This window comes from Adiantum capillus-veneris, chromosome 22, assembly GCF_014529385.1.
Source record: "Adiantum capillus-veneris isolate H3 chromosome 22, ASM1452938v2, whole genome shotgun sequence".
NCBI classification, from domain to species: Eukaryota; Viridiplantae; Streptophyta; class Polypodiopsida; order Polypodiales; family Pteridaceae; genus Adiantum; species Adiantum capillus-veneris.
The window spans coordinates 28791845-28863933 of NC_140952.1; positions in this window are offsets into that span (position 1 = coordinate 28791845).

Sequence of the window (72089 nt, forward strand, 5' to 3'; positions counted from 1 at the left end):
AGTCTCAGACAACTTCGTACGATACCTCAGAGGAAATGTTGAGAGAATAATATGGGATTGGCTAGGTGTTCGCAAGATGAGGAGCACACTGGATATGGGGGATATTTGACAGATATGGGGATTGCACATGGACTGACTATCTTGAATGGCCTCCAGGGATTTCCAGCGTTGAATGGGTTCACTTGTTTTCCTCAAACATGGGGCTTGCACGGTGGATTATGTTTTGGCTCAACCCAACTTCATACCCTCTATTCAGGACTTTATAGTCAGGCCCATGCCTAACAGGGTAGCAGTAGATCATGCCCTCCTCACGTTTATTGTCTCATTCTAGTTAAGCACAGATTCTGTCTACATAGATGGTATCTACATACGCTTATGCATAGAGGATCCGGAGAGACCTCTAGAGGAGCTCACTTATATATTGACAGGGACATTGCAAGATGCAACAACAGAGGCATATATATCCACACACCGAGACTGGGCAGCGACGACGTTTTGGGAGCATACCCCAGAATAGCTGGTATGATGATGAATGTAGAGAGACCGAGCCCGACATTAGAGGGAGGTGCTTCTAGGAGTCATCACTCACAGGAAGTCACGGAATGTTTCTGGGTGTTTGGTGCGACGGAAGAAGAATGCGTTTCTAGCTCGATTAGAGCATGATTTATACCAGCTGTTTTTGAGCTAGGATTTAGGCGAGGCATGGGGACTCCTCCATGGGCATTCTCCCCCACCAGTTATCACTTCTACGGAGGTATGGGGTCACTATGCATAATCTCTCTACACAGTCTTGGGGCAGCCACCTCTTCCGGATTCGCCAAAGCCATGCCCACACACATGTGCTTTCTTTACCACCGAGGTGGTAAAGAAGGCCATTGACTAGGAGAGCATACGATCACGATGGCCTAGTAGCAAAGCATTTTATACATGCCAGAGATTTGCTTGCAGATGTTCTAGCAGCGATGTTCAACCATGCCATGTGCAAAGGCCCACCTAATACTTGAAATCTGTCTACTATCTTACCTAACTTCAAGTTAGGGGACCCTATGGAACCTGGGAACTACTGCACAAGTTTTAGGCATCCATCCTTGAGCTGTAGTTGAGTAGATGGGCAAAGAGAGAGGGTGTATGGGCAACAAGACAGGTGGGTTTTAGGAGAGGTTTCTCTAGTTTTGATCATATTCTGACACTTAGAGCCATTATTGAGGAGAAAAGATCACGTGGGAGATGGCTCTATTGTTGCTTTATGGATTTCCGCAAAGCCTTTGATACAGTGCCGAGAGCTAGATTGATGTGCAAATTGCAGGAGATGGGGGTACCCACCGAGTTGATTTGGGGGATCATGGCTTTATACAAGTCAGAAGTGGGGCATGTACGCACTCCAGAGGGGATTTCGATCTGGTTCAATCCACTATTGGGGTGAAACAGGGCTGCCCGCTATCTCCTACACTATTTGGCATGTATGTGGATGAGGTTGTTGACTACATTGAGCGGGATGGTGATAGAGGAGCACAGTTGGTAGAGACATGGATCCCACTATTGTTATATGCTGATGATATTGTGTTGATTTTTGACTTTTCAGAGGGGATGCAACGTCATTTAGATTCTTTGTACACATATACCGACGATAGGGGATTGTCTGCTAACCTGGGGAAAACAAAGGTTATGATGTTCAAAACCACACCACAGTGGGTCAGGAGGTCAGCACCCACATTGTCGTATGGCCAAGAGATGGAGTATACAGATGCATACACCTATCTTGGGGTAGTCTTCAGTGGACTGGTGTTTTTTATTGGAGAGTAGCAGAGATTGAATTGACGAGAGCTTATGCAGCCTTGGGAGGATTGGGGAAGATATGTTCGCAGGTTCAGTTTCAAGAACCTCGAACAAATCTCTGGCTTTTTGACACTTAAGTAGCTTCAGCTATGCTTTACGGAGTTCAGATTTGGGGCCTCGGTGGACCACCATAGCAGATCTGGTAGCGCTGAGGATGGAGATGTATGGAGAGGCCTTTAGTCTCTATGACCTCTTGAATGATTCGGGCTAAGGCCTGGGTGCGCATGAGATATTCGTGCCGAGCTAGCTGGCCCTCCTCTCGTGGTCGAGGCACTTACTAGATCAGTATCCTTCATGCATAGTTTATGGGACCTCCCCAAAGACAGATATGCTCGACTAGCCCTTGAGTCATCCTTACAGTTAGCGCTACAGGGGGATACAACATGCTGGTATGGGCAGATGACATCATGGTTTCAGTCACATGGTGTCAGTATGCATAGACTGCCTCCATTCCAATACTCCTTGGATGCACCCTCCCTATCTCTCACACGGACAAAGATCAGTAGACTCATACGTCAGGATTTGATTCAACTTGATACCAGGAGCACATGGATACAGCCGACACAGGAATTGGGTACGAAGATAGCTTTCTATAGAGAGCATCTTCTCCAACTAACAGAAGATGGATATGTAATCATACCGGCCTATATGGACACTCATTTATTCTATGAGATATGATGTGCTATTGGTCAGATGTGCACATCATCGCATCAGCTAGAGATTGAGACTGGCAGATTTAGGAGAGTACCAACAGAGGCCAGGATATGCCATTTGTGTCATATAGAGCCTGAGACAGAGTTATATCTCATTTTTCATTGTCTGGTATACTATGAGATACAAGGCCGCTTCATTGTCTATTCAGAGAGGGCTTTGGACCGTTGGCTAGAGTCATGAGATATCACGATCAGAAATGCCTCAGTCTGTTTTTGCTAGAGCTACGCAGACACAGGGAGAGTCCCTTGAGGAGATCAGGCAGTGGGAGACATTCAGAGAGGGAGATCACTGATTTCTTTAGAGCAGAGACTCAGCAACAGATGATCATGCTTCACAGTCTACATCAGACTGCAGAGCCTACCTATACCAGAGGTATATTAGTTGACAGAGCCATTGAGCTCCGGATAGCTAGACGCCCACGTCTACGAGGGCGACTAGAAAACATTGGAGATGTTTCTTTTTTGATTGTCGAGATCAAAGGCGTGTATCTCATTGGCTGGACAATTGATCACAAGGAGTGGAACAAAGGTACGGAAAGGAAGAGGACTGAACAAGGAGAGAGCAATTTGGAAGGGGACGTAGAGATGGGTCTCAGCATTCAAAGCCAAGGTGGACTAAGATATGGCATCCGATAACAAGGCAAACGACGACATGTCACTCATGATGTGGCAGCAAAAGCCCCGCGATTTGTGGCTGGAAAAGCAACCTGGAAGGGCAAAATGCTGATTGTCCTTTTTCCAGGAGCTAACCCAAAAGCAGTTTCTATTCTTGTATAGGCCATGGGTGCCATAAAATCACCCATTTTATGGCACCCATGCTGGGTGTGGAGAGGCATGGCAGAGGAAAGGCCGAGGGCTTTAGATCCCTGTAGCCAGCAAAGGTCTTGAGGGTACACACAAGACCAGAGCAGCCCGAAGACTTCACATGTTGAGTCACAAAGAGGAGGAATTTTCTAACCATCATGTGTCTCTGGGTGGTCAACAAGGTTCAGCTGGTCAAAGCGCTTTAAGCAGTACGCTCTTCACTGTAAAGCACAAGGCCTGCTTGTGTTGCATAAGCAGTGGGATTGCTTGTGTCACAAACTGCTGATATGTCAAGCCATGGAAGACTTGAGCCAACCTGCAGATCATGGCGTGGGGGCCTAAACCCTAGAAGCTGCAAAGGAAGAAAGAGTTCCCATCAACTTACAAAACCTCGCCAAGTGGGGCAATTTTGAAAAGGGTTTTTACCAACTTATGGGATCGCGTCCGATGGGGCCCCAGATCGTCGATGGGATCCAAGATCCAGGGTTAAATTTAAAATAAAGCAGGACCCTCTCACACATTGAAAACTTGTGTGGAGAACTGATGATGTGGCAGATGTTGTATGGAAACCCGCAAATAGCATTGACATGCTGGCATGGCTTGCAGTACGGGATTTCGTGAATTGCGTTGATGTGGTAGGCTGTACGGACACCCTCGTAATTTGCTATGTACAGACTCCCTTACAAATGGCGCTAACAGCTGGCTGACATGGCAGATTATATGGACAGCCCTATTGGCGCTAGCTTTTGAGGACCAGATGCTTTTTGACTTGAAGCTTTTCATTGTAAACTGCTTTTCAAGGCCGTGGGCCTTTAAATAGAAGGGTGGGCTCTCTTCTCTGGCTACCGAGCAGGAGTAGGAGCAGGAGCAGGAGCAGGGCAGAGTAGAGCTGCACCAGCTCTATTGTACCGAGTTCAAGAAATATAAAGAAATACCAAAAGGGGCGCCAAGGTTGGGACTAGTGCTCTCTTGGGGTGGAACTCCGCCATTCCCTGTAACAGACTTGGACACTCCAAGTCGAAGATCTAGTGCAACACACGCGAGTAAACTGAAAGAACTGAAAAAAACTGAGAGAGAGACAACACGTTACTTGCCCTAAAGTTTGGCGCCTCTTCTCTGTGTTTCTTTATTATTGAACTTCACAAAGTACAATGTCCGAGGGTCCTCTTCTCTCCGTAGTACTGCCCAAGCTAATTTGCGAAAGAGAGGTCCTGGAAATTCTTTTATAGGCCTTGGACCCAAAAGCAGCACATGAAAAGCGTCACGTATAGAAGCATCTTGCCCCAAAAGCTAGCACCTTGCTGGGCTGTTTGTATGTATCGCCACGTCACCGCAAACTGCAGCGGGATTTTTGGAAGTCCGTACGGCCTGCACGTCATCATCTCCCATGCAATTTGGGGGTTTGCTTTAGGCCCCTCAACCGGGGGTACAATAAGCTAGAACAATTTTTAAGGTTTTAGGCCCCTCGGCCGGCGTACAATAAGCTGGAACAATTTTTTAGGCCACTCGGCAAGACTCTGTAAGTTGGTGAAACTTCTTTTGCTTCTTTCACTGGGGTATTGACCCCTTTTGGTCCGGAGTCTGTTCTTTCGGTCATGCCTTGTCATCACTTTGTGACATACCCCCCTCTTGAAAGAATTGCAATCGCTCTCGATTATGCCTGCAAAAAAGACATAGGACAGAAACTAGTTCAACAGACATTGACTCTATGTATCAACGCACTAGACCACACATATCCAGCACTTGCACAAAGACGACAGTTAGTGAACATTCAAATCACATTCACATCATATGTCGTCGAGATCTAAGATGAGAATCATGATCATCGTAACTTATTTAGCAATCACACCCAAACCGCACTGATCTCTAATAGGTGTCTTAACTGACTAAATCTTGTTACTATCATCTCCACATCACCCCTCAGGTGAACAAGAGAGAAATGCTATATTCATTTTGTCTTTCAAACATGCACTAAAACAATACACACATGAGAGAGCACATGTAATCGATTTGTTTCAAGAATTCCCATTTCCAAGTACTTCTTTACATAAAGTCATTCAACAGAATACTATTAGCTCATCAGTATCCCTGAAATCTCAAACAAAATTAGTGACTTTATTCCATGAAGGTAACTTGTGACAAAGGAGCAAAGTAACTCTCCTCTTGTGCAGTCCGCCTTGCACCAGATTCATCCTGCTGATCCATCGGTAACTCTTGGAATAGTTGGTACTAGAACAAAAGCTTCAAGGTATAAAAGACATCCAAATGATGCAATTCTTAGCTCCATGTGTTTAAATACAAGTAGTATGAGGCCATGGATTATGTGAGAAAGAGAGGGAGAGAGGAAGAAGAAGAGAGATTGAGCCTTGAGCCTCGTAGACTTGAAAGTTGAGACGACTCGGGAGATTCTTGAATCTTCAATGGAAAATGTGTTTCATGTAGGCTTGCTCCTTAAGAGCTTGAGAGAGAGAGAGAGAGAGAGAGAGAGAGAGAGAGAGAGAGAGAGAGGTAGGAAGAGGAAGAGGGAGGGAGAGAGCTTGAGAGACTCCGAGAGAGAGATACATAAGAGCTTGAGACTCGAGAGAGAGAGCTTGACATAGTAGATACATAATACTTAAGAGGCTAGAGCTTGTGGCAACCTTGTGCATTGTGACTTGTGAAGGTATGGGTGAGGGAGAGGGAAAAAGGGGGGGTGGGGGGTGCATTTTATAAGGGGGACCTGAAAATTTTGCCCCCAAATTTTGACAATTATGATTGTTGCCAAGCCGTTCCGACCGTTCTGAGACGTTTCGGCAACCCCATTTTGGTTTGGCCAAGCTGTCCGGAACGGCCAACAATTCCGAGCCGTTCCAGGTGATCCTCCATCCCCAGAACTCCGTTCCGGCGTTCCACCCCCCTAGAAACCCCCTGGTAAGATTGATGCTAGGTCCTGCTCTTCCATCCGTTTTGCATCGAAAGCCGAGTAGTTATTGAGCTTGACTAAATACCGGTGAGTTTTCTTGTGAGCCAGACATACTCTGGAATGAGAATCTCCTTTGCCTCTTCTACTTCGGGCTATTCATTTGGCTCCTTGTACACTGGCACTTCACCTTTGAAAGGTCTCAATAGACTCGCATGAAATGCATTGTGAATCTTCCAAGTATTTGTTAACTTCAGTCTGAAGGATACGTCATTGATCTTCTCTTGAATTTGAAAAGGGCCGTAGTATTCATACTCAACTTTGGAAAAAGCGGCTCCTTACCCTTCCATTTTCGTAGGCTTGCCTTCTCAAACCGTAAAAGCACCCAATCATCCTCCTCTAGCTACAAGTCACGTCGATGTGGACTTGGACTTTTGCAGCAGACAATAATCTCGTATCTCTTTAGGTAGCCCACAACCAGATCGTGTTATTTTCTGCTTGAAGGCGATTTTCTTGAAAGAAGAGGTCAATAGAAAAGTATCCCAAAATCTCTGACAGTAGATATCCAGTGTGTCTTCCTTGGTCATCCTGAGATGATTCCAAGCTGTGATCACATCGTGTTCTTGGGTGGACCATGAGGAAGTGAAAACTCGCTTGAATTGTAGCCACTTCGTTGGTGCTTCCCTCCATAGAAGTAGAGTAGACCACCAGGTTTGTGTGTTCCCCTTAAGGCATGACGCCGCCCTCTGGACCTTGGAATGATCTGAATAGCGTCCTGCACAGTAGGCTATGTCAAACTGTTGGTGGATAAAAGCGAGAGCCTTGTGGGTATCCTTAAAGCAGGAAAATGTATTGACCTTTAATGCTTGCCCACCCTCCTTGAAATCCTTGGGCTTCTTGCCCTTATCCTACTGGTTGACTCTGTACAGTGACTTCCTCTTTGTTGCAAACCTCTCATCAGAATCCGGGCTCTTGGAGGAGGAAGAGTCCTCATCCGAACGGTCAAAGTACTTTCAAGATGTTCAGTTGGATCTACTCGTCTTTGCCTTCTTGCCTTTGCTATGTCTCTGATTCTTTCTCCTCTTCCTACTCTTTCTATCCTCATCGCTAGAATTAGAGGAAGAAGAAATCTACGAATTGTTAGAAGAGGATGAGGATGAATTGGAAACACCCTCGAATCGCACACGTTTCTTTGCCTTTCGGGCATTCTTAAAAGTAGATTTCTGACCCAAGTAGCCAGGATAATCTGCGGCTCGAATCTGTTTCCACGGGGGCCTCTTGGTCTTCATGAGTCTGCAGACTGGCCGTTTGTTCTACTGCTTCATCAAATTCATCCTCTGAGTTGGTGCTGTTGGTGTAGTTTTCTTCTTCAAAACTAACTTCAGAGGTGAACGGATGGCTGTACGCCATCGAGAATGCACCTCTCAAGTGGGTGCTTCATAAAAAAAATTGCTTATTGGGGATTCTTTTTAGGTCATTGGCCCAAAGCAGTACATGAAAAGCGTCAAGTCTAAAAGAATCTTGCCCCAAAAGCTAGTGCCCTACAGAGCTGTCTGTACGCAGCGCCATGTCAATAGGAATTGTGGCGAGATTTGCGGAAGTCCGTACGACCTGCCATGTCATCAGCTCCCATGCGATTTGGGCGGTCCTCTTTATTTTTAAGGTTTTAGGCCCCTCGATTGGGGTATAATAAATTGGAACAACTTCTTAGGCCACTTAGCAAGACTTTGTAAGTTGGTAAAATTTCTTTTGCCTCTTTCATTGGGGTTTTGACCCCTCTCTATCCGGAATCCATTCTTTAGGTCATGCCATATCATCACTTTGTGACACTCGTCTTTTGTGTCATTCATCTCTTTTAGATCAATGTTATTTCAAGTGTTAAAATTTTGTCTTGTCTGTTCTTTTCAGTTGGCATGTGGTGCCTTCCCCTTAAAGTGGTATCAGATTTCAGTCGTGTGCTTTTCTCAAAGCATACCGGTCTTACCAACAATAGACATAGCATCATGGTGTTTATGGATTCGCTAGAGTACTTGCAGTTTCTCTTCGACGAGCTTCGCGACATGCTTTCATGGCATCTCCCATGGTGTAGGGTTTCCAACAGTTCTGCACTAGATGTTACTCCCTTGGATGTCCCAGGTAGTACCTCCTCCTTCGACACTAGAAAGTACGAGAGCTTCTAACGGACAACCTTCCTAGCCGTTTGCTCTGAGTGGGGGAATCTTCAAGAATATGGTGCAGTAGTCTGACCTTTATCCAGTGCAACCGCCTTTGCCACCGGTGTTGCCACCACCTCCCCCACCACCACTGCCCACTAGGGTACAACGGTTGGAGCCCGTATGGATATCCTTATTATCCGTACCTATGGTACGTGCCTAACCAACGAAAGGATTTTAAAGATGGGGGCACGACAAAAAAAAAATCACCTTTTCTCGGGTGAAAGATTGTCATTCCCTCGTATGTATATCCTTGAAGAATTTGGGAGTGTACCATCATTTTGAAAGAATAGGGTTTAAGAGGGCCTCTTAACGTACCATGAGATTATGGAGGTGATTAAGACTTTTGACAAATAGGCGTACCTCATGTTTGCAAGAACATGTTGGTTTGGAGATTTTTCTCCCACACACAAATTTGGAACTTCGTTGTGGTCATTGTCGCCATGTTGTGCGTGCTTTTCGTTGTTTGTTGGCTTTCACTAGTTCTGGCTTGTTTGTTGATGGTTTTGGCCTTCAATGTCATGTCATAGGTTCTTTGATTTTCTTCACCAAAGTACACTATCAAATTTGTGAGGGAAAGTCCTATCACTTGGCATGTCCAAAGATGGTGTCTATTCCCTTTACAAAGCTTATGAAATATGCATGGTGCTACGAGATAATCATAGCCATAATACAAAATGATTTTGACACAGAGCCATTTGGAACACGCTATAGTGTAGCAAAGAAGGAAATTTTGGCATGACAACAAGCTAAAAAGTGAGGGAGTTTTAGGAAGGAGATTTGGTTTAGCTATATTAATCCAAGTAAGAACTTAAGAAACCCAATGTGAGAATAGCCTGGGTAGGACTTTACGAGGTCGATTGGGTCTTCTCAAATGGGACAGTTAGACTCAAGGATTTACATGGACTCTTGTTACGTGTTGTGTATAATAGGGCTAAATCAAGCTTTACCATTCAACACCAAAAGAACCCCACAACCAACTCAATTATCAAATACGTCAGATTATCAAATACATCAGATTCTAGATAAGATCTGATCGGAGCAAAAGCAACAAGGATTTTCAGTGGAAACCTTCAATCTAGTCACAACAACAGTGACCATCAAGGGAAGGCGGCTTCAATTGATTATTGCAGTTGTTTTGCAATCTTCAGAGTGTCATTTGATCAGAAAGCTTAATTGTATACAATTGATCAAATCAATTGTGAAAAGAAAGACTCGGTCTCAAAGCTTAAAGATGACCTTATCAAATAGGTATGATGACCCAATGGAAATCTTAGGTTAGCGAGGTGATAAGGCACACAATTGAATTGCTTCAGTTGTCAGTCGAAGCTTCCAAAATTCTTGAAAAGAAATACCAGCAAAGCCAATTTAGAACCTAAATTCAGAGAGATGTCTGAGGTACTATTTGAACATACCACAGTTAATCAACTAGACGTAGCTCGATGAATTTAGACTGCATTCATTTGCCACAAGTTGGTCAGGGCAAGACTTACAAAGGGCAAGAAGCCATTATATGATCCAAACAGAAATACCTGGCATGCCCTGACACCTTATGAGGTAGAGATGTTAACAGAAAGGAATGAAGTAACTAGAGCAAGTAGCAATTTATAGGATTATCCAAAAGGAAAACACAAGCTCTAGAACTTCCCATCAACAAGTGGTGGCTAGACCTACACGAAAAGCATGGAGTAATTCGAGCAAGAAACAATTTATAGAATTATCCAAACGGAAAACGCAAGCTCGAGAACTCTCCAACAGTAAGTGGTGGTGCGACCTGCACAATCACTACATTAGAAAATTTCGGAGGTCATTTGGAGGGCCTTGTAAGAAATTGTATTTCTCTCTCTAGAAACTTTTTTTAAAATGCACTTGCACCTTGTGAGTACGTCGAAAAAGACAACCAGACACTCTGAAAAGTAGATTTATATTCCCAATCGTCCTTGAAAATGGTCACTTTTTTATTTAATGCGAGCTTCTTTTTCAGGAGGTAGGTGCGACGCATTCAATGCAGCTTACGTCATCACTGAAAGTTGAAAAGTCACAAACTGTCAAATAGTGATAGATTTTGAGGCTTTTGACACCACCAATGCGTCCGGAACGCCAAAATACCCTAAAAACGAATGTCTACTTGTCTCGTTCCGACATCCGGAGAGGCAAAAAATGTCAAAAAACCTCAAAAAATGGGATTTTTACTTAAGGTGCGCGAGGAAGCATTCTAAAATTCTAGAATGCCCCCTGCACGCCGTTAGTACAAAGCTCCTTTTAGTGATTTTTAGACACTTATCTTTCAAGGAAGCCCCTTTTTAGAGGTTTTTTGACATTTTTCTATCAAAAAGCTCTCTAAAAAGAGAAAAAAAGAGGGCTTTATACTAACGGCGTGCGAGGGGGCATTCCAAAATTTTGGAATGCCTCCTTGCGCGGCGTTAGTAAAATGTTCTTTTAGGGGTTTTTGACATTTTTTGCCTCTTTGGATGTCGGAGCGAGACAATTGGACATTCATTTCTAGATATATTTAGGCGTTCCGGATGCATTCACAGTATCAAAAGTTTCAAAATCTTCCACCACTTCATAGTTTTGTGACTTTTTGAGTTCTAGTGATGACGTAAGCCATATCAATGCACCGCATCTACCTTCTTAAAAAGGTGCTCGCATTAAATGAAAGAGAGTGATCGTCTTCAAGGACCACTAGAGTATTAAATGAGGAGAGGGACACCTTTTATATTTTTGTTAATATCAATCTATTTTTCTACGTAACGTAGGCTCTTCTCTCATTGGAGAAGCTTATTTTCCTCTCTCTTTCAAAAGGCCCTCCAAAAGACCTCCGAAATCTCATAATGGTTCAACGGGTTTAGAGGCCTCACATGAAGAAGGCTCTCAAGAAATGGAAGTCTAGGCGAAAGTGATCAAGCCAGCTAAGAATCAGAAATCTTGTATGTGAAAAAATTCAAGACAGGGGAGGAAGATGTAGAAGGTGAGAACTAGCTCTTAGAGATGTCTTGGACAAGAGTTTACCTTGGACGTCTAAGTTACCTAGCAGAGTTACCGCGAGTTACCTAATCCTGTGCGGCTATGCGCGACAGTCAAACTCCAGTGCGGATACGAATAAATAGGACCCACTAATCTCATATTGGGGACTTTCCACTATTGAGACTCTTGACACTGCCTTTTTCACCTTGTAGAGCTTAGGAGCATTCAATGTGAGCGTTGTACCAATTGTACTTTCTAGATTAATCATTCATAGCTCTATTCTTTTAACTCTTGTACTTCGAATCATTATTTGGATTTGAATATAATTCCAGTTGCCTCATAATCTAAAGTCTATTTCCTCAGAATTTAGTTGTTCACTTGAATTCTGATGGTTGTCATTTGATCATCTAAAGTTTGAATCTATCATGTCTTGGGTTTCCAAGCCCATCACTAAAGATAGCATGGACAACTCTATATATGTAAAAGGATTTTTAATACAATAGCGTGTTCTCTCTCTCTCTCTCTCTCTCTCTCTCTCTCTCTCTCTCTCTCCACTTTCTGCACGTCCATCTGCACCATGGTGAAGCAAAGGCTTCAACCCCCATAAGTGGCGAAGCCCAACAGTGGTAGGCGGGTAGGAACTCCAAGGCTCCTCATAGGCTCCACCCACCATAGCGTTGCACCTAACAAGTGGTATTAGAGCCCAGGCAGGCAGGTACTCTAAGGCGCTATCCTATTAGTAGGCATGGCCTTATTGTGTGCAGATCCCAAGTGGCTAGAACCTAAGTCAGAGGCAGTAAACAACAGCATATCAAGATGCTGTCTATCCAATTGCAGTAGAGGCCGCATCTCTTCGACTAGCATATCAAAACGCTAGTGTAGAAGGAGGTTGCTTTAAGGTAGCATATCAAAATGATGCTATAGGGGGTTAAGCTGTCGAGGGTGCATTTCAAAACGCCCTCTTGGCGGTATAGCAAAGTAAGTATTTTTTAAGCATCTTAAAATGCAAGCAATAGAGGACCATTTCTTTGGCAATTTTCACAGCATCTCAAGAAGCTTATGTGTACCACCTCACAAGTGTTGCCAATTACCTACAACATCTCAAAACTTTACTATGGCATGGATGCAAAGGAGGATTTGGGGATTCCAAATATCCCACAAGACTTCAAGGATTGGCAAAAACAACATGCCTTGTATGTGCTGAAGGTTCTTTTGGAAATTTCTCGGTTTACATATGAGTTGTGTTTGATGCACATGAAGGAGAGGAGATTTTGTAGCCATGTTGTTCTATATGAAGCATCGCTTGTCATGCACGAGGATTTGCTTCAAGAACGTGGTATATGACTTTAAAGAACTGTTTTTCCTTGTTTAGTTTCATAGACTTATGGTTTCATGGTCAACATTATCATTTATGTTTCGTCAAAGCTTTGTTTTAGCTTATAAGTTGTTCGTAATCGCCATGTCAAAATTGTAGGGGTTATAGACACTGCCACGTATAAGTGGTAAGACCTCCCAACTTATCAAATTTTTGGTCTCTTCTCAGCCTATTGTACCACTTCTCATGAGTTTATTGGGTAAACCTAAACCCAAGGTTAAAGTAATGATGCTTCAATATAACTTTAGATAAATTAACCATGCATGGCTAAAAGGTTGCAGCTTGGTTCAGAGACGCTGTCTAAAGTTGAGAAGTTGAGCAACACATAACCTTCAGACAACTTAGAGGGTAGTCATTGCCCCTAAAGGCACATCCTCAGGGTAGGACATAAAGCCATCTTTAGGTTAACTTTTTAATAAAATGCAAAAATTGCAATTGGCGGTCTTACCACCTACTCTAAGAGTATGGGTAGTGTCTAGTCTCAACTCTATGAAATAACTACATTGCAAAGGAAAACAACGTGAAAAGAAACTTTGTATTTATTCAAAATGCATAAAACCTAACAATATGTCTACTTAAATTTGCCAATGAGGCAATGGGCTCCCCATCTAGAGCTTGACGTTGTTGCTCTATGTTGGGATGATATTTTCTCCAAGGGTTGCAAGTACCTTGAATCATTCTCTTTGGTTGGTCTAAATATAAAATATCAATGTTGTACATTTCCATGTTGGGGACAAGGAGTACAACAATGCTAACTCATAGTACCATGGAATACTTGAGGTAGAGCCCCTCTTGATCTTGCTTGTCCACAAATTCATTCTAGTAGGTTCTTTGAGTTATTTTGCATCGTGCCAATATTGTGAGCTTTTTCTTCTTGACGCAACCTATAGAAGCGGTGCTATCAATAGTTTTGCAAGACTCAATAGTTTGAGTATCTTCCATAGTAGCCGTATGATTGAGAACCTCCTCTTATATGTTTCTTTTTATTAAAGGAAAACATACAATAAATTTTGAAAATACCCAACCTATTTCCTCTCGAACCAAAGAATTGGTGGCTATCTAGAGCTGTGCATGCTAGGAGAGTGGAGAGATACTTGTACAAACACACAAAGAACATTTGTGTGTGTGTGTGTGTGTGGAGGCTACAAACTTAAGAGTGGCTATGCAAGGCTAACATGGGTGCCATACGAGGGTTGCAATAGAGAGGGTTGCATTGTTTGAGGGTGGCAATAGAGAGTTCAATCATGCCAATGAGGGTGCAAGGTGATAGGGCCGCTTGAGAAGGGCCTATAGGCACCAGCTATGGTGGGCTTGATGAGCTTCTTCAAGAGCTCTTGAGCAAGACATTTTTAAGCAGTAGCAAAAGATCGTCCAATTTTGAACACCATAGATTGACAAAAATTGGTTGACTAAAGTTGGGATAAACCAGAGCAACTAGAGAATAGGTGTGTGTGTATATGTATGAAAAATCTCCATACTTGAACCATACTTAGACAATTGCATTAAATAATAACAATTCTTGTAAAAATCCTTGCCCCAATTTCATTAAATATAATAGATTGGAAATAATACCCAGTAGAAGTCATATAGATTCCAATTTTGACATTTGATCGTCACAAAAGCAATTACATTAACTCTTGCTATTGCATATATATGTCTATCCTTCAAGAATTTCCACCACCACTTTGCAAGGGGAAGGATCCATCTATTACCTACATCCATACAACAACATTCCGTTAGAATTGGTGATGTTTATGCATCTTGCAGGCGTTGACAATGGGTTCAGTTGTTATCCATGTCACACGTGTAAACATAGTTTTTGACCTATCTCAAGTGGTCAAAAAGTTATGCAAATACAAGAAGAAATATCTTGCACTTGAATCTTATTAGCCTACATATGAATCCGCTAATACCTAATGAAGTAAAGTGACTTATATGCGATGTCTCAAAAGATCATGCTTGTTGATGAGTTTAGAGGTCTAATTATCCTAAAGTATTATACTCTTGTATAATTCAAATTCCACATTTCAAAGATAGTATCTACTCAAACATTTTATATCCAAAGTGAGACATTTTTTCTCGGTGAGAGGTTGATGGTGTGTTGTCTAATGAAAGCAAGGCTAAAAGACCAACGTAAGCAATTTTACGAAATTGGGTAGAGTCTCATTTGTAATTTAGGAATTTTCTAAAATATCCAATATATGCAATCTCTTACTAAGACCCTCTACGGGAGGTTTGAGCCTTCAATAACATAAACAACAAGTATTTCATGTATCAACGTTAGCTGTGTGAAAGATATAGACCCATTACTAGTACAAACCAATGAAGTCAAGGCCAAAATGCATCATTTTCATGTTATCTTAGTACCTTAGTAATTCATGAATGAGTACATAAGTAGCACATACATACATACAAGTGGGTTATCTGACTTGGTTATGCAAGAGTGGTAAGACAATGTGGACATGGTTACGCAAGAGAGGTAAGATAATGTGTTGTCCAATGAAAGCAAGGCAAAAAGATCAATGCAAGTCGTCTAACAAAAATCAAACAAAGTCTTGTTGTAATTTGGACGCTTTTTCCAAAAAATTCCAATATATGCTCTCTCAATGAGATCCTCCACGCAAGCTACTTTATGTAAAACAAGTTGTGTGTCAAAGAAGCATACCCATTACTAGTATCATCAAAATAAAACCAAGGCCAAAAGGTATCATTTTTAAGTTATCCATCCAATCTGTCATTCTTATTTAACTTTTGCCACCATCAAATTGATTGCCACTTTGTCACAAATTTACGAGTGTGATTTTGAAGTCTGTGCGTAAGGTTGAAGTTTCAGTAATAAGTTTAAAAAATAAACAAAGCATTTATGTGTCTTCTTCGTTTCCTCCCTTTAAACTGATCATGAGTGCCATGTCATGCATGTCATACTTGGTGCTTAATGAAATTTCCTTGAAGAAAGTATTGCCATCATAAAGATGGTAGTGTCTAATCCTCTTACACAACTATGCCATGATTCCTTGCAATTAAACCCATAATGATGTCAAGCATATGAGCTAGATTCTTACAAAGTCTCAATCCAAGGCATAGCCCCAAGTGCTACTTTAGCAAGGGAGCTTTCTCACTAAGGCTTAGTGCCATTCTCTACACAGAGGGGAGTTCCTACGAGTTGAACAATTTAAACTCCAAATCCTAGACAAGGAGCTACTCTCACGATTATGCAATGGGCAAAGATTCAAGAAATTATTAGAAGGGCAAATGAGGTGCAATCAAGGACTTGAGGACTTGATCAAAAGCTCTTGCAAAGCATTATGCACACACACGAATGATGGAGCAATCAAGGCTTTCATGAGAGAATAATTAAGGATGCATAATATTGATTTATTAGCCTGATGAGCACACAGAAAGAGAAGCTAACTATCCACACATTGAACCAATCCATAATCCAATTGATTGAGAATTGAAAAACACTTCACATGGATTCACTTGGAAATATAGACAAAAATATAGAGATGCACAATGGTTTTCACCAATGAATTAAATTGAGTGGAGTTTTATCTCTTTCTATTTAATTCATATTAAAAATAGAAAGAGCTAAAACTCCACTCAATTTTCAATATTGTGTAGGTTAAGCCAAACACTACACCTAATACTCTTGGTGCTCCAAGGCACCAAAAAATTCAAAAAAAAAAATTTCTCTACCTTGGATTGCTTGGCAACAGCCTTGTAGTTTATGAGCCTTGCAGTTTGTGTGCTGGTGATTTGTACTCTTGAGGTCAAAGGCTACCTCTTTCATAGTATTACACTTTTTATCTATAGCCTATTGATCTAAAACTAATTGATTAATACCATATACATAGATCTTGGTATACACTAGTAGGCTCTCTTTTACAAGATTACACTTTTTATCTATAGCATTTTGATCTAAAACTATATTGATTAATACCATATAAATAGCTCTTGGTATACATTATAAGATTTCAAGAAAAAAGTATAAAACATTTTTTAAATAAAAAGTAATGCAACCGTACATTACCCTACAAGGGTAGACTTTCCCTGTGCTTTGTGCATATAGAGTAGGGGTTAGACACTACCACAATTGAGGTAAGGCCTTCCCACTAGTCTATGCATGTAAGACCTCATGATGTAAAAATGTCAAATGCTACACTTCAAGGGGGGAATGTTGGAAATAAGTATGCATGTTCCATGTGGAAAACACTCCTTAGTTAGTGGAATATGCCATCTATGGAGCATATTTTGAATGCCAAAGGAACATCCAACGGTCACACCTTATGTCAGCGGCATATTTAAAAAAACTTTTTGATACTTCTACCAAGATCTAGCTCTAATATTATCCGCACATGTTTACATGGAAAAATGTTTACATAGATATTTTCCACCGCGGATGCCTACATGGCCCTAACATTACAGATTATAAATAATATATGTATATGCGTGAAAAAGTCCCTCACACATTCATTGCATGAGGATATTGATTGAGATAAATATGTGAATACTTGTGTCACATGGAGTGCCCAATGTGCCATGGAGTGCCATGTGGAGAGCACCGGGTGAGAGGAGTGAAGGTGGTTCTTAGACGCACCGAGCAACAATCTTTTTTCCATGCACCATATGGCCAATAACACCTCATGAAAACCTTGTATCATTCTCTCAATAAGTGAACCTATGCCTAGTGCCGCCTCCGAGTCTTCTCTTATGCCATAGTTTTTTCTAGAACTATGAATTACCAACTTGAGACAACCTTAAAATTAGCAATATGCACCTCATTTGGTCGTGTGAGCAACATGTTATCCACATAGAGTGCAATGATAAAAAAATACCCACAATATGCAACCTCTTTCTTCAAATGTATTGTCAAAGATATAGACTTACATCATAATCATTTATAAAAATCCTATGCCAATCTATAATACCTAAGAATCTCTAACTACTCTTTGCATAGTAGGTTTAAGCAAATCCATAGTGTCTTTCTCTTTTGTTGGACCAATTAAAACTCCTTCAATAAAATGATGATGCCTAGGTAACTAAGTTTGCCTCGTTCTCTTTTGCATAGAGCTTATGTTGATGTAAAAGTTTAAACACTTTTCAAACATGGGCTTTATTGTCTTCTTTTGAATTAGAGTAGACCAAGATATCATCAAAGAATAATGACAAAATTCATTGAAGAATTAATTCAAAATACCTTGTATCAAACAACTTAATGTCGTGGGAGTATTTGTGAGACTAGATACAATGAATGCATAGTATCGTGATGACTGTTGAAGACTATTTCAAGAATATCAATCTTCTAAATCCAAATTTAGTATTATTTTTATCAAATATCAATCTTTCTAACCATCTTAGCCCCATATAGCCTATCAAGATCGCATCTATGCAGGGAACTAGATACATCTTCTTTACTATCACCTGATCGAGGCCTCCTTGATTAATGCATAATTGACAAGATCCATATTTCTTCTTTTAGAAGAGAATAGTTGCACCCTCGAGAGGTGATTTTTTGTATGATTAATTTCTCAATAAGCTGCTTGAGCTATTCCTTGAGCTCTATACCTTCAAGAAGAGATGTTCTCTTTGAGATTGTCTCACATCCTAGAATAGTCTGATCTAATGATCCATTTCCAAGACCGAGGGAGTTCAGAGAGATCTTCAAAAAAAGCATCTAAGAGTTCTTGCAGTTAAGTTCAAGACATTTTTCTTCAACCTTCTTAAGCTTGGTTGCAAAAAAATCGTTGTCCTTCATGAAGGCCTTTTAGAGATGCACTCGCGTGTCCAAGGGCAAGAGCCTTAGCAAGGTGAACAACAAGTGAGCACAAGGTGTCCCTCTAGAGTGTGACCCAACGGGATATTTGAACCCACAACCCCGTAGGTTGAGAGGACAAAGCCTTACCGTTGGACCAACTCTTTGGGGACTTCAAAGATAAATCTTCACAGGTTACTGATCACAAAGAGCATTTCAAAGATAAAGGAAAAGCCAAAATCAACCTCGCCATTGAATATTCTGACGACGAGGGAGACAACACTGTTGGCTTGGTATATGATGATATACGATGAACATTCTCTCTTGTGTACCTTACCCTCTATGTGTGTAGGGGAGGATTGTGTGTGCATTCACCTACTTTTGTTCAAGGGAAGGCTTGTGTTTTGTGTGCCTTACCGTAGTGTGTTTTGAGGGGAAGTTAATTTTGTGTGAGTGATATGCACTCAAAACATAGGGAAGGACTCTTGGAATGCGGATTTTTGTTGCATCTCTTGTGTGAACAATTTCTTTCACCTAGAAAAGTGGTGTCAAACCCATCTGAAAAACCTCTTACAATCCATGTGGAAAGAATAGCCACTTGTGTTTGTGCATAAGCAACCACATATATGCTTCATGTGTCAAAAGATTGCTTCTTTGTATATGCCTATATAGAGGCACATTATGCTCAATAAAACCAAGTCTATCATTTGCAACTATACTCTGTTGTAATGTGTGCCCAATCTCAAGCCCTAAGCTAACTCTATTCTAATCATGCTTATGCAATGAATGTCTTACTATCCTATCCAACCGTCCTCATCATCGGAATCTTCAATGGTGGTGAGGTTGATTTTGGCTTTTCCTTGATCTTTGAAATGCTCTTTGTGATCGGTAACCTGTGAAGATTTATCTTTGAATTCCCCAAAGAGTTGGTCTAACGGTAAGTTTTCGGCCTCTCAACCTATGGGTTGGGTTCAAATATCCCGTTTGGTCACACTCTAGAGGGACACCTTATGCTCACCTAGTGTTCTTTTTTCTAGGGCTCTTTCCCTTGGACACTTGAGTGCATCCTCCTCTTGAAATGGATCATCCCAGGAGGAGGTTGCTAGCTGGTTGCTACGAGTTATCTTTGTCGTTCCCAGCACGTGGTGCATCAATTAGGTGGCCATGGTGATGCCTACTCGTGGCTCTTGCCCAATGGTATGCATCCCTTACCCAACCATGTAACATGGCTAATATTTGAAAGGGGATAGGCACCTCCCCCTGTGGGACCTTTGGTGTGTTTTAAAAAATCTTTGAATTTGCATTACTTTTTACTTTGTAGCATGGTTGTTCTTGCCACAAATGCGGCAAGGGTTGACTTCATAGAAATTCTTTGAAAGATGATTTGTTCTCGTTGGATTCACCATGGAAAACTTACCGTACCACGTAAGTGCAGGGGAGGGGTTTTTTTTTACAGACATGGCTAATATTTGAAAGGGATAGGCACCTCCCCCTGTGGGACCTTTGGTGTGTTTTAAAAAATCTTTGAATTTGCATTACTTTTTACTTTGTAGCATGGTTGTTCTTGCCACAAATGCAGCAAGGGTTGACTTCATAGAAATTCTTTGAAAGATTATTTGTTCTCGGGGGATTCACCATGGAAAACTTACCGCACCACGTAAGTGCAGGGGAGGGGTTTTTTTTACAAGTTATATACGTGTATAAGTTAGAGGCAGACCCCCAATAATTTATCTCTCAAGCTTAAAAATAAAGGAGGGGGGTATTATATTTATTGGGGGGGAGGAGGGGGGGGACTGATCCGACTTGATTACTTGTAACGATTGGTCACCGATGTGCACTAGAACTCATATGAATTTAGAGGAAGTTTTTTATCGGGTCACCCGTCAAATTTTGCATCAAGCAGGTCATAAATAAGGGCTGATTTGGAGCAAGTCAAGGGTTGATTTACACCAGCTTTGGATAAGTCAGAATTGGACGAGTATCCAGAGTGCAGGCTAATCATGCATATAGTTTGAAGTCAAACTAAGATACATTGACAATACATCTAGTTATCAACAAAATTGGTTCTTAGTACATTGCAAATCACTATGCTACATACTCTTTGATTAGTTTTACTCAGTTAGATCATGTGAGACCTAAATATTATATGTAAGATAGGGGTATGATATTTTTCTTCATTGATTGTCGTATAAGCGTAGAAAGGGGGGCCATTTTTCCTAATATGAGTGGTATATAGGGGTTCTATCAAAGTTGTCCATTCGTAGGTGGCGTCCTATTTTGTATATAGAGTGAATCCTGCGAGGATTTGTTATGCCACAATGTGTGCACTTTAAGTTTTCTTTTTTTGTGGTTGCAATTGTAGCGGTTGTGGGTGAGACAAGAAAAGCGCCATTTGTCTGTGTTTGATTTTCTTTGAGCTTCTTTTCGTGCTCTTGAAGAGAGTTTATTACATCTTCAAGTTTAGAAACTAGGTCTTTCTCTTTAAGCACTGTTATGATTTGTCCTAAATAAGTATCAAGGACAGCTTTGAGAAGCACAACATTTTGGTCTTCATTTTCTATCGGGCATTCTATATATGTCAATTGTGTGCAGATACATTTGAGCCAATTGATGAGAGATGACACATCTTCTACAGACTACATCATCCATAAGCAATCCGTAGAGTTCCATCTTAAAAGCAATTTTAGAATGCTTGGTAGTAACAATGGTGCAATCATCCAAATAATAAACAAAGTTGTCGTCAAGTGATGTGAGCATAATAACGAGAGATTGCTCGTCTCTAGTTGTGAATTGCACTAAGCTTTGTTGCATTTCTACTCTATCACCTTCAGTTAACAACAGACCATAACTCCTTTTGCATTAAGTAGCCCTTGGTTTTTGGCTGCCAGATGTGAAAGCCATGACCGTTGAATTTGTGGACGTTCTTTTATCTCCCCTCATGATTGTGCACCCTGGTGACGTGTGAGGAAGGTCTTACTCTGTGATAAGAGAAGTGTCTAGTCCTCGTGTGTATTCAACCTCAAAGGTTACAATAATTTATTTTGTAAAGTCACTCTCCGATTTTATGGAGCACCTCTTCATAAAATACAAAATAAAACTTTGAGGACCCTGGTTTACAAAAGGAGGTATCACAAATGAAAGGGGAAACAATTAGAAGATTTGTGATGTAGCCTTGCATCGAACTCTTGATGAGTAAGCATTGATGTAGACCTTGGGAATGAGGTCTTGGAGTGATTCTAGAGGGGCAGCAACAACAGGACTTTAGCACGTGGCAATGATGATCTAGGCTTGAACGGGTCCTTGTTGTGTAGGGTAATACACCCAATAAAAAACCGGGTCCCCGTAGAAGGACCCAACAACCCCCAATTCAAGTTAAGAAAAGCTCCAATTCAGAGACAACGAAGCTTGAGTGTTGTCGTGGCTACGGCAAGCGGGATTATATCTTCACCCTTGGATCATGGGTTCCATCCCTGCTGGCGCGTCGGCTACTTACTCCCCTCGGGGGTGTCTCATTATTCGACCCCGATTTTGTTACACTGCAAAGTTTTCGTCGCGTCGTTCGTCACCTCTGCATCGCCGCTCAAGCTGCGGCTTTTACGGGTGGTAGATGCTGCTATCACCTATGTGATGCGCCACTCAGAGCTGAAAACGGTGCACTATACAGGTCGCGCGTTGTCAGGTCGCTTAGGTGGCTCTAAGTTGGGGGCTTTACCCTAGTCACTAGTGCAGCCAAATCGGGGGGTGGTTAGGTGATTGTGGATGAGCATGGCTCAGGTAAGGTGGGCAGGCAGGCAGATGATAGTAGCAAGGCGCAGCTAGCTCAAGATGCTAAGGGCATCGAACGGGCATCAACAACATGGCAAGGCTGAGAACCTGCAGTCTGAGCAGAGTGTGGGTTTGTGAGAAGGCCGAACAAGATGTTGGCAAGGACAAGCTCGTTGAGGCTAGGTTGGTTGAAGGGGCAGGATGATAGACTCTTCTCGTAGGCTTACTATGCTTCGATCTTCTATCCATTTCCTGCCTCATCATCACGGCCCTGGGCCAACTAAAGAAACCCGCGATGCATTCTAGATTATGGTGATTTTGGGCAAGCTCTGCACGCTATTTGTTTGCAGGTGATTGTGACATTGAGTGGGTAGCAGCCGGGCAGATGAAGAAGCTTAGGGGCTCATGGAAGTGACGAGTGTAGATTGAGGGTTGGCAACGAGCTTCCAAATAAGGACGCACAAAGCCCTGATTGGTCAAAAAACAGCGTCAAGCTTGGGCAAGAGTAGGCACTGTGTGTTGTTGATGACTCTGGTTTGGTGTTCGCAGGCGACACGTACCTGGCCTTGAAGGCTTTGATGAGAAATATGCTCGTGGATTGGGGTGTCTCTGACCAAGCACTAGAAAGCCCGCTCCCCCCCCCCCCCCCCCCCTCCCCCCCTTTTTTATAATGAAGAGGTGGATCCCACCACACACTCATTTCTTCAAGCAAACATCCACACACAGGTTTCAATGCAAGTTGTTAGGGTTTTGATTTAGAGGAAAAAACCAAGCTAAAAAATATGCAAAAAGTATACAAATACACATGGGAAATTTTGATCAGCAATTGCAACGGCTAAGAGATAGGATCTGAAAAGATTAGGAAATGGTAACCTACGCCACACTCTGATACCAGTTATAAGTCATGGTGGATAGGTTAGTGTTTCATTCATGACATAAGCATGATTAGAATAGAGTTAGCTTAGGGCTTGAAATTGGGCACACATTAAAATAGAGTATAGTTGCAAAATGATAAGACTTGGTCTTATTGAGCATAATGTCTCTCTATATAGGCACGTACAAAGAAACAGCCTTTTGATACATGAAGCATATATATGACTGCTTTTGCACAAACACAAGTGGCTATGTTTTTCACATGGATTGTAAGAGGTTTTTCACATGGGTTATTGAAACATCACTTTTCTATGTGGAAGAGATTGTTCACACAAGAGATGCAACAAAAAACCCGCATCCCAACAATCCTCCCCTATGTGGATTTTGGTTGCATATCACTCACACAAAATTATCCTCCCCTCAAAACACGCTATGATGAGGCACATAAAACACAAGCCTCTCCTTGGAAAAAAGTAGGTGGAGACATACACAACCTCCGCTACACACATAGAGGATAAGGTACACACGAGAGAATGCTCATAGTATATCATCATATCATCATATACCAAGCCAACAGTGTTGTCTCCCTCATTGTCAGAATCTTCAGTGGCGAGGTTGATTTTGGCTTTTCCTTTATCTTTGAAATGCTCTTTGTGATTGGTAACCTGTGAAGATTTATCTTTGAAGTCCCCAAAGAGTTGGTCTAACAATAAAGCTTCGGCCTCTCAACCTACGGGGTTGTGGGTTCGAATATCCCATTGGGTCACACTCTAGAGGGACACCTTGTGTTCCCTTGGTGTTCACCTTGCTAGGACACTCGAGTGCATCCTCCTCCTGGGGTGGGTCACCCAAGGAGGAGGTTCCTAACTAGTTGCTACGAGTTCTCTCCATCGTTCTTAACATGTGGTGCATCAATTAGGTGGCCATGGTGATGCCTACGCGTGGCTCTTGCTTGATGGTACACGGCCCTTGCCCGACCATGTAACATGGCTAATATTTGGCATTAGAAGATTCGGAGGTCATTTGGAGGGCCTTTTAAGAAATTCTATTTCTCTCTCTAGAAAATTTCTTAAAATGCCTTTGCACGTATTCAGTACATCCAAAAGGACAACTAAATACTCTGAAAAGTGAACCTAGCTTTTTAGCATCCCTTTGAAACGGTGACTTTTTCACTAAATGCGAGCGTCTTTTTCACGAGCTCGGCGTCGCTCATTTAGAATGTCTTACGTCATCAATGAAATTTAAAAAAATCACAAAACTCTCAACTAGTGTCAGAATTTGAAGATTTTGACACCGCCATTGCGTCTGAATCGCCCAAAAACCTAAAAATTCAATGTCAACTTGTCCTTTTCTGACACCCGGAGAGGGAGAAATTACCAAAAAAACCCTAAAAATGGGTCTTGGGATCACGATGCACGAGGGACAACAAAGTGGATCATGGCGTGCAGAGGTTACTTTACAAAAACAAAAGTAGTTCCTCGCTCACTGTGATCCCAAGACCCATTTTTAGGGGTTTTTTGGTAATTTCTCCCTCTCCGAGTGTCAGAAAAGGGCAAGTAGACATTCGATTTTTAGATTTTTGGGCGTTCCGAACGCACTGGCGGTGTCAGAATCTTCAAATTTTGACACTAGTTGAGAGTTTTGTGATTTTTAATATTAAATTAAGGACGTAAGACATTCTGAATGAGCGGCGCCAAACTTGTGATAAAGACACTCACATTTAATAAAAAGGTGACCGTTTTCAAGGACTGTTTGCTCATTGAATGCATCTGTTATATTTTTGTTAATATCAGGATTTTTTCTACATAACATAAGCTCTTCTCTCATTGGAGGAGCTCTTTTTCCTCTCTCTACTAAAAGGCCCTCCAAAAGACCTCCAAAATTTTCTAATGAAGGGATAAGCACCTCCCCCTATGGGCCCTTCGGTGTCTCCAAAAAAAAAGATTTATCTTTGAATTTGCATTACTTTGTAGCATGGTTGTTCTTGCCACAAATGCGGCATGGGTTGACCTTATACCAATCCTTTGAAAGATGATTTGTTCTGCCACAATGTGTGCACTTTAAGTTTTTTTTTGTGTGTTTGCAATTGTAGCGGTTGGATGAGACAACAAAAGTGTCATTTGTCTGTGGTTGATTACCTTTGAGTTTCTTTTCGTGCTCTTGAATAGAGTTTATTATATCTTCAAGTTTAGGAACTAGGTCTTTCTCTTTAAGCACTGTTACGATATGTACGAAATCAATATCAGGCACAACTTTGAGAAGCACAACAATTTGGTCTTCATTTTCTATTGGAAATTTTATATGTCAACTGTGTGTGCAAATACTTTTGAGCCTATTGATGAGAGATGACTCATGTTTTCCATGCTCCATAAGCAATCCATAGAGTTGCATCTTTATTGAAATTTTAGAATTCTTGGCAATAGCAATGGTTCAATCATCCAAATAATGCACAAAGTTTTTGTCAAGTGATGTGAGAAGAATGCCAAGAGCTTGCTCTTCTCTAGGTGTGAATTGCGCTAAGCTCTGCCGCATTTCTACTCTATCACCTTCAGCTAGCGGTTTAACGACAAAACATAACTACTTTTTCACTAAGTAGCCCTTGGTTTTTTCCTGCTACATGTGAAAGCCATGACCGTTGAATTTGTAGATTTTTTAATCTCCCCTCATGATTGTGCACCCTGGTGACGTGTGAGGAAGGTCTTACTATGTGATAAGAGTAGTGTCTAGTCCTTGTCAGCTAGTGCTTCACCACTATAGGCACACTTGCCCAATCTTTTTCTCACACTTGAATTTCCTGATTTGGCTACACGACCCCACAAGGACCACATTCAAGCCTGGATGATCGTTGCCGTGTACTTAAATTATGCTGTTGATGCATATCTAGAGTCACCATAAAGCTCCAAGACCTCATTCCACGGTCTACATAAAGGCTTACTCATCAAGAGACTTTTTCTTCGATGCAAGGCTACATCCCTTGATCACAAAAATCTTCAAATTGTTTCACCTTTCATTTGTGATACGTCCTTTTCTAAACCACGATCTTCAAAGTTTTCTTTTGTATTTTGTGAAGAGGTGCTCCATAAAATTGGACAGTGACTTTACAAAATAAAATTGTCAAACCTTTGAAGTTGAATACACACGAGGACTAGACACTGCTCTTATCATAGAGTAAGACCTTCCTCACACGTCACCGGGGTGCACAATCATGACGGGAGATAAAAATGTCGATAAATTCAACGGTCATGGCTTTCACATGTGGTAGGCAAAAATCAAGGGCTACTTAATGCAAAAGCAGTTATAGTCTATTGTTAAATGGCTAGTTGAAGGTGATAGAGTAGAAATCGAGCAAAGCTTAATGCAATTCATAGCTAGAGATGAGCAAGATTTTGGAGTTTTGCTCACATCACTTGAAGACAACTTTGTGCATTATTTGGATGATTGCACCATTGCTATTGCCAAGCATTCTAAAATTTCATTAAAGATGAAACTCTATAGATTGCATATGGAGCCTGGAGAAGATGTGTCATCGCCTACCAATAGGCTCAAAAGTATCTGCACACAATTGACATTTATAAAATGTCCAATAGAAAATGAAGACCAAATTGTTGTGATTCTCAAAGCTCTACTTGATACTGACTTTGGACATATCCTTACAGTGCTTAAAGAGAAAGACCTAGCTGTTTTAGGGAAAAACTACTCCCCTGTTCATACTCACGAGCACGACACAGACAACATACTTATCATCCGATGACACGACTAACCCGTAGGTGCATGTAGGCGCACGTAGGCAATCTCGTTAGCTTGTCAGGCTGAGACCAATCTACACATACGCACTTTTATGATGCATCAATCACTAACCCTGGTAGAATGCAACCCACTCTATCCCTAAACGCTCACAACACAGTTTACACGTCCAATGAACTCGGAATCGCATCAAAATTACTAGGCACCATCCTCTCACTAGGATATACTTACCTATAAGTCTAATCTCACCAGATTTGAACCCTAGTTATCTCGAATACAGTCGCGATAGACTAACAGGTCATAATCCAAAAGTGGGCGAAACTTAAGTTTATGAGTATCTATGTGTAGCTAATCTCTTTCTCATTCCATAAAGCACTTGATTATTGAAAACAGACACCGTTTGTGCTACTTACAAGCAAAACAAGCTCGAGGAAGGATCGATCGCGATCAACTCGAAACGGTGAATGTGTAGCGTGGGTGTGTAGCTCTTGGAGAGACTACCACGATGGTGTGGCCGCGTCGTGAATCCGGTGAGGGAGAAGCACGTAGAGAAGAGGATAAGACACACTCACTCTCTCTCTCTCTCTCTCTCTCTCTCAGACTCGTACGACACAGGATTAATATTCAAATGTTATTCAAAAATGGTTCTAAGGTGACTTTTATACTTTAGTCACCTTAGCTCAAAAATGTACATGGGGTTCTCTTACTCATTATTACAAAGTGGGAACAAATCTGAGTCCTGACTAATTGATTAATCTTTACATAACCCAGACGAATGGATCAAAATGATAAGACGTCTTTGACATAAAATGGGAATTTGATATGCTTTACAAGATGGGCTCATTACAACAGTTGGACCAATGGGGCTCCAACACTCCCCCCCTCCTAATTCATGTCTACCACGACATGATTGTCTTTGTCTTCATTGTCGTTGTCGTCTTTCTTGGTTGATTTGATGTAGAAACGCATCATATCGCATAGAATCGCTTGCCATTAATGGGCCAAAATTTTTTGACTTGTACATGAAGAAGCCTATGTAAAATGCTTCTTCAAAGGTTTGGAGATGGTAGCTTGGCAGAAACATTAGCCATTTGAAATAGGCATACAATACTGGCTCCGTCGGTGGCCCACTTAGATCGTATGACAACTCTGAGATGCTTCTTTCAGTATTCATATACTCTGATGTCCAGCTTTCTGAGAAGACTGTGAGACAGGCCAAAAATGTTCGAGCTATTTTACATAGCATCTTGCAGGATAGGTCGGGAGAGCCTCCGAATTCTGCGATGGCGCCCTGTAGGGTTTTCACCATGTAAGAACCGGATATTCTCTCTCCCTCTGCTGGCCCTGGCATTACTGGATAATTTAGCCATGTCGGATTTCTGCTCTGTAGTGCTTTATGTTGGCTGTAGGTGTATGTTCGGGGAGTTGGGCAAAAAGTTATGTCATTCCTCAGCTCAGGCGATGCGTTGACTAAGTGGATCAGGTTATTAGGATGATCCAAGAGCCATTGACGCCGCCACTTTGGCTGGCTGTCTACTATTCTATTTTGTTGTTCCCGATCCTGTACTTCTCCTTCAAACACAGGCACTTGTTCTTCTTTTTCGAGCTGCCGTTGATGTGTTAGAGTTTCGTACTTCAACAGAGCATAGGGTAACATAGGTGCATTCCATTCCTTCCGTAGCTCTGCTTCTGTTTTGCCCGATCTGGAAAGCCCTTGTAGCAACTCCTTTTCGAGTTGCATTGCCTTGTACCATATCATTTTTGTTTGTTTTTCCATCTGCTTGGCCAGCCTCTGCTCTTCCAATTTCGTGACTGAATCTTCTTTTCTCTTGGTCTTTGGAGCCGGTTTGATCAGTCTGTGTATCTGGTGCCTCCTGTTCATCTGAATCTTCCTCGTACTCATCTTGACCCCCATATACTTTGGCGTGTCCAGCCAAATTCGTTGTTGCTTGCTCCAGGTGCACTCGTACCTATCCTTGGTGTTTCCTTGCAATTTGTGTGGCCATTGTTCTACTATTGATTTGTAGAGCTTAAAATTCCATTTCCTTTTGAGCGGCAGACTCCTCTAACTGTTTTAACCTGATGTGCAGGTTTTCATTTTCTTCCCTGAGTGATTTGGAAACAATGCTTTCCATTTCACTGTCAGGAGCTGGTCCTTGTTGTTGTTCACTTTGTAAGTGTGAAATTTGTCTTTGTAGTTGATCTTCTGCTCTAAGCGCACTTTCAACAATCATTAAACGCTGTTTTCTTTCCAACTCCAGCTCCCTTTTCAGTGCAGCCACTTCTTCTTCTGGGTGGACTACCGGTGGTGTTGGTAGCGACTTTTTTTGCTTCTTAGCTCGTTCGATTTCTCTTGCTTGTATATCTATTACTGCTCTCAAATCTTTGAATTCAATTTGTAAGTCATCGATGACGACTTGCAAACTTTTGATGGTCTCCAGCGCCTCTTGCTTTTCTTTTTCCAACTTTTGGATATGTTCATCTCTGTCACTGACATCTTCAAGGAATACGTTTATTGTATCCTCACATATGGCATTGAAGTCTTTCGACTCCTGTAAATTGTCTTTGAGGAGATTTACTGTGCCTTTGAGCCCCAAGATCTCAGCATCTCTGATGCTGATCAGCTTTAGAGTGTCCTTCCTTTGCTCTTGCAGTCTCAGATCTTCCTCATGGGTTTTTTGTAACTTCATCTTGTTGGACCGGTTCTGATCAGCTAACCATTGACTGTGCAGTCTTGTTCAGTTTAGTATTGTCGCCATTGACTGCAAATCTTCATCTATAGTAGCTTCCAGCTCAATTTCTTGAGAGGAGGAAGCTTTATCTTTAGTCTGATCCACCTCCTTTTGCTTGCCTTTATCACTTTGTGATATGGTTCCAGTGTTTGGGTGTCCATCTGTTCTTTCTTCTTCTTCTTTCTCTTCTTCTTCACTTGGAGGTGTGTGAACTCTGTCATCATGATGTGAACTTTCTGAATGCGAAGTAGAGTCAGCAGGTGGGCTAGATTGCCTCTCACTTGTATCTGGCCTTGGAGATGGCGGCGGTGTTTCCTGATCACGTGAAGTTGGCCTCAGCTGATCTCTCAAAGTTTGGAGATCCTCCTCTTCTAGTAGCAATTTTGGTTCATCCCTAGCATTTCTTTCTTGGATGTACCTCTCGAACCAGTCCAACTCAAAAGCTGGGTTGTTTCTATTCTTCGTTCTCAGTGTGTAAGTGCTACTAGAAGGTTTCCAAGTGGCGCCTACATCGCCTCGTAGAGATCTTTCTAGAGCAAATCCTTCTAGCATCCTTTCCATTTTTGCTATCTTCTACAACCTGGTGTTGTTTTCCATTTCCGCTTTCCGCTTCTTTAGTCGGGCATCTTCCTCTTGGGTTCTTCTCTCTTCTTCCATATTTTCTTGTGTACTTCTTGTTACTATTTCCAGCTTGCGTCCTCCAATGGTGTTAATAGAGGCCGGTACTTTCGTTTGTAATCTGTCTTCGATATTCTCCCTTAATACCAGCCAGTCGTTCTGATGAGGGGCAGGTGGCAATTGATCTGCCGCGCCTATGGCATGGTATATTACTCTGGTTAGGACTTCTCCTCCTGCAATGTAATTTGGTATGTCCTGCCTTAGCTTTGTCATTTCTTCAAACAGATATGACGCATGATCTATATAGAACTCATTGGTCATTCCCATAGCCCATGTCAGTGTGGTTGAGATGCTCCCGTGTGGTGTAGTGTATCTTGGCGGTCTTTTGTTGTAGCTCAACAAACACTGACTATAGATCTGTGTCAGTTCTCTTACATCCGGGTTTGCTATGAGTTCGAGAGAAGGTAGTTTGGACTTTTGCAAGTAGACTGTGAGGTTTTTCCTTCTTTCCCTCATGTTGGCTCCTTGATCTGACAATTTCAATGCCTCTTTGATGATCTCTTTGGTGATCTGGATCTCCATCACTTCATTATCCATGCCTGCTACTCTGCAAGTTCCATCTTCTTGGATAGTCTCTATTAGGTGTTGTACCCTCTTGAAATCTATCCCTATGGGTGGTAGTGATACAAAGTTCCACAAGCCAACTTTTTTGAGCCATGACCTTTGCGGTGATCTTTTCAAGTAATTCTCTGCCTCCTTGGGAATCATCACTGTATCCACTAAGTTCCTTTTGTCATCCACATATGAACCTTGATAGATCTGAAAGGCAGCAGCTGCCTGTTGCACGTCTGTAGGTATCCAGGTGGCTGCTGGCTTTAAGGAATTGGGTAGAAGTGCATAGGGTACTGCACCTTCCATTGCCAGGTTCTTGCCTTTTCTTTTTCCCGGAGAAGCCTCCATAGATCCTATATTGACAATTAACAGTTAATGCACAAACATAGTACTACTCTCCTAAATTTATTATTACTTGATCATGCATCTAGATGAGCCTTCTTAGTCCCAAGATTATTTAAGGTAAAATGTTAGCAGATAGACAAGCTCTTCCATTGTGCGACTTTGGCGGCTTCAAATTGATGTTGTTGGTGAAGGAGAACAAGTTCAAATGCCTTGAAATTTGGTGTGGTGTATGCTCACAAAGCATGTAAGGTCACTCTATAAGCCCAGGCTCAAAATCTGTTCATTTGCAGCTTTTGCTCAGTCTATCGCGATAGACTAACCTTTTTTTGACCCAGGTCCTATTTTGCAGTTGTGCCTCCACCAATTGGTGTCCCATATCTTGCACATGATCTGATCTCATTTTCACCTCAAATGAATGTCAAGTGACCCCTTTTTAGATCAACTCCCACTTTTCCAGATTCCTACCAAGGAGATGTTGGTCTATCTCCTTCATTTTGTGTTGTTTTGGGCTCAAACTTACTGGGTGGTCCTCTTGCATCATGTTGAAGACAACTGATAATTCAAATTTTTGATAAGATGGTCCAGTATCCCTCTACTTAGTCTATCGCGATAGACTGGTACTTAGTGCCAATTTGTCATTTTTTGGCTCTGTGACCATCTGTCTGCCTTCTCCCAGTTGATGCAAGGTTTCTTGAGTCCTTGAGATGTCCTGTTCTGACTCTGAGTTGTCTGCATGTCTTTCTCAGCTTGCCATATGAGTCCATCTTGTCACCAAATTTGGTGTACTGCCTTCATGTGCTTCCCCAAGTCTAGCCTGTAAAAATTTTGAAAAGTCTTTCCCCCAATAATTGGTGTAGCAAGTCTATCGCGATAGACTAAGTTTTTGGCCAGAAAAGATCCTTCTTGCACTTTGACTTGATATTGGTGGTTAATAATCCTTGTTAGCACCCCTCATAAAGCTAAAGTCAAAATTTCACTTGTCTAAGTGTAAATTCAAGTCTATCGCGATAGACTAGCACTTGGTCACTTTTACCAATTTTTTTCTTGATGTTAGTTGACCACCATGGTTTTAATAGGCCCTCCTAGACACACACATCAAGTTTTAATCAATTTAGCAGAGTGTACTCCCTGTTTGCATCACTTACCTGGTCCTAGAGTCGAAGTAGACCACTTAGGTGATGGTCGTGGTTCCTTTTGGTCATTGTATGATTCCAGTTGTCTTTTATTTCCTTTTGATCTTCCATCCAAGCAGTCAGTTGTTGTTTTGGTGTTTACAACACCAAGAACGACCATTTGGACATCCTTCTGGTCTGTTGCCGGCATTTTCCCTAGTGGAAGAGCTTTTTTCCCGAGTGGACACATTCCATCTCGTAGTTGACCTCTTTTGGATGTACCTTGTTGAATTTGGTGTCATTTTGTCACTTGGTCGGCCCTTTAGAGTATCGTGACGCTTTGTGCGGTTTTCGTCAGATAGGGACTTTAGGCTCCGTTTTGACGAACTTTTTCATAGTCTAACCCTTCACTCGGTTTGTCGAGGTTATTGGCTTGCTGTCTATGAATTTTGGCTCATTTCCGATCACCTTGGTTTAGTTGCCCTTTTGCAAGTCCCGTGAAATTAGGGTTTTCTGAGCGGCTTCCTTCATGCTTTCCGAGGTCATAGGCTCGATCCCTAAGCTATAGGCATTGTGCCTTTCAATTTTGGTTCCATTTGGTGGCCTCTATGTCTCCCTAACAACCGGTCTACCGTATGTGTGCACAGGTTGTGATTGTGATGTCGGCGAGGTTTTGCGACTAACTGAAGTAAACAACACTTAGAGTCAGTGTTGACGAGCATACCTCTCATATCTGATGTCGATCTGGTGACCGTGCGCGATGGATGAGCTCCTGGAAGTCTCAACTGCTGTAGGGAGCTCTCTCTCTCTCACTATGGAAAATGACTCAAATGAGGGATTTCTAGCCTAGCCTCTCTATATGTAATCGAGACTCCGACACCAAATTTTCTCATCTTTTACCTGTGGCCATAACTTTTTGCGAGATGCGGTTTAGGCTCGCAAATTTCCTGATTTGGACTTCAGTTGCTCCAGTTTTATCATTTTTGTAGATTTCTCCTGTTGGAGGTCCCTTCATGACGGTGGTCATTTTGCCCTATCACCTTTGCAGTCCCTATTTTTTCTGTGTCTTCTTTACCTTGCTCTGATCAGGCATCTCTTCTTTTGTGTTTCCATCTGGATTACATATTTTTTTCTATAATTTTTGCTAGAAAATGGCTAAAATAAAGCAAATAAATCCCAAAATAACCCGAAACTAGCAATTCTAACCTAGAAAAATACCAATGAAAAGCAAAACACTTTGTAGCTCACTTTTCTCTCGTCTATGTACAATCTCGCTCATTATCGTCATCCTTGGCCTATTTTTTGTTGTTTTTTTTTGACATTTTCTGGCCAGATTTGACTCTCTTTATAGTCTATACACATCCCTAGGGGCTCATGAATGATGATTTGGTCCCCAATTCTGATGAATTACGAGGGCATATTCTTTTTCCAAAAATCACACAATAAAACGCAAAAATGGTTAAAAAATTGCTCACAAACATTGCCCTCTAATATATGACATGAGTTCGCATTTGGAATGCCTCCCCCCCTCCTAGTTGGAGTCCTCCCGGACGACAGGGTATTGTCAAGGGTATGTGCTATGCATGGGTTTGAACTCGTGCTAATGTAGGCCTTGTAATATAGCCCTATATGCATGTGCAGTCAATGCATGTAGAAAGAATTTATGCGGTGCAGGAGAAGGTATAAGTGATTCGCCTATTGGCATTTGTCGTTGAGGCTTCCTGTGGTAGCTTGAGTTGGCTGGCAGATTTTCTTTGCAAGGAGTGGTTGTAGATCTACCGCTCTTTGTTTGATTGTTTTCCACTGGTTTTGAATTGGCGTATGTGGTTCCTTTGAAGTCGATATTGTCGTATCTGGTGGAACATTCTTTCTTTCTACCTTGATGACTTGGGTCTTAGACATCCTTGTAGTTTTTGTTGTTGATTCTGTTTGTTTCCTCGTGCTGTTTGCATGATGTTGCATGACCTTGACAGTTGTAGATAACTGCTCGTTTGTCATCTTTGGCCGCCCTTCTTGTGTTGTTGGCTCGTTTTGAATTGGCAATTTTGGCCGCCATACCAATATAGTCCGTTGCGTATTTGACAGATTGACTATGTTTCTTTGAAGTTTTGCTGGCTTTCGGTGTTTTGTTTGTTCTTCTAACTCCTTTTTTATAGGAATTAGGCTATCGTGCCTTATCCAAACTTTGTATTTTCGCTTTTGATGTAATTGTGCCTCGGTTATCTCTGTATGCCGTACCCAAACTTGCCTGGTTCCCTGCATGGTTGCTGATTTTTGATAAGACGTTGCTGGACTTGTAAACTTTGTTTGTTGTTGGGAAGATCTTTGCGGTTGTATTGACTTTTGTTTCCTCCTTGACATGAATTGGTTATATGATAAGAAGGGTTCTGAAAAGTTTTCCTTTTTGAATAGTGCCTCATTAGTATCCAAATCAATGAATACCCTGTTAGCTTTCATCCATGACACTGCTAAGATACACGGCGTTGCTGATCTACTTGGTGGTAGTACATGGAATTTTGTAGTGTACGGGTGTTCCTGCACTGTGATTGGTATTATAATAGACTGCAACGTGGTCACCTCATCACCCGATGCTACTTTCAACCGGTGTGTCTTTGGGATTGTCTTCATTGGTCCAAGTTTCTGAAAGAGCTCAAAGCTGATGACACTCATTTTGGCTCCAGTTTCAAGCAATGCATAGATTTCAACTTGTTTTGTGGCTGCATAAGCTTTTATGTAAGGACTACACCATGTATCTTCCAAGTCGTCGATGATGCTATCTTCCTGAGCCCTAAGGTCTGTCACGGTCTTTTCTAATTTGTCGCTTTGTATATCCGCTTCAATTGTTTGGGATGTTGAAAGAGGATATTCGTCAGTCATCATTGGGGTGACCATGTTTATTGTCCTGAGAAACTGCCTTCGTTTAGCAATCCGTTCCTTTGCTTCTTGTTGTGCTTGGTCCTGAATTCTTTGTTGTTCCTGTCTATAGGTTTTTCCATAATGCAGTTAAAACAACATTTCCTGTGTTAAAGGTAGATGATATTTTTTTAAACGACACCCACTAATCCAATTCGGCATTTCTTTTCCATCTAGTGTCGACAGTTTTACTGCTCCGCTCGACGATATTTCTTGGATCAAATAAGGCCCCATTCCCCTTTTCTTTAGCTTTTTGGCATGCTGTTTAAGGGTGTATACCAAGACATAGTCTCCCGTTTTAAAGTCCTTGTTCTTGACATGTTTGTCAAAAAACTCTTTCTGTTGTCTTTTTTTTTGCATATATGGCCGCTACAGCATTGAGTCATAACTCATCTAATTTTTCAAGGTCCTCTAACCGTTCGGAAAGTTCATGCCCCGTCCAATCCAATTGTTTGGCTACCCTTAGTGTGGGGATCAAAAAGTCAATAGGCAATATTGCATTTATCGCATATACCATATTAAATGGTGTAGCATTGAGTGTTGTTTTATATGCAACTCGATAAGCCCACAATGCTGAATAGAGCATTTGATCCCAATCTGTTCTTGTTTCACTAACCAGTTTCGTAAGAACCGTGCACAATATTTTGTTGGTCTCTTCCGCTTGGCCATTGGCTTGTGGATGATAGGGTGCAGATTTGCGATGAATTACCATAAACTCATTTAAGAGATGTTGGATAATTTAATTTACAAAGTGTGTCCCTCTATCACTCACCAGCTCGATTGGAAGGCCATAACGTGTAAACACATATTGATATAAGAATTGTGCCGTGGTTCTAGCGTCTGCTTTCGTTGTGGCTTTTGCTTCCACCCATTTGGTCATGTAGTCCGTGGCCACTATGATATATTGTGCTTGTGAACGATACGCTGGTGGAGTGATAGGACCAAAAAAGTCCAATCCCCATTTAGCGAATGCTCGAGCACTCATCATTGGTCTTAAGGGAATTTCGTCTCTTTTAACTGGTACCTTAGTGCATTGACATTCATCACACCTTTTCACGAATTCTGCTGCATCTTGAATCATGGTCGGCCACCATATACCTGCAACCATAATGATTTTTACGATTCTCTCTGCTGAAAAATGACCTCCTGCTATGCCTGCATGAGCTTGTTCCAATAATGGAAAGTAGTCATTTTCATGAGTAACTAACCTCAGCTGGTCATCAGTTCCTCTTTTATACAATTAGTCACTAATGAGGGTATACCTATTCTCTTCGATTTGTAGAGCCTTTTGTCTGGCTTTAGACCAATCTCCGGGCAGCTCCTTATTAGTCAAATATTCCACAATAGCATGACTCCATGCGGGTGCTACTGTCACTTGGTATAATGTGGCATAATCCACAGTGGTATTGGATGTGAAAAAGTCCCATTTCTTGATGTAATTTGCTACATCACCTGCCATTCCTGGCCAATACACTCCAAGTCTTCTTAATTGTTCATACATCATTTGATTTCCTCTATGGAATCCCCCTGTTTGTGTGTGGGCCTCCTCTAGATACGCTTCGTACTCCTCTGGGCCTATACACAACCTTAGAATCATATCGTTTCCATGATGGTACATTCTTCCCGCAAGCATTGTGTAATTTCGTTCTTGTCTAACGTCTTCCACCGTGTGTTTGTTGTCAAGATTCATTCCATATGTCAGCAACGGAATAATTTGCTCTGACCATTTGGTATCATCTCTATATTAAACAGATATGCGTCTGGGAGATCATCATCTACCCCGGTAGCTTTTTCGCCATGTAGTAGTTGAGAAAGGTGGTCTGCTCTTTGATGCGTTTTTCCTTTCTTAACTACTACCATAAAATCAAACTCCAGTAACATAATGAACCATCTTACAATTCGTCCCGTGTTACAAGGTTTGTTTACTAAGTACAAGAGTGCCTGATGATCCACAAAGAATGTGAATTTGTTCGCGAGTAAGTAATGCCGAAATTTCTTTACCGCATATATCATACCCAATCCTTCTCTTTCAGTGGTAGTATCATTCTTTTTTGCACTGTTGAGTTGTCTGCTAGCATAACTGATTGGAAAGTCCGTCTTACCCTCATCTGGTTGTGCTAATATACAGCCTATTGCAAATGCCGAAGCATCTACATGTACATGGAATATCTTTGACCAATCTGGTGCTTTTAGAATTGGTGCAGATACCAGTGCATCTTTCAGTTTCTGGAATGACTCCTCACATTCATTTGTCCAAATGAAGAGCGTGATTAGACTATACAAGGGTTTTTCTATTACAGCGTACATGTAGATAAAACGTCGGTAGTATCCACAATGTCCCATAAATGATTGTACCTCTCGTACAGTGTTTGGTCTTGGCAATTCTATGATCACCTTTACCTTGTCTTCATCAGTGGTAATTCCATTAGCTGACACTATGTGGCCTAAGATTTTACCTTGTCGTACCATGAATACACATTTTTCTGGGTTGAGGCAAATCCTATACGTTCTGCATTTTTTGAATACCTTTCTCAGATGATCTATATGGTCTTCTCTCAATAGAGAATAGACACACAAGTCGTCCATGTAAATATCCAAGAATTTCCGCAAGTATTCTTTAAAAGCGTGTGTCATTAATCTCTGAAATGTGGCTGGAGCATTGGTCAAGCCAAATGGAATTACCCTAAACGCATATATGCCCCATTCTATTGCAAATGCTGTTTTGTATTGATCTTCTAGTTTGACCCCCAATTGGTTATAACCAGAGAATTCGTCCATAAAGCTATAGGCTTGCTTGCCTGCCACTCGTTCCAGGACGTGTTTAGTGATAGGAAGAGGGTAGTTGTCCCTTATCGTGGCTGCGTTTACCTTCTTGAGATTTACACACACTCGTAATTTTCCGTTTTTCTTGGGTACCACCACTATCGGGGACACCCAGTCCGTGTGTTCTATCTCATAAATAAATTCAGCCTCCATAAGTTTGTCTATCTCCTCTTTTATCCTTTTGGCGAATGTCTCATTATACGTGTATGGACGTTGTTTTCTTGGGTTTGCATCAGACTTCAAAGGGATTGAATGTTCACAAATGTTAGGATCCACTCCCTTCAAATTTTTGTACAACCATGCAAATACATTTTGAAATTCCTTAAATGTTTTGATCACTAAGTCCTCTTCTTCTCGACTTAGATCTGTGGCAATGTAAGTAGGTCGAGGATTTTCTCCTGGCTCTGTTAAGTCTATTTTCTTGGCGTTCTCTGGTCCATCGTAGGATTCATTTGATTTAGGCTCCCTCATTGGTTGCTGAACCACCAATCTTCTTTCCTGAATGGTGTACTTACAATATTGAGGAGGTACATCTATCTTTTTACTCCCATCACTAGTGTTCGTTCCATCGCTACTTTCCATTTCACTTGTCCATACATTTTTCATTTTTTGTTTCAACTCATTGTATCTCGTTTTCCGTTCAATTTTTGTCATAATTGGGCTACCACAGACATTTAGTTTTTCTGTTGCAACTCTTTTTTTTTTTGTTTGCTGGTTTTCTTAGGTTTCAACAGTCTGGATTTAAATCCTGAGTCAACAACCTTAAGAAATCTTCTTGACACTTTATCCTTAGCACAATCAACAGCATGAATGTTCATAAGGAAATGTGTCTTACCCTTAAACTCCGGCATGGGTCTCAGCCTGGTTGGTGGACTGATATGGTGCCGTTTACTCTTGTATCTTTTTTGGCGTCTCTCACTTTGGTTTGGGAAATTGTAGAAGACGTCATTGTCTTGATCTCGATTTTCGTCTTTCTCCGTATTTTCCGACTTCTCGTCATCCGCATTATCCTTGTTTTCACTTTGATCAGAAGAATCATAAAATTATTCTCCCTCCTGCTTGATTTCTTTAGTGGGGATGTCCACATAGCCCACTATCTTAATCTCAAGTTTCGTTTTTGTTTTATTGGTCTTCATATTCTCAGTATCTCCATCGTTCTCATCCTCCTCCACAATTTTGCTCAACATGTAGTATGGTATGATATCGTAGCCATTCTCATCACAAAATTTGGTGGGAGTGACTTCATTGACGCATACATCCAATGTAGCCAAAATTTGAGACCATTCTAGGGATTCGAGCTTCTCTTCAGGAAAAGGTTCTCTTATATAGGCATCGTCTTCCAAGAACCTCTCTAGTGTCCTTTCATTGTGGTCAAATTCACTACATTGAGATGCCCCGCACATCCATATCTCCTTTTTCTTACAAAGCCACGCTGGGACTTCTGATCCACTAATGGTGGCTGAGTCAAATTCTTCCACAGGGGTCCTCGTGACATCATGGTAGGTATGATTTTTCATGTTTACGCGTGTATTAGTTTCAGCATGTCTTAGATACAAATAATCATACCCTCAGTCCTGCACCATTTTGAGTTGCCTCATGAACGGCCTACCAAGGATAATTTCATAGTTGTTCTTCTTGCCGAAATCTACTATGGCAAAGGTATGTTTGTACTCTATGCCACAGGAAGATACCACAATTGCCTCAAGCAATCCTATACGCCTTTCTATGTGCCCATCAGCCAGTTGCAATTTCATTCTAGTTGTTCGTATTGCTGGTTTTCCCCATTTTTCCCATAGCATTTTGGTCGCAATGGCAATGCCAACTCCACTATCAAGTATTGCCTTAGTCTCTATGCCGTTATACTCAACTAGCAGGGTTGTGTTGTCGTCTTCACCTTCACAATACTCTCCTACCTTGTTGAGTGGCACTGGTCTAGTGTTGACTTTCTTCGGTTCTGTGTCATTAAGCTCGGTTTCGAAGAACTTAAGAGGCGTCCTTATGCCAAATTTTTCAAGACATTTTTCCACTTCCGTCCACATGCTTAGACTAATTTTTAACAATTCTACCAATGTGATTGTACACTTGACCGGAGTGGTCAACAAGTCTGGCAGGATTTTAGTGTCCAATTGATTTGACCCGCCTATTCTTTGAAAAGGTACTCTTCGAATTTCTGACCTTGCCTCATAGTCCCCCATATATGATGGCAAAGTTCTGAGTGATTGTGGTCTGCTATCTTTGGATGCAACTGAACCATTATCCCCTTGAAATGATTTAACGTCTAAATCCCATGGAGGCTTATTCAAGTTCAGCTCCGAGAAAGGCGCTCACTCGACTGTTTTTGTCTCATATTTTTCTTGAGCTTTTTACACCATTTCCCATAGCTCTTCAGGCCAATTTTCTTCCACAATAGGGGAATATGGTGGAAAATCTTTCAGTGATTCATCAGTGCTATTAGGTACGTCTTTTGCATCCTCTACATCCGGCAAGGATTTAATGTTTTCTATCTTGTTGGGTATCCTTTGTTCAGTTTTGTGAGGTGTTTCATTGTTTGGTGGTTTGATTACTCTATCTCCTGCTTCCATAGGTGGAGGCTCCAGTAAAGCTTGTGCAGTTTCAATCAGCTGTTTGCACATCTCTAGTCTCTGTTTTTCTATCTCTGGATATGGATATGTCATCCATCTTTGCTCTAGAGTCTGTCTGTTCTTCAATCTTGCTTCATATGCTTGCAGGATTGCATCTAAGGGTTCATTGATCTTATCTACCAATACCGACCCTGCTGAGCTTGCACTTCTTGGTCCTTCAGTTGATTTTAGAGAGTCGGACTCTCTTTGTTGTTTAAGTTGCTCTCGAGCTATCGTTAGCTGAGCTTCTACATCTTTTTGTTTTCGCTTATGTCTAGCTTTCATTTTCGCTCTTCGTTATTTCCAAGGATTATCACGACTAACGCTAGACTTTTCAGTCTTGATTTCTTCTTGATTTTCATCGTTACTCTTAGGATGCTTGTCATTTTTCCTTGCTTGAGCTCTCGTCAAGACCTTAACAGGAATCAGAGTTTCGTTTTCTGACCCTCCACTGGAAGGTAACGCTCCCAACATATTCAAGGTAGTTTTTGATCCTTTGCTTGGGTTTTTCGGGCAATCAGGGATCAAGTGAGTAATTCCACACTCGGTGCAATATGCGTTGACCCTAATGATTTCGTCATGAGGGCAGTCCCTCAGCCAATGGTCTCCACCACACTTGTAGCATGTTCCTTTAGGCTGTTGAGGTGCTCCTGGAGCTCCTCTTTGTTGGTGTGCAATTCTTTGCCTGCTCATGCCTCCGTTGGCTATGAACAACAATGTTCTTTCATCCAAGCTATATCGTCCTTCTCCCGCTGCCTGTGCGGCAGTTGCTGGTCCTGTATTTCCTATCATGCTCCATGGTTTTGGTGTAGAGGGTTCGTCCGGTGGATAATAGACAGAGTTTGCCGCATATCCATTGGGCTTGTCGTAGTATGCATGCATAGGTACTAAAGCCTTCTCATCCGACTCAGTTACTGTGGGTGTGTATCTTATGCCGACTAGTCGTAATCCTGGTAGGGGTGGTTGTTGTCCCAACACTGGTTGTGGTCTTTGTACACCTCCAGGTCCTAGTAGGTTGCCAGCCTGATATCTAGGCATCGGTGGGATTTGAGGAGATGTCGCCTGAGCTTGCGGAGCATATGGTCGTTCTCTCACATATCCCTTGTTATAATAACACTCCTCCGTCCCATGGTCTGTCCATTTTTGTTCAATCTCACACCATTTTGGTTGTTTAGCTTGTGGTTTGGAATACAAGTTAATCTTTTTAAGCACCTCCTCTACAAGCTGCTCTTCGCTTACTGCTACCTCTCCTTTCAGTGTTGTCTTAGCAGACTTCCTTCCACTTTGTTGCAAGGAAGAATCATCGTCAAGATCCTTGAACTCACCCTCTTTGTAGACCGCACAATTGTCCACAAGGTATAGAGCTTCCTTGGTTAAATCATTCAACGTAGTGCTCCTTTTCATATGTAAGTCCTTTTGAAGATCTGCATTCCTTAGTCCTTGGATAAATATAAGCATAAGTCTGGATTGAGTTGGCAGTTCTTCCACAGGGCAGAACTTAACATATCTTTTTAATCGAAGGGCCGCCTTTCGCACAGACTCTCCATCTTTCTGTTTGAATTTATGGATTTGCGAGACTGTATTAAGAGCTATCCCCCTTTGTGAGAATTCCTCGATAAACTCGTCAAACACTTCCTCCATAGACTCAAAGTCTCTTCGCTCCACCGAGTCAAACCATGTAGCAGCATCATCCTCTAAGGTTAAGCTGAATCCTGCAAATTGGGTAGGAAATTCTAACACCTCTTCAGCTCTAATTACAGGCACAAAGGCTGCTACATGATCTCTTGGATCCTTGCTTCCCGTATATTTCTTGTTTACCCATTTTTGCACTTGAGAAGGTCTAATTCTACTATGGTCTACAAATCTCATCATGGGATCTCCCCGTCCTAGCCGATATACCTCCTCTGGTCTTCTGTAGTGGCCAGGTTCCTCTCCCAATGGTGCTCCTAATCCATAATTTCTAACAGTTCTCGTGAGAGATGGTTCATCTCTCCAAACTCGTTCTCGGGGTGTTCTTCCAAGCTCAGTTGACCCTTGAGTCTTTGTCTTACTCTCTCCTTGATACTGTGCATAGAGTGGTGGTTCTTGTAGATCCCTTAATCCTCGTGCGGTTTGATAACCCTCTCGGGTTTGGTCTTGTTCTAATGTAGCACTCTATCGAAGCCATGCCTGCAATGATGACTGAGTAGCTGGTTGGTCCTGGTAGTTGGACGTCGGTGGTCGGGTAGAATGTGAGGTAGCGTCATACTCTTTTGAAAAGGGATTAGTCCACTTGCTAGGGGTGTAGGTGGCTCTTGGTACTTCGTCGGGGCCATAGGTCGATGCTCCCGGAACTGTTGCCCTTTCAACCTCTTCTGAGAGAATACGTTTGTATTCTCGCCCATATCTGTCAACAAAAACAATATCCTTCCCCATAGCAGTTTCATAAGAAAATAAGTAAAGAACCTTGTCTTTGCTTAATTCATTTGGGTAGGGTTCCTTGCATCGAAAGTAAGAGACTATTCCCTCGCTTTCATGCTTGTAAATCCCTACATTCTCATTATAGGTTGGGACCCTGGTTGTTTTCTTATCATACATAAAAAGCGCTCCAAGCCGATCAATGTTAGGAGGAGGTTCTTGGGTTTATGAAACCATTTTCCCTTTTGCCACGTTATCCCCATATCTGTTGTAATCCTCAGGGTTACTCACTATCAGATAGTGGTTCCCCTTTTCGTCTCGGAATCTATCACCATCATCATAGACTCGAACTATCTATAGTCTCTGAGCCGGTGTTTCTTCAATACAAATACACTTGCGTCCTCGATAGTCAGAATAAACTAAGGCTCCCCTCGAGTTAGTTCCTTCCAAGAAGATTATAGTGAACTGAGTTTCGTTTAAAGGATGTAGGGAGGTGCTCCCCCCTGGCATTGGTCCTTCACCGTTGAAACCTCCTAGCTGTTGAATCCCCGTCATGAAGAAGGACTTTTCCGAAGAAGTGTCAATATCACTACCCTCTTCAATGATTGGTGCTAATGGGTCTAGGCTCGTCTGAGTTACACTCTCTTCGGTGGACGTGGTGCTAATTTGACTTTTGACACTTTTAGCTCCTGACTTAACAAAGGCTCCTGACCTTAAATACATAAGAATGAAAGTTTGGTTGCAAACTTAAAGCTTACCTGGACTCCTTCTTCCTGTAGGCTTTGTGCTGATCTCCTTGTGGGATCTACACAAGGATGGTTAGTTTGTTCACAAGGGTTTTCCCTAAATTACCAAAAATCTTTCAAGTATATACAGCAACCCCTTAGTCAGTCCTCTGGTGGCCCAATTTCAAATATTAAATGATGGTTGGGATCTATAAAGAGAGTATGTCCTAGAAGTATAGTCACAAATTGCAAAAAGTGTCTAATTCACTACTTTCTTAGTCTATCGCGATAGACTAACAATTTGCTCAGCACAAGTCAATTCAAAATTGTGACTTTACGCTTGAGTTCTAGTTACCCTCTATAGCCTATCCCTCAAGTTTTATGAAGTTTGGACACTTGGGTTGGGTTTTGGTCCCATTTTAGTATTTGAGTCAGAGCTTGATTCTCTATCTGACCCTCAGATTGACCTTCAGTGTTCTAAATGCCTTGAATTTTTGTGTGTTTGCTATTTAGGCCCTGATAAAACTCTCCCGAGGGAAAATTTGAAAGAAAAGTTCCCCAGCAACAATTTCCTTGGTCTATCGCGATAGACTAGGCACTTTCTCCAATTTTAGCATTTTTCTCAAGTTTTCACCACAGTTGGTTCAGCCTCCCCTTGTGTAGTGCATTGACCAATTTTGGCACTGTTTGGACATTTGGTCAAAGACTTCTTGCCCTTGTCTCTGAATTCAGACTCTAAACACCAGTTTTGAAGTTTTGTGGTCAAAATGGTGTTCAAATTCACTCAATTTTTGTGAGTACCCTTGTATTTGATGTGTTAAACCTGTGGTGTAAAGGTTTTTTGCTTGTTGCTAGTCAATCACCACCTTCATCAGTCTATCGCGATAGACTAGGCAGAGAGCAATGGGGACTTAGTTTTTTGTCTGTTTTTGCATAGTCTTGTTCCCTGTGCCCATATAAGTCTATCCCCCAATTTTTATGAAGTTTGGACTTATTTTGACCTCAAACTCAAGCACTTCACAAATTTCACTTTTCTCTGACAATTCACAACTCCATTGCACTTGAAGTGATGCAAATTTGATGACACTTCATCTTAAACTTGTGAACATCAGTCATACCCCATGACACAGTCAGTTTACCCTTGGCTAATGGTTATATCTCTTTTTGGCCTCTTTAGGTTCACTTAGTGTTTCCTTATGACAATCACCTGTTTCTTTTTTTGTTGGTTTTGCTCGCAGTTTTTATGTTTTCTCGAGTGTTGGATCATAAACTTCAATGTAGACTCTTTTCACCATTTTCCAGGGTATATGAGGTGGGTTTTTCTTTCAAGGCAAGCAAGCAGCCTTATTGTTTCTTCTTTTGGTTTGTTTTTTGCGGTTTTACAACGTTTTTCTACTCTATTTCTTCACAAGTATAACAAGCATTCAAAACCAAAAACCATAACTTCACATTATCCTACTTAACTAAATCTAACAAGTCGCAGACCCTCGGCAAGACACAGGCTTCCTGGCTATCCACTAGACCTCAGGATACTCTATCCTGGATCTTGTTCTAAAAGTTTAAGCTCTCTCTAGTCAAAACTAAAGTAAGCCAACCATCACACGAGTGACGTAGATCTCGCTACTTAAGGTCTTGTGTCCCTGGCAACGGCGCCAATGTTTTAGGAAAAATACTCCCCTGTTCATACTCACGAGCACAACACAGACAACATACTTATCATCCGATGACATGACTAACCTGTAGGTGCACGTAGGGCAATCTCGTTAGCTTGTCAGGCTGAGACCAATCTACACATACACACTTTTATGATGCATCAATCACTAACCCTGGTAGAATGCAACCCACTCTATCCCTAAACGCTCACAACATAGTTTACACGTCCAATGAACTCGGAATCACATCAAACTTACTAGGCACCATCCTCTCACTAGGATATGGCTATGGGTACAGATGCCACTGTTGAATCTGGCACAGATGCCATTGATGATGCTACCACAGTTGATGCCTGCACAGATGCCATTGTTGATGCTACGGTAGTTGATGCCTGCACAAATGACATTGTGGATGCTATGGAAGTTGATGCTAGCACAGATGCTACTGCTGATGGCAATGTTAATGATGGTGGAACAGAAAGTATTGTTCATGCTGTCATGGATGCCCTTCTTGATGCAGTTTTGGCTACGAGTACAGATGCCACTGTTGAGGATACCAGAGGCATGGGTGAGGAGGTCCTCATTGAGAGAGAAGCTGGAACACGTGAGGCAGTGGGTGCAGGTGATGTCACAGCTCAAGCCCAGGTGGTCTGTCCAAGTGATGCAGCTGATGACATTGTAAGGAAGGTTGATTGTGGTTATGGAATCATGTATACAGCATTTTGTGCACTGAATGTACTTGCGATTACTATACAAAAACTTGACCTGTTCAAAGTTCTCTAAACTTAATGATTGAATGATGTAATTTTATTTTGGTGATATGATGTAATTTTATTTTGCTGATATGATGTTGTCATACTCTGATAGAGTCCTGCTACATGGCACACATAATAGCATAGACAATACCATCGGGCTATTATTACACATAGTTATGCTATATAGCACTCATACTGCAAGAAATACTATGACATAATAGCATAGATAGGGAGATTGGCCTCTTATTACACACACTTACGCTATATGGCACACATAATGCTCTCAATATGTAATATAGCTCTTTCACATACCACACATCATATCATAGACAGGAACATTGTGCTATGTGATACACACACTTTTACTGTATAGCACACATGTTGCTATCTTACTACAATAGAGTCCTTTTATAGCATAGACAGGGACATTGGGCTATTATTACACACACTTTTACAATATAGCACACATAATAGCATAGGTAGAGACAATGGACTATCTTGACACATTACTTGGCTACATATCACATATAGTAGCATGTACACAACTCCATAACACCCAATGCGTAGCTATTCATAAGAGTGAGATGATTGTAAGAATGAGACATGTTTACCTGAAATTCATCAAGAAAGTGAATGGGATGCTCTTGATAATGTTTTCTTCCCAATCGTTTCTGACAAATATCTTGGCTAAATTTTTTCAAGGTGCAACATGTTCACAATAGTAACCTCGTTATCTGAAATGTGTGTGATTCTATGCTATGTGCTATGTGTGGTTGTGTGCTATGTGATACATAGCACAATGGACATGTGTAAGGAGGTACTGAATGGTGAAGGCTATATAGAACATAATATAAGCATGTTAAATAGGTATCATGCTGCTTCATAGGGCATGACATTGTAAATGGTTTCATGTAGTTCCGGAGATAAATAATATGTCTTTGAGGTAGCATCTACCAGAGGCATGTCAAACTTGATTGCCCGAACAAGGTGAGAGTACAAGTTAGTAACTCCCCTATCATCACGTAGAGTGTAGTGATTTGGGTCCCCCTCTTGCTGTTGATAATAACACCCTGTGACAACATAAGTGTTTTTATCACATTTTTTTTTCCACTTATCTCTTAAGATGCAATTTGTCATCCACTTTCTCTTTGTACATCTCAAAAGAAAGAAGTCTACACCTTCTGCATTGCTAGCGTCTGCATTGACTGCAAAGTTATCACCTTCAATGAGATACTCACTCAGCATATCCTGGGATCCCTCAAACATTGCAGCTTCATCTTCTGGTACCTCAGTCTCTTCTGCTACCTGAGAGAGTGGTTTCAATGCCTTATGTGTCCACTTGCCTGCATATGATTTTCTGGAACAAGTCCTCCAATGGCCCTTCATGCAAGCATCACAAAAACAAGAAAGCCACCTGGTCCTTATTTGAGTAGGATCATGACGACAAAATCCTGAAATGCAATGGAGTGATCGAGATCCGGGTACTCTCTCACAACCCCATAGATTAGTCCTGTCCACTTCTGTCTCTTTTACTAGCCAAAATTTCCTGTTTATAGTAGGAACTGCTTTAGTGGATTGTGCATAAGAGCTACATGCAGCATTGGACATTGTTCTCGTAAAAAATGCAACCACGTCTGCAGTGTGCCTAAGAAAAACTCCATTACTCTTGAGTTGTTCATGTGTAAGGGATCTCTTTATCACAGCGCCAACGCCATCATACTCCCCCTTGCCAGGGCCAGAGCCAAAAACATTCCATGTCATCTCTGTACCTGTTAGTTGGTAATATCTAGCAACAAAGTAAAATGGCCTTGCAGTCGTGAATTGCGAGGCTGCACCATCTGAACACACACAGTGCTTCTTGAATTTCAGCCTCTGGTCTTTAAGCCATTGATCACAAAGAAGAAAACAATGCTAGACAAATAGCGTATCATGTTGCCTATCATCGGAGATGTAGAAATGCATATGCTTGATAATACTGTCATCTTCGTTGTCACGCATGTACGTTATGTGAACAAGGATGGTGCATTGATCTGTATGCCAATGCATGGATTGTACTTCATTTTTCTCTTTGAACGAGTAATTTTCAGCAAAGTCTACTACAGATATAATGGTATCTGAAGGAAACACCTTCAAACATTCTCTGTATTGATGTGCCTGCCATCTGTAAGTGAAATTGTGCTCGATGAAGATTCTGTCTTTTATCCTCCCTGTCAGCTCACTTAAAGCCACCTGTTTGAGTGACAACATCTTTCTCTTACTTAGACCATGCTTAGTTTGAACTTTAATGTCCTCGAAGACTTGCAGTGGAACTGTCTTTGTCATCTCTGCAAGTTCTCGTGGACAAAGGCTGAGCTTTTCCACACCACAGTTTTTGCATTGGCCCATCAAGCAGTTGTGTTTATGGAACATATCCCCCTCATCCTTTGTACATACGCATGATTCCCACAACTTCGTGATCCCTGAAAACGAGTGCTCAACGGCAAGACATTCTGCATTCACCCCATCTGATTTGCAAACATTGCATTTACATGTACATGACCTCCCATGAAAACCAAAAGCAGATGAGCACATAACATTAAATGCATCTTTGAGATACATCAGTTTGATATGATAAACACAACAACAAGTATTTCGATCTTTCAACTTTCGCACGAACCAAGGCTTCAGCTTCTCAAAGGACCTTTGCCCAATTGTCACATGTGGGTGGCTATCTTTAAACTTCAAGAAATACTCTGTCTGCTTGAAAAACCAATGCATTAGAATTACATTTTGCTATATATCACACATAATAGCACAGCTACAGATGCATTGGTATAAATACACATAGCTATGCTACATAGCATAGATAGATAACTCAGCTTTCATTACATGCTCAATTTTGTTATATAACACATAATAGCATAGATAGGGATTTTTAGCTGTTGTTACACACACATCACACACGTCTGCTATATAGCACACATAGTGCTCTCATATTATAACACAGTTCTTCTACATAACACACATAATAGCATAGACATGGATACTGTGCTACTATTACACTAACATCTGCTATGTAGCACACATAGTGCTCTCATAATATTATAAAATCTAATAGCACACATAATACCATAGATAGGTATATTGTGCTATTGCTATATAGCAGACATGATGTTGTCATACTCTGATAGAGTCCTGCTACATGGCACACATAATAGCATAGACAGGACCATCAGGCTATTATTACACATAGCTATGCTATATAGCACTCATACTGTAAGAAATACTATGACATAATAGCATAGATAGGGACATTGGCCTCTTATTACACACACTAACGCTATATGGCACACATAGTGCTCTCAATATGTAATATAGCTCTTTCACATACCACACATCATATCATAGACAAGAACATCGTGCTATTCTTACACACACTTTTACTGTATAGCACACATGTTTCTACTTTACTACAATAGAGTCCTTTTACATGGTACACTTATAGCATAGACAGGGACATTGGGCTACACTTGTGCAATATAGCACACATAATAGCGTAGGTAGAGACAATGGACTATCTTGACACATTACTTGGCTACATATCACATATAGTAGGATGTACACAACTCCATAACACGCAATGGGTAGCTATTCATAAGAGTGAGATGTTTCACTTGAGAGTTATTCATTGTAAGAATGAGACATGTTTACTTGAGATTCATCAAGTAAGTGTATGGGATGCTCTTGATAATGTTTTCTGCCCAATCATTTCCGACAAATGTCTTTCTTATTTGGAGACACCCTACTGTGCTCTATCCAAAATGTAATAATTGTCTGCTTCAATTCCTCCGATAAGGACCCAGCATTTCCGGACTTCCTTTTGCATAAGTCGAACCTCAGTGTACTTGACATAGGATCACTGTCAAGTCTACCCAAAGCTGAATATAAATTCCTTGGATGAACATTTAGTAGCTTTGCCACTTTATGTAGAGTAACACCTCTACCTTGGATCCCATTGTCATGCAGTAATCCATTCACCAGCATGCTGAATGTGCTTCGTTTTAAAAACATCTCGTCAGCTGATTTTGGAATCTTTAATTTCTGTAAGGAGACCTTGAGTGCAAAAATAAGGCCATTTGCACGAAGATACAAATCTTCACAGAATGGAAAGATTCTATCATCATTGAAAACACCTTGAAGAATTGCATTCTTATCTTTTTTCCCGTAACTATGCAACTGTCTCACAATGTGATGAACAATATTCTGAATAGTATGTTGCTTCTTGTCTTCCTTTGTGTGTACATCGACGTCCTCCCTATGACAATCTTCCGCTCTAATGTTGACGCTTGGTTGTACTTGATTTCTTGCATGACATCGCTTTCTGTACTCACGTTTAGCCTGTGCTTCATACTTCCTCACTGCAATAATTTCATCCTCATTTAGACAAGCCTTTCTCTTGGAGTGCACCTGCGTATGAATGGTGTCTATTCCATGTGCCTCATCATAAAATCCATCATCCACCATCCTGGAACAGTCTGCAGTAGTTTGAAATGAATGAAGTCGTACAAAACTTCCTGATTGTAATAGTGAACTGAAATCCAGTTGTGCTGCATTGTTGAGTTCAAGAAGCTCCATTGCTGCTTGTGAGGAGGTATGAGTTGGAACCAAAGAAAGAGGAAGGGAGTCTCCATCATCCATATTCTGAACAGGAGAGTAGGAGAGAGAGAGAGATGGAGATGGGCATTGGAGGCCATCTGAGAGAGAGGGAGAGAGAGAGAGAGAGAAAGGGAGAGAGAGGGAGAGGTCCACGCGTGCTAACCGCTCCATGTCTTTCAATCCGAGTAGTGGAGTCGTGAAGTCAGTTATCTTACCTATATTTTTTACAAAATTATAGACTTAAAAGCCCAGCTATGGTGCCATCCATAGCATCATACTTGGTGTCCATGGACACCAAGTATTTAGACACCATTCTATGCTTTCACCCTATTACAAAGTGGGAACAAATCTGAGTCCTGACTAACTGATTAATCTTTACATAACCCAGACGAATGGATCAAAATGATAAGACGTCTTTGACATAAAATGGGAATTTGATATGGTTTAAAGATGGGCTCATTACAACAGTTGGACCAATGGGGCTCCAACACTAGCTCCTAAACTTGAAGATGTAATAAACTCTCTTCAAGAGCACGAAAATAATCTCAAAACTAATCAACCACAGATAAATGGTGCTTTTGTTATCTCATCCAACCGCTACAATTGCAACCACAAAAATAACTTAAAGTGCACACATTGTGGCAAGAAAAATCATCTTTTAAAGGATTGCTACGATGCCAACCCTTTCCGTATTTGTGGAAAGAACAACTGTGCTACAAAGTAAAGCAAATTTAAAGATTTTGTTTTTTGAAACACCAAAGGGCCCACATGGGGAGGTTCTTATCACTTTCAAATATTAGCCATGTTACATGGTCGGGCAAGGGCTATGTACCACTGGGCAAGAGCCATGCAAAGGCATCACCATGGCCAACTAATTGATGCACCACGTGCTGGGAATGATAGAGAGAACTCATATAGCAAACAACTACGAACCTCCTCCTTGGGTGACCCACCCTAGGAGGAGGATGCACTTGAGTGTCCAAGGGGTGTCCAAGGGCAAGAGCCCTAGCAAGGTGAACACCAAGTGAGCACAAGGTGTCCCTCTAGAGTGTGACCCAACGCAATATTGGATCCCACCCCATAGGTTGAGAGGCCAAAGCCTTACCATTAGGCCAACTCTTTGGGGACTTCAAAGATAAATATTCACAGGCTGTTGATCACAAAGAGAATCCCAAAGATAAAGAATCAGCCTTGCCACTAAAGATTCTAACAATGAGGGCGACAACAATGTTGGCTTGGTATATGATGATATACTGTGAGCATTCTCTCTTGTGTGCCTTACCCTCTATGTGTGTAGGGGAGGATTGTGTGTGCCTCCACCTACTTTTCCTCAAGGGGAGGCTTGTGTTTTGTGTACCTCACCCTATTGTGTGACTGATATGCAACCAAAACCCACATAGGGACGGATTTTTGGGATGCGGGTTTTTGTTGCATCTCTTGTGTGAATAATCTCTTTCACCTAGAAAAGAGATGTGTCAATAACCCATGTGAATAACCTCTTACAATCCATGTGTAAAGCATAGCCACTTATGTTTGTGCATAAGCAGCCACATATATGCTTCATGTGTCAAAAGGTTGCTTCTTTGTATATGCCTATATAGAGGTATATAAAACTCAATAAAACCAAGTCTATCATTTTGCAACTATATTCTATTGCCCAATTTCAAGCCCTAGCTAACTCTATTCTAATCATGCTTATGCCATGAATGAAACACTAACCTATCCACCATGACTTACATCAAGTTTCTCTCTCTCTCTCTCTCTCTCTCTCTCTCTCTATATATATATATATATATATATATATATATATATAGGAATTAACTAAATACTCTATTTATAATGAACAGATAACTGCTCTAATAATAAATGGTACACATAATTTTCATGCACAATCTACACTGAAAACCATTGTTAGCACATCCACACCCCCAGGGAGGTCACTCATCAAAATCTCTCTATATCATGTGCGTTCAAGAGATTATTAATAATACCTATTTGAAAAATCCCACCTACTTTCAATGTATACATAAAAGTATAAATTTTGGAGTATTAATAATCCTCCCTGGTTAACTCACATCATATGATACATTTTAAAAAGTGACCGCTTTGAGCGTCAAAACCTAACCATGGACTGATCTCCTAAACAACAACACTATACCATGTGATCAAAATTGACATATGAATCCTCAACGCACCATAATAAAACCATTTCCACATAAACAATATACAAATATTAAGATGAATGTTCATTGGCATTACATACTACGACATTAAAACACAATTGTCCTCAATTGGTGCCAAAACCAAATTAAAAGTACTGGTGGCCATCCACTCGTAGTATGTTCTTGTACTTGGTGTTGTTTAAACTAGAAAATCTACATCAATGGATGTGCTTCCTAAACCGACGAACCTGAAATTGTATTGCCTAACTAGCATATGTGCATTGTGGGTGTGTTTCTTACACCGATGAATCTATACTATGTTTGTTGTCTAAACTGGAAAACTTGCACGAGTTCTATCTAAATCAGTGAATTTTCTTTGAAAGAGAATCACTGTTTAAATACAAAAAATTGTGATCCTAGATGAATGATAAACACTGCTTAAAAGTGGAAAATTTGTGATCCAAGGTGATTGATAATCAAGTATCGAGGTGATGATAGTGTGGACTTAGTGATGCTTCTGAGAATAATTGATGTTGAATGATTTTTAGAATTATACTAAGTACCTTTTATAATGATTACCCCTACATTTAGTACTGAGGTCATGGTCAATGATTGTTTTGAGAGTCAAACAATCATATATGAATCATCATCAATATAGAGCTTGTCCTTGATAGGACATGTAGATATGGAGATCTAAGGTATGCTAGGAGAACTTCTATGTCTACGAATGTGAGGGGATATCCAATTGGAAGTCATGATCAATAATCTTCTTACTTAGAACATGTATGATACCTTGATATTACACTTTTCCAGCTCCTAGTTAGACATATATCTTTTCTAGATGGGGAGACAAATACAATGCATACATCAAGAAGTGTCTTTGAAAATCATGCATACAAAGTAATAACACCAATATAATTATGCATCAAGATGTATAATCAATAATACTAAACACAATAGATTTAGCAAAGAAACTTACCATTTTATTGATTCTAAGAACGTAGTATTTCCTTTGTATTTAATTGACTTACCATACCAAACTATTTAATGTAAGTATTACTCTACTAGACTAAACCATAATCAAGATGTGATTTGAAAAACTTCTCTTGAATCAAATGAAACCATAATCAAAGTCAAATTACCTATAAAACCATAGTGAATTCTTAGATGAAAATGAAGTGTTTATAAACACCTCTAGTCCATCCAACCGGGGTAGGAGGCACACTACCTTTGCCCCAATAATGAGCAGTTTGGCATCAAATGTCCGATCTCAAAGTAAGGCACATGCTGCCTTTACCCCAACATACTTTCACTTAAAGATGAATGTGATGATAAGTGGATCCTACTATCTAGATGAGAGACTCTCTCACCCTACACCCATTGTCTCTCTTACTTGATCTACATGCAATCGTATCGGCTCTAGTGATAGTAGATGAGCGTTCAAATCCATGCTAGCTCTTGTATGAAATCTTGTAGACATTTATGTGTGGTCTACATAGCTCCACAACGGATCATACTAATGTCAATCATTTTACCATTAACAATCCCTACCACAAATGCCTAAACTATAGTTGGACATTAGGATGTTGTACATGAGATGCCCAATCACTGACACAAACTGTGCAAACTTGGTTGTACTAACCTCCTTAGTGCTATTTACATACATTGCATCTTTGGGACTACTCATCACGTATGGATGTGTCATCATCTACACTCATATGGCTATGTCCCTCTCATCCATAAGTGGAACTATGTATCCTAGCATCAACTCATTAGCCTCTAGCATGAGCATATCAGAGAACTCCATGTCTCTGTGTGTGTCTCTAGGGAGCAGACCCTCTCTACTCCGACCACATAGACTTTGATGACATCTGTTGCTCCTCACTGGAGCAATATTATTCCACCTCTACCTCTACAAAGTCTACTAACATATCATGCATATCCACATGCTCCATGTCCCAAGAATACGACTTGTGAATGAGACATATCTCATCTCTTCTGAGCCACATGTCAATGATGCAATCAAGACCAAAGTGTCTCAAGCCTGAGTTACATCTAATGGAGCAAAGAAGCCATATCTATCTCCTCTCGCAATCCGCAATGAATTTGAAAATATTCCTCTTGAACAAGTATATGAAAGCCACAATCTTCTATCTATCTCACCAAGATCAAACTCTGTGCGATCTCAAGAACATATTACACATGCCATAGCATAAAAGATGCACCACTAGGTAATGACAAACCTAGATCTCCAACACCACCAACGTCAAGAATCAAACAATTGGCCAAGTGCACACATGACTAAAACTCCCACTAGAGGAGGTGCTAAACCACTCATGACATGGTATGATGTGGAAGATTGCATCCTCATTTAGCAACCACTAGGAAGAAATGTCACCTATGCTATGACATATATGGATGGATAATGTTAGAGGTAAATGTGACATCACCATCACTATCATATGAAGAAACTCTAATCAGTGTCAAAACCTCACATGCATCGTACTGACATTGCTAATGTTCTCTCATTTGTTGAAAGAAATAATGCCTAATGTGCCTTGTGTGATCACATTTCCAACAACACAAGTATCAGCATGAACGAGCATTTTGTCTCTCACAAATAATCTTTTCAGGCTTGGGAACATCACAAATATGCTAAATGGATATCATGAGATAAAAATCCACATATGCATCAAAAGGTATATGGTGAGAAATCTTGTTACAAATTTACCAGAGTCTCCCTTGTAAAATGAGCAGAATCTCAAGCGAAATCTCAGCCATACACCACATAAAAGATGTGAAAGTGGAAGATATCCTCGACCACTTAAAAATCATAATTATGATCAATGCATATGAAAAATTTATCTCATTGTAGCTCTACCAAAGTAACTTGTGACTGCATGTAACCTGTAAGCAATAGACTCACGATTAAAATATCCATCATTTGGTAACAGTGCAATACCTATAACATGTAGCCATTACGAGCATACACAAATCTTACTCCTGCAAGAGTTTATATAAGAATAAAAAATCAGTGTCTAAAAGCAACCAAGCCAGCCAAAGTGAGAGTCAGAACTTGATCAATGTCAATGTGAGAGTCACACTCGACCACCACTAAATCATCATAGAGCAAATTGTGAATATGTAGAAGCTATGGCAAAAACTTGGGAGAAACTCGATAGAGTATTTGAGTAATTTGAGCAAAATATATCTCACCAAAATTGGCATGCACAAATTTATGAAGCCAACTAAGCTCTGCGTATAACATAGAGACTAAATTTCTCAACCACAATCTATCATACATCAAGTCAAACTAACTAAAATATCTCCAAGCATGTTGGAGAGAAGAAATAATTTTTTTTGGGTTGAACAAAGCACATAAACCTGTTAGAGACAAAACCATCTCAAATCACAAATCCATATGAGGCATACATCAACTACCAAGTGCATGAAAATGGAGCTCACTCCTCCACAAGTTGTCCAAAGCACATGTATACCTAAGAATTTATATCACTTGTGAGCTGATTTTGATATTTCCAATGCATTCAAAATGTTGTGAAAAAATGTGGTAGAATCTTAGATTACATAGATCAGAGTTTGAGTGTAAAAGATATACCCAAAAGAGTGTTTTCGATCCAAAACTGTGGAACAAAATCTATTGCTACTGCACCTTATGTAATTATACATGGAATTTCAAAAAATAATCATTACCTTTGTGTTTGCCACATGCTAGGACCACAACTTAGACTCTTGAATCATATCCATCCGGCTCTATATGACAGAGATGTGAAAAAATAGTGTTTCGGAGCTAGAAATTGGCAAAATCGACATGTAAAAAATCTTGTTCTTGTTTTTGTTGTACTCATTGTGACGCAATGTCAAAGTTTCCATCTCCACTCCCCCTTTGGTCTAATACCAATTGAAGGGCACGTGAATGCAATGCATGTGTAGAGAAGGAGAAGGAGAGAGAAGCAAGAGAAAACACAAGATGTGGGTGGAGCAACTCATCACAACAATCTGAGAGAGAGCGTCCTTATTCTTCCATCTAGTAAAGAATAAGGTGTATATAAGTAATAGCTGGTGTGATGCCTCTATCTAGGATAAGAGGCACATCACCTTTACCTAATACAAATGATCTTAGAATCAATTCTTAAAAATGTTCTACTTTATAATTAATTATATTAGTCATGACAAAATGTGAACAATGTAAGGCTCCAAAACATGGGAACCATATATTTCCCCTTACAGTTATATTAATATTATATCTTTAAAAATAACATCGCTAAAGCTAGGGTAAGAGGCACATCACCTTTACCCCAGCAGAAATGATCCTAGAATCAATTCTTTAAAATATTATACCTTATAACTAAATATATTAGTCATGAAAAATGAGAACAATGTAAGGCTCCAAAATATGGGAACCATATATTTCCCCTAAAAGCTATATTAATATTCTCTCTTTTAAAAATAACATCCCTAAAGGTAATGTAGTTAATGAATAGCAAAACTTGATTGGAAGACTTGTATCCATTAATCATGTGGACTTTCTACTAGAATGGGAAAGGTTAGGGTTAAGGTGGCACGTTAGTAGAGCATTCATTAATCATGTGGACTTTCTACTAGAATGGGAAAGGTTAGGGTTAAGGTGGCACGTTAGTAGAGCATTCATGCTGAGTAATTGATATCTCTAATTATTCATCATGAAAGCTACAATAACCATGCATCCTTAACCCTAACTGTAACATTTAATGTCCTAATAACTTGTGTGTAGCGGAAATTAGCATGAACATAGTGGGCATTTCGTTAGAATAGATTCCTAATGAGAATTACAAGAGTGCTTGAATGGAGAGAGCAACAAAAAGCATAACACCTAGTTAGATAGCATGAACAATACTTCAAAAGAGAGAGAAATTAAGCTATTGAAAACAGTTGAGGACCGGATTTGCATGGAGCCGGTCCCCCCTCCAAAAGGCTTTGTATTATGGTTTCTCCCATCAAGAGAGACATTGTACAATACAATTCTTTGTGTTCCTTCAAGACTAGCTAGTGCAATGAAGATGAAAGCTTCATGCACTAAGCAAAACACTTAGTAAACACAACTTTAATTATCCCCGTTCTCAGACCCAAGACCTCACACGCCTTCGAAGATGGTGAGAGCTAGCAGGGTATGAGAGTAGATTGAGAGGAAGAAGGAGTATCTAACGAGAAAGATGTACATCTCCTCGCATAATCACTCATATTAGCATAGCTTTAGCTTAGTAATTAGCTTGGTAGAGGAGATGAGCATGCATTGAAGCTTGGCTCTTGGTTGGATTTGCATCCACAAGACAAGAGTGTATCGATGTAGGATTCTATCTCACAAGCTTGGAGTAGGTGATGAGCTCTCCATTAAAGCTTGGGAAGAGATAGTCTTCTCTTTCTTCACACATGAGATTGTGTGAGTGTGTGTGTGATAATGCCTTGCAAAAATCAGCCCCCTCTCTCTCTTGGGCGAGCCCTCTTGCTATTTGCTCTTGTAGGCTCCCCATTGGACATCCCCAAGTCAAGCCAATGGCTATTAAGCAGCATAAGTGATAGCCTTCTGACATGTGTCCCCCTTTCCCCTTTTGTGATAGATTAATCAATTAAACTTAATTGATTTAAATGAATTAAATCCCCATTGGACCTTTCCCCATTCTGACCAATAGGAATTAAGTAGCCCATTCGGCTGCTCAATTCCTATTGGACCCCTTTAGAGGCTGTCCAATAATCATCCAGGAGACTTAATTTTCATTGGTTCTTTTTATTATGTGTTTTAAAATTAATTAGGCTAAATTTACTCTAGCCTAATTCTCATTGGTCCACTTCAAGGGTCATCCAGTAGGAATTGGGTACACCTTGTGGGCATCTGGCCTAGGGAGCTGACATGTGTTCCTCATTCCCTTTGTGTAAAGGGAGCTTGTGTGTGTGTGTGTGTGTGGCCTTCTCTCTCATCCCCTACTTGCTAGGCTCGCCCCCTCCTATGTAGGAATATTTAAAGACTTTTTTGGTCACACACAAAGCATCCAATTTCCCTAGGGTTGACCTTTGGACACAACCTTTGAAATTTGGAACCTTAGCATTTTGGAAGTCTTAATGGGCTGAACCTGAGGGTTTTTTAGCCCATTGTTTCACATGGATCTTTTGCAGATGGCCCCCCCTTTGGATCCCTATTTTCCCTCCTTTGGATCCCTACTGTGGCCGGTTTGCTAGCTTAACCAATATTCTAGCTTTTTCTCCCTTGGCACTTCCCCATATTAAATGATCACTTTAACATGAGAAAATCATTTAGGAGAATTAGATATTTATTATTATGACATTACCTCTCTCTTGAAATCATAGTAGTCCTCGACTATGGTGTAGACAAGATAAAGCATATTCATGAGTCCTTTTCTTAGCTGGTAGAGGATCCCTATGTTACCCTACGACATCATTCCACAATGGGCGACTAGTCCATTTGGCGCTTGAGAGCCTGAGGTTGCCACAAGCATGTCTGCACATTAGTCCTATCAGTCGTCCATAGTAGAGTGACAAGCTCTACTTGGTGTTTGGGAGACTTCTTCTCCGCAAACTTGATCTAAGCATGCATACTACTTCATTTTTGTGCACAATAAAGAAAAAGAGAGTCTTATAAGACAAAACAAACTTTGTTCATTTTTAACATTTTGTACATTTTCTTACTCTTGGGAAGCATTGTAAGCATTGACAAGGTTTAGGTTATCCTTTAATTGTATGCCTTGCATCCATCTAGCATCTTCAAAAGGATAATTCTTAAACTTAATAAGATATCGTCGGATAGTCTTACCGCCTCTTAGTACCTTGTCTTCATGTCGGAGAATGGACTCGGGCTACAACACCTCCTCTTGGTCCTCGATCTCCGGTGGGTCTTCAATAGTTGGTTCTTGAGGTGTCTCTCCTTTGTAAGGCTTTAATAGGCTCACATGGAAAGCATTGTGTATGAGCCAATGATTGGGCAACTTGAATTGATAGGCCATCTCATTGATTGGCCTAAGAATCTGGAAGGGACCATAGTACCTTTTTGCTAGTTTAGCATAGTACTTTTTGTGGCCCGTAGGATTCTTGCCTATCGTGTGCCTTAATCAAGCCTTGGGAAACTTTAACAAGACCCAATCGTTTTCTTTAAAGGCTTGGGCTCTTCTGTGCTTGTCAGCAGCAGCAGCCTTTTGCCTTTGCTGTGAGATAGAGATAGCATCCTTAATCTTTTGAAAAGATTCTTGTAGGTCTCGGCTATACTCATCTGCAGCGAAGATCTTCCCATGTACTTTAAGTAGCAAGGGGCTTTTGATCTTCCCTCGATTACCTCAAAAGGTGCTTTTCCCGTGGAAGTATGTACAGTGTTATTGTAAGCATACTCCACTAAGGGTAAGTACTTCTCCCATTGGGATTTTTGATCTACTTCCGTTACATAGGCTTTTAGTAGATCGAGAATGATAGGCTCTTCGGCCTATCATCCGTTTGTGGATGATAGGCCGAAGAGAAGTTTAGCCTTGTCCCTAAATTCTCAAAGAGACCATTCCAGAAATTAATGGTCATTCTAGGATCTCTATCCAACACTATGGACATTGGCAAGCCATGGTACTTGAAAATTTGTGAAATGAAGAGGGTTGTCATTTGATGGGCTTTGATAGTCTTTTTGACAAGTATAAAATGAGCTTGTTTATTGAACCTGTCTACTATCATCCATATTCCCATATTCCCATGGATAGACTTAGGCAATCCAAAGATAAAATCCATGGATATGCTCTCCCATGGTGAATTAGGGATTCGCAAGGGTTGAAGAAATCCAAGTTGCTTCCCTCTATCAAATTTTGTCTTTTGGTATACCACACATTTAGAAACATACTCTTGTATGTTCACTTTCATGGTAGGCCAATAGAAATATGTTTCAATTCCCTTTAAGGTAGATTGAATCCCTCTATGCCCCGCATAAGGTGGAGCATGAGATTCATACATTAATTTCTCACGTAGTGAGTTAGTAACGCATAGCCTATTGCCATAGACAAGATAACCATCTTGTAAAGTAAATGGTTCTTCTTTCTTCCCTAATGCAAGGGTTGAAGTCACATCTCTAAAATCGGGATCAATAGCGTACTCATCTATCATTGAAGATAGATCATTGTGAGTTGCTATGGAAACCGCATTCACTCTCGGCCGTCTTGAGATTGCATCAGCTACTTGATTATGCTCGCCAGCAATGTGAGCAATATGAAAATGAAATTGCGAAAGGAAATTTTCCCACCTCATTTGTTTGTCGGAGAGATTGGTCTACGTCATGAATTACTTAAGACTTTGGTGATCCGTTCGCAGAATGAAAGGAGTCCCCAATAAATAGTGCTTCCATGAGTGTAAGGCATGTAGAACTGCAAGGAGTTCCTTTTCGTATATGCCTAGAGCTTGCTCAACAGGGTCGAGCCTTCGACTCTCATAGCCTATGTCGTGCCCTTCTTGGAGAAAAACATCTCCAAGGCAATCACCACAAGCATCACATTGGACCTCAAATGGTTTTGAGAGATCCGGTAGTGTAAGCATAGGTTGAGAGATAAGCTTTTCTTTAAGCTTTTCGAAAGCATTGTTCTCCTTAGCAGACCATGTATACCTAACGCTTTTCTTTGTTAGGTCATGTAATGGTCCCGCAATTTTTGAGAACTTTTCTATGAAGCGTCTATAGTATGCACACATACCTAAAAAGCTTCTTAGTTCATGAAGATTCCTTGGTTTAGGCCATCCTTTTATTACCTCTAACTTTGATGGATCCATTTGGATGCCATCTTGAGAGATAATGTGACCTAAATACTGAATCTCTTGCAAGAAAAATTCACTTTTCTTTAGATTAACATAAAGTTTATTCTCTCTTAAAACTTGAAATATTACCTGGAGATGTTGCTTGTGTTCGTCTAATGAATTAGAGTAGATGATAATATCATCAAAGAATACTCCAGTGAAGGTTGGATAAGGCCTGAACAGCTTCTCCATCAAGCAATTGAATGTGGCTGGTGCATTGGTCAAGCCAAAAGGCATGACAATGTATTCGTAAAGACCAAATGTGGTACGAAATGCGGTCTTTACAATATCTTGATCAACTATCCTTATTTGATGATAGCCACTTTTTAGGTCAATCCTACTGAAGTAGGTCGATCCTTGTAGCTTATCAAATAGGTCTTCTACCCGTGGAATGGGAAACCTATTCTTGATAGTGATCCTGTTTAGTGCTCTTTAGTCGACACACATACGATATGTGCCGTCTTTATTTTGCACTAATAGCACAGGTGAGCAAAATGGAGATGAGGTAGGCCTAACCATGCCCTTCTCAACTAACTCATGCACTTGCCTCATAATCTCCTCTTGTTGAGCTTGAGACACTCTATAAGGAGGTTTGTTAGGCGATGAACTTCCTAGAAGAAGTTCAATTGCATGGTCATCATTACCTCGTTTAGGAGGTATCTCACAAGGGATGTCGTCAATAAAAACATATTGAAACCCCTTGAGAAAATTGGATAACTCTAATTCCTTTTGGTTGCTTGTATTTTCTTTCCTTAAAGCATTAGGTTTATTTTGAGAATCTTTAACAAAAATCATGTACACGGAAATAGAGCTCTTTATTGACTTGTTGAAAGTTGGTGTATGTACAATGGGGAGAGTGTTACCCATTTCCTTAGCATCTATATACATGTCTTTTTCCCTGAACTTAAAGGAGATTTTCCTTTCAGGAAATTTAACAACGCCAGCCAGGCGGTCAAACCATGGTGCCCCTAGGATTACATCCTCATTCTTGAGAGGAGAGATAAAGAAGTCCTCTTTGTCCACATAGCCTTGGACATGAAGCCTCAATTTCCCGATTAAGGGAGTGACTGAAGCTTCTTGCCCCTTGAAGGCACTGTCTGCGGGTAGGACATCTCCCATCTCGTAGGATTGTATGCCTAGCTTGGTGGCCAACTCTATAGATATAGAATTGTGAGTAGAACCAGGGTCAAAGAGAATAAAAGCATCATGTTCTCTTACCTTTTCCCAAGCATGGCATAGAGGAGATCCTTTGTGATGAGTTTGGTGAGTCTCCTCCTCTTGGATGTCAAGCAAGAAAGCTCTAGGAGGATCTTGGCAGTTGTTCTTTTGGGGACAAGCGCGGTACGCATGCCCTTGTTCGCCGCACTTGAAACACCGGTTATCCTTGCGATAACGCTCAAGCTCCTCAAGAGAGAGTTTATTTTTACCTTTGTAAACTCCCTTCTCTTTAGCTTTGTTGGAGTTGCCCTTAGGAGACTTTTGGACAATGTCCTTCCCCTTAGACTCGTTGGAACCCTTGTTTTCCGGGGGTTTATTATTTCTTTTAGCCCCCATTTGGAAATTGATTTGAGAGGCCACCATAGTATGGTGTATTACCGCCGATATGGTACGTGGCCTTTGGGAGTTGACATACTCCGCCATTTCTTCGGTTAAGCCCGCACAAAATTGTTGCTTTTGCTCTCCAAAATCCAACTTTTTAAAGACAGTGGCTTTGAGTTGTAGGTCCCAAAACTTGTCTACATATTTGTGGATGGATTCATTGGGAGAGAGCTTTAAGCTTCGCCATTCGGTGAGTACTTTGTCTTTGGCATCGGTGGCCAAAAACTGCTTCATAATGGAATCTCTTTAAGCTTTCCATGTTTGTGAAGCTTCACCGTTGGCTCGTAGGCTAGACCACCATTGCCTGGCGAACTTTTGAAAGTGCATAGCTATATGGTGTAGCTTAGAGGACTCCGTGAAGCCCTCATCTCCAAACGCCGCATCAAATTGCTGGATAAAGGCCAAGACTTTGTCCGTATCACCAAAGGTGCCATCATAGGTAAGAAAAGAGATGCTCTTCCCTTCCTCTTTGACTTCTTCATCTTGGATGACCTCTTCCATGACGCATAGGATTTCCTATGGACTCTTCTTTTTGATGGTTCAAAGGTTGCACCATCACTTTCTTCAGAAGGTAAAGAATTTGAAGAAGGTGGAGAAGAGGGTGAGCTCTTTCTCACCTTTTTCTTGTCTTGCTCTTTGTTGTCTTCACCATCACTTTCATAAGAGGAAGAGGATGAAGAAGATGGAGAAGAGGTTGTCCTCTTTCTCGCCTTTTTCTTCTCTTGATTTTTATCATCCCTCTTTGAATTATGGTGTGGAGAAGAGTGTGATGGTCTTCTCCGCTTTGGTGGTGATGGAGAGCGTTTAGCCCGCCATCTTCGTGGAGCCATCTCCGCTGAGGCGGCGGGAGACTTACTTCTTTCTTGTTCCTTCGGTGGAGGCTCTTGAGTTCTCCTTTGGGAAGGAGATGCATCATCAAGAAGTAAATTCTTGAGCCCTTCGTATGGATTCTCTTCTCCTTCCTGAATCGGAGAGAGACCTCTTTTGGGAGTCTCACAAGGAGGCTTCCTAGGTGTTCTCTCGTCATGGTGATGAGCTTGGAGAATCCCGTGAGCGCGGAGCTGCCGTTGCACTTCACTTTGGAGAGATGGATTGCCCATGGCTTGTTGAAGCCTAGAAACAAGATAGTTAACAAGCATTGAAGCATCATTAGTAGCTTGCTCATGAGAAAAATCAAAGTTATCAACATTAATTTCACTCTCTTTACTATTGTCAGCCATTCTAACAACTTTTAGGTGTAAACTTTTTAGGTGTACTTTGGCACTTCAAGCCCTAGTTGCTACTCCTCTTTACCCCTTTAGAAAAAGCACTCAAGCTACTGTACCCGCGGCTCGAATACCATTAATTGCAAGGAATAGAAGAGAGGGTCTTTCGACACCAAAACAACACCGGCTTCTATCAAGCTTCTAATAGCTCAATAGTGGCTAAGCCGTAGGCAAGCCCCGTACGACTCCACTATTAAGACCATAGCTCTCGACGGTGATGCCCCATTAACTGCACGAAGGCAGGCGTTGCAAGGCTGAAAAATCCCTATTCTACTTACTCACAGGCAATTAATAATACCAACCATTTATAGCTAGCTTGAGGACCTCCCTTCTTGAGCAAGAAAAGAGAAACCTTGTGCTCTGATACCAATGTAACATTTAATGGCCTAATAACTTGTGTGTAGCGGAAATTAGCATGAACATACTGGGCATTTCATTAGAATAGATTCCTAATGAGAATTACAAGAGTGCTTGAATGGAGAGAGCAACAAAAAGCATAACACCTAGTTAGATAGCATGAACAATACTTCAAAAGAGAGAGAAATTAAGCTATTGACAACAGTTGAGGACCGGATTTGCATGGAGCCGGTCCCCCCTCCAAAAGGCTTTGTATTATGGTTTCTCCCATCAAGAGAGACATTGTACAATACAATTCTTTGTGTTCCTTCAAGACTAGCTAGTGCAATGAAGATGAAAGCTTCATGCACTAAGCAAAACACTTAGTAAACACAACTTTAATTATCCCCGTTCTCAGACCCAAGACCTCACACGCCTTCGAAGATGGTGAGAGCTAGCAGGGTATGAGAGTAGATTGAGAGGAAGAAGGAGTATCTAACGAGAAAGATGTACATCTCCTCGCATAATCACTCATATTAGCATAGCTTTAGCTTAGTAATTAGCTTGGTAGAGGAGATGAGCATGCATTGAAGCTTGGCTCTTGGTTGGATTTGCATCCACAAGACAAGAGTGTATCGATGTAGGATTCTATCTCACAAGCTTGGAGTAGGTGATGAGCTCTCCATTAAAGCTTGGGAAGAGATAGTCTTCTCTTTCTTCACACATGAGATTGTGTGAGTGTGTGTGTGATAATGCCTTGCAAAAATCAGCCCCCTCTCTCTCTTGGGCGAGCCCTCTTGCTATTTGCTCTTGTAGGCTCCCCATTGGACATCCCCAAGTCAAGCCAATGGCTATTAAGCAGCATAAGTGATAGCCTTCTGACATGTGTCCCCCTTTCCCCTTTTGTGATAGATTAATCAATTAAACTTAATTGATTTAAATGAATTAAATCCCCATTGGACCTTTCCCCATTCTGACCAATAGGAATTAAGTAGCCCATTCGACTGCTCAATTCCTATTGGACCCCTTCACAGGCTGTCCAATAATCATCCAGGAGACTTAATTTTCATTGGTTCTTTTTATTAAGTGTTTTAAAAGTAATTAGGCTAAATTTACTCTAGCCTAATTTTCATTGGTCTACTTCAAGGGTCATCCAATAGGAATTGGGTACACCTTGTGGGCATCTGGCCTAGGGAGCTGACATGTGTCCCTCATTCCCTTTGTGTAAAGGGAGCTTGTGTGTGTGTGTGTGGCCTCCTCTCTCATCCCCTACTTGCTAGGCTTGCCCCCTCCTATGTAGGGATATTCAAAGACTTTTTTGGTCACACACAAAGCATCCAATTTCCCTAGGGTTGACCTTTGGACACAACCTTTGAATTTTGGAACCTTAGCATTTTGGAAGTATTAATGGGCTGAACCTTAGGGTCTTTTTAGCCCATTGTTTCACATGGCTCTTTTGCAGATGGCCCCCCCTTTGGATCCCTATTTTCCCTCCTTTGGATCCCTACTGTGGCCGGTTTGCTAGCTTACAACACAACATGGAGATATCGACGCGCGTATATCGACGAATTTAGCAGGCGTCGATATACGCGTCGCATTGTGCGTCGATATACACATGGAAAGGCTTTATTTCCCACGCGTATATCAACGCGTATAGCGACGCAAAAAAATTTGGGGAAAAAAGGCGAAACCCGTGAGCAGTAGGGGCCATTTTCGCCTACGCTCTGCTCAAATATTGGCCTCCACCTGCTGCACAGGTATTATGCCCCCCCCCCCCCCCCCCTCGCAACCCCTCCTTCTCTCTCTACATCGTGTGTGTAGGAGAGAGAGAGAGAGAGAGAGAGAGAGAGAGAGAGAGAGAGAGAGAGAGAGAGAGAGAGAGAGAGAGAGAGAGAGAGAGAGAAGTGTGTGTGTGTGTAGGAAAAGAGAGAGAGAGAGAGAGAGAGAGAGAGAGAGAGAGAGAGAGAGAGAGAGAGAGAGAGAGAGAATTAATGTATGCTTAGGAAATTAAAATTAAAGAAAAATAATTAAAGAGAGAAATGAAATGAAATGTTATATTAACGTCTTCGAAAGGCCAAAGTGACCTATGAGACATGAGACAAGAAAGTTATAATGTGATGGATCTGATACAAAGACAGAGTAAGAAAATGACAAAATAAAATATTATGGAATCCTAAACTACTGGGTATGGACTAAACAGCTAAACCAACTAGCTGGGATAGGTAGATCATAGGAGATCCAGCAGCTGTCGCTGGCGGATCTCATCAATCTCCTCCATGGTCAGTAGTCTGACCGGGCATTATGCATGTCGAGCCAAAGTGACCTAGCTAGATCCTCTGATGCAACCTTTGTCGATGTTGTGTAGTCCCCCGCAGTCGTGGACGTCTAGATCTCCCTAGCTCAGTCGCTCGTTCGATCAGTAGAGAGATAGGGAAGTAGAGAGAGAGAGAGAGAGAGAGAGAGAGAGAGAGAGAGAGAGGAAATAGCTAGAGAGATAGAGAAAGAGAGTTATATATATATATATATATATATATAGAGAGAGAGAGAGAGAGAGAGAGAGAGAGAGAGAAAATAGAGAGATAGAGAAAGAGAGTTATATATATATATATATATATATATATATATATATATATATATATATATATATATAGAGAGAGAGAGAGAGAGAGAGAGAGGTAGGGAAGTGAAGAGCGAGATAGAGAGAGAGATAGAAAAATAAGGAAATAGAGAGAGAAAGAGAGATAGCGAGAGCGAGATCGAGAGAGAGAGATAAAGAGAGATAGTGAGAGTGATATCGAGAGAGAAAGAGAGATCGAGATCGCTTTTTTGAGCAAGAACCATGCAAGGCTTTTGAATCTTTCTCAAGTTGCTCATCCATATCCACATTATCTTCTGGCTTGAACATGGAGGCCCCGTCCGGTTTACAATCAGGTAGAAAAATTTCATTGGGCTGAGAACTTCCATGGCTTGTGCATGTGGTGAAAAAAACACCAGGATGGGCATAATATCCTTGGAAAAACCTGTGCAAAAAATTTCAAACAGACGGAACATTACAAAAATGGTCATGCTTTAATATATGATTCATCAAGTGCGGCATTGGAAAGCTTTCTCTGACAGGTTACCTTGGAATGGAGGCAGGTGGGTTTGTAGACAGAGAAGAAACTATGGAACTAAAAGAGGCAAAGGGGTTTTGTCTACTACATGCATTGCCATGTACACCTGGGAGTGCACGTATGTGTCTACCCATATAGGATTTGACCAATAAAGATGAGATTTTGACCCGGTGGTCCTGATCTCCGTACACCTCTGGACCGAGGTGTACGGAGATTGGGCAAGACTAGAGAATACGAGGTAGTTTACATTGTGAGGAGTATATATATATATATATATATATATATATATATATATATATATATATATATATATATATATATATATATATATATATATATATATATATATATATATATATATATATATATATATATATTAAAACAACATTCATAATCATTGTAGATGGCAACGTCATCAACTAACATGGAGGAAAAGATTGCATGCTCGTGCACGCTCTGCAAGTATCAAATCCTGCGCAAGCGTAGGATATGTAATGAGCATGTGCACACGTACGGAGAGTTTGCTAGAGAAACCGTACAGAATCTGCGATACGACTCCTACGGAACGAGCATTGATTTCCGCGACATAGCACCTACATCTGAGAGAGAGAGAAAAAAGATTATGCGTGAAGGTCCGACCAATATAGAGCCACAGATGGAAGCAGAAAAGGGCTTACAGACAGAAGACGATGGCATGGAGGAGATGCTGGATGCCTTCTTCCAAACAAGCGAGGAGAACGCGAACGAAGCAGCACCAGAAGCCGTGCGCCTATCTCCTGAAGACATGCTGAGAAAGTTGGCACGTCAACCAATCTATGAAGGCACCAAAATATCTGTGCTTCGTACTTGTCTAGCGTTTTTGAATCTTCAATCAGTGTACGGGTGGTCAGATGCAAGCGTCACTGCTTTGTTTAGGTACGTAATTTACAAAAGAGATTGCAACGGTGATGTGCTCGGAGAGCTTTCTAATTTAATGTGGCTTAAACAGGTTATTGCGGGAGCAACTTCTCCCGGCTGGCAATGAAATGTCCCCCTCCAGGGCAGACGCAAAGCAACTTCTGACCTCAGTTGGCTTGGACTACAACAAGATTCATGCATGTCCAAATGATTGCATTCTTTTTCGCAATGAATTCGTAGATTGTCTGTCGTGTCCTAAGTGCGGAGCAATGTGCTACAAACAAGATGCAGTTGGCGAGACAGTGCCAACTAAAGTATTGCGGCATTTTCCTATTATTCCTAGGATAAAAATCATGTTTCGTTGTTGTTCCATTTCAAAGTTGATGCAGTGGCATTCTACGAATAGATCCACTGACGCAACATTTAGGGTGCCCGCTGATTCGAAGTCTTGGAGGCACATTGAAGATACCTGGCCACATTTTAAGAGTGAACCACGCAATTTGCGTTTGGGCATGGCAATGGATTGAGTCAATCCATTTGGCTTGAGACTCGTCATGGAGCACTTGGCCTGTGTGCCTTATCAATTACAACCTCTCGCTGTGGCTTGCTATCAAGAAGGGTCATTTGATTTTAAGCTCGATTGTACCTGGTAAGTTCAAGGAAAAAAACATGGATGTTTATCTAGCTCCACTAGTTGACGAGCTCCAGTAGTTATGGCATGGGATCGACATAGCACATGCGGTTGAACCAGTAGGACAACAGCATGCAAGGATCCATGGACTTCTTATGTGGACTATACATGATTAATATTGGCCAGGATACCGGGAAGCTTCTGGTAATGGTTATTGATTTACAAAATTCTCGCTATTCGCAAGCCCTTTGCCTTGGCCTGATTCATGCTTTGATATATGCAGGACTAACAACTTCGGGATACAATTCATGTCCAATTTGCGGGTAGTCTTTGGATGTGCTCTATTCTACCTCTCTTCGAAAGACAATTTATCAAGGCCACCACCGTTATCTTCCAGATGGCCATCACTTGCGCGAAGGCCAGCTTGGTCGTGTCGAATGTCGTCCTATGCATGTACAAGAGTGGCGTCGTCGATGGGAGCAACATGAGGGGCAACCTGTTCCATGAATGAAACATTTGTCTATTCTCCATACGTTGCCGTACTGGGGTGATATACTAATTAACCATTTGCTGGATCCAATGCATATATTCAAGAATGTGGGAGAGCTCCTCTCGAAGACAATCATGGGAATGAAAGACAATCGAGCTTCACGAGATGATTTGCAGTCGGTTGAAAAGATGCTAGAGCTGTGGCCTTTTACCAATGCAACTGGTCAAACAAAACTTCCAAGAGCGCCATGGGTATTGCTAAAAAATGAAGAGAGACAAGTGAAAAGGGTGATTTCAGAGTTCAGGACGCCAACAGGATATATGCGATGTCTCAAGACAGCATTCACCCGTGATGATCAACTGTCAGGGTTGAAATCGCACGACTGGCATAAGTTCTTGCAATTCATTCTTCCAATTGTGATCAAGGGGTGTTTAACGGAGGAAGTACGGACCTGCATATACAAGATTTCAGAGCTAGTGCGGTGGATCTCTTCCAAGGAGATACGGGAGGAATCTATTGCAGTCGCAAGGGCTAACTTCATTGAGGTAGTTTGCATGATTGAGAAGTATCTACCCACGAGCTGCCTAACTATCCAAATGCACTTGCTCGTCCATGTAGTAGATGAGGTTGCAGTGGCAGGTACAGTCCACAACCGTTGGATGTTCTTTCTAGAGCGGTTCATGAAAACACTTAAGGGTTTTGTTCGCCAAAAAGCGCGTCCAGAGGGGAGCATGGCAGAAGGATGGCTGGTGCAAGAGTCTCTTGTATTGACGATCGAATTTCTATCCGTTTCTGACCCAGAAATGACTCGACTGTGGAGCGATGAGGAGGATGCAAGACTGGTGGGAGAGGAGCCGCAAGGGCAAGGGGTGCCGAAGAAAATGAACCTGGCCATGCGAGAAAAGATCATGAAGTTCTGTATACTAAATTCAGCGCCGATGCAAAAATGTCTTGAAAGGTACAAAGAAGAGAAAGAGAGACGCAATCTAGAGCGATAGGATTTCAGGCAAAGTTGAATGACTAGAGGCTTACCCTTGCCAGACTATCTCGCTCCTCTACCTGAATTCCCTACAATGGCATGGTTGGACAAGATAGTGAGAGCAGCTCGACAGATCGGAGAACCCATATCTCTAGAAGAGGAAGAGCTGGCTATTGGATGTGACTGGAAGTATCATACATACATGGCACTGTGGTTGCATGGAAAGCATTTTAGAACACAACAAATTGACAGCAGAAGAAACACGTTTGACAGTGGGGTAATGGTTAGTTTCATGCAAAAGAGTAGGGCCAGTGCTAGAGACACGAATGAGAGCACTAGCAACCTGGATTACTGTGGTCTGGTGTCAGATATCCTAAAAGTAAGCTTCAGGCGGTTTGAGATGTTTTTGTTGGATGTGAAGTGGTTCAAGGTGATTACTTCTGGTCGCAATGCAACGGTACGCAGAGATGGAAACAAACTTGTGCAAATAGATTCTACAAAGACTTGGACAGATGCAAGCGACACATTTGCTCTCCCCGAACATTGAGAGCAAGTGGTCTTTGTACCGGACCCTTGAGAGCGAAAATGGTGGTTCGTGGTTCAGGTTGCTCCAAGAAATAAACAAGTATTTGAAGGGCAAGATCTCCTGGAGGAAAGTCAGTCAGACGACGTCCATACTACTGTGACATTAGATGAGATGGACGAAGGTATGGCAGAGGAAGCTGACAGATATATGAGGGATGACGCAGACGAGCCAGAATTGACACTTGTAGATGAAGATGCAATGGATGAAGACAATCTGGCAGAACAAGTTGGGGCAGAGTTATGTTTGCAATTAGAGATAGACGATGATACGGTGCAAGATCTTATCGATGATGCCTCACTCGTCGAGGCCGAGGCCTGTAAGTGTTTGTGT